The sequence below is a fragment of the Suncus etruscus genome, chromosome 11, assembly GCF_024139225.1.
Source record: "Suncus etruscus isolate mSunEtr1 chromosome 11, mSunEtr1.pri.cur, whole genome shotgun sequence".
Taxonomy (NCBI): domain Eukaryota; kingdom Metazoa; phylum Chordata; class Mammalia; order Eulipotyphla; family Soricidae; genus Suncus; species Suncus etruscus.
Genome location: NC_064858.1, coordinates 81,121,288 through 81,190,823, shown reverse-complemented (window position 1 = coordinate 81,190,823; position 69,536 = coordinate 81,121,288). Strand labels below are relative to the sequence as shown.

At 40.9% G+C, this 69,536-nt stretch overlaps 2 protein-coding genes and 1 pseudogene across 2 annotated transcripts; all 3 read left to right on the top strand.

Moving 5' to 3' along the window:
- The first annotated feature begins 9,816 nt into the window (after positions 1–9,816).
- Positions 9,817–27,384, top strand: LOC126022130 (gametocyte-specific factor 1-like). The gene is made up of 5 exons (XM_049782979.1): positions 9,817–9,909; positions 10,912–11,032; positions 11,368–11,466; positions 12,553–12,605; positions 27,328–27,384. Exons 1-5 carry the CDS (start codon positions 9,817–9,819, stop codon positions 27,382–27,384), a joined length of 423 nt encoding a protein of 140 aa, XP_049638936.1.
- Positions 27,385–27,505: 121 nt separating this feature from the next.
- Positions 27,506–27,840, top strand: LOC126022129 (transcription factor BTF3 homolog 4-like; annotated as a pseudogene).
- A 7,276-nt stretch (positions 27,841–35,116) lies between these two features.
- GTSF1 (gametocyte specific factor 1) lies at positions 35,117–52,085 on the top strand. The gene is made up of 7 exons (XM_049782977.1): positions 35,117–35,132; positions 43,297–43,397; positions 46,352–46,478; positions 46,872–46,955; positions 47,409–47,472; positions 51,371–51,465; positions 52,069–52,085. Exons 1-7 carry the CDS (start codon positions 35,117–35,119, stop codon positions 52,083–52,085), a joined length of 504 nt encoding a protein of 167 aa, XP_049638934.1.
- Positions 52,086–69,536: the final 17,451 nt, after the last annotated feature.

The window sequence follows — 69,536 nt, the reverse complement described above, 5'->3', positions numbered from 1 at the left end:
ACACTTATCCAGAAAACCACCTCTTTTTTTTTTTGTTTTGTTTTGTTTTGTTTTGTTTTGGGGGGGGGCCACACCCGGCGTTGCTCAGGGGTTACTCCTGGCTGTCTGCTCAGAAATAGCTCCTGGCAGGCACGGGGGACCATATGGGACACCGGGATTTGAACCAACCACCTTTGGTCCTGGATCGGCTGCTTGCAGGGCAAACACCGCTGTGCTATCTCTCTGGGCCCAAAAACACCTCTTAAACACAGTACAGTACTCAATAAACACAGATTTATTTCTTAAAGTTTTTTTTAGTTTAGGGTGGGTTTGGATTTCTTTGGTTTTTGCTTGTTTGGGGAGGAGGGGCTGGCCATACCTGGAAGAGCTCAAGGGCTCTTCTATGCTCAGTACTGATTATTGCTCCTGGTAGTGTTTGGGGGCTATGTGGTGCCAAGTATCCTGGCAGGTATCCGAGGTCTCCTGCATACAAGCATGTGCTCAGCCTATCTATCTGTTCAGCTCTATTTGTTCTTACAACTAAATTGAAGGAGTTGAGATGTGATTCAGTATAAAATGTATGTCTCGCATGTGTGAGGCCCTCAGTATGTCAGTATGCTCCCCAGTACCAACAGAATAAACTAGTAAATATTTTCAAAGACTAAATTAGGAAATAAGCCCCAGGAAGACCAGTTGATATCAATTAGAGGAAATTAAAAACTTTAAATCTGGGGGCCGGAGAGATAGCATGGAGGTAAGACATTTGCCTTTTATGCAGAAGGTCATCAGTTCGAATCCTGGTGTCCCATATGGTCCTCCGTGCCTGCCAGGAGCTATTTCTGAGCATGGAGCCAGGAGTATCCCCTGAGCACTGCCGGGTGTGACCCAAAAAAACACAAAAAAAGAAAGGAAAAAAAAAAAGAAAGAAAGAAAGAAAAGAAAAAAAAAACTTTAAATCTTAGGCAACGAGATAAATTTAGCACTAAGATGTTCTTGCCATTTCAACCAAGCCATAATTCAAGAAAACCAACTCTTTCATATTTTCCATAGCAAAAACAAAATCAGAAAAATCAAGCAGCTTTTTCCATTTTTACCTCTTTTACAATACCTTTTTTCTGTTTTCAATAATTCCCATGTTCTATATTCAGAGTTGTCACATTATCCCAATAAAACTGAGATAAAAGGAAAAAGATAATAAGTATTTAAGGAACCAATGTTTATTCCCAAAAGAATGTAACTTTAAAAGCAAGATGGAAATGCTGAGCACATGAAATTTCAAATGTTTCTAAAGTAGAATTCACCAGTCTAGAAAATAGTCTGCTTTCAGGTTTTTTTGTTTGTTTTGTTTTATGGTCTTAAACAACTATAGGCCTGGTATTAGGTGATACTGGTCTTTAAGATTTGAGTCACCTGCTATCATCAAAGAAACCCAGGTTCTGTGAAATTTCTATTGGTTTTTTTTTTACCTTAATGGGAGAGTATAAAAAACAAGTACCAATAAACCAACCCATCCAGAAAGCTGAGTAGCAAGCAGTGTGGCAGTCATCTTACTACAAGTTGGTACCATTTTATTAGTTCTTCTTCACATGTATTTCTTATGCTCTTTGAAGGTTCTGAAGTTTCTTCCTACTGAGCTGATCTTGTTTTCTGATCTCCCCTCAATAGTATTTCCTAACATAATGAGTACTAAGTTTCTCATTTCTGCCTTTCTTTTTATTGTTGTTGTTGTTATTTGTTTTTGGTTTTGTTTTATGTTTTTTAACCATACCTGGTGGCTCAGCGGTTACTCCTGGGTCTACGCTCAGATATCATGCCTGGCAGGCTCAGGGAATCATATGGGATTCTGGGAATTAAACCCAGGTTCATCCCAGGTTAGCGTGTGCAAGGCAAATGCCCTACCACTGTGCTATCTCTTCAGCCCCACTCATTTCTTTTCTTTTCTTTTTTTTTTTTTTTGCTGTTGTTATTATTATTATTTGTTTTTATTATAAAATCTTTAAGTACCATAATTACAAGCATGATTGTATTTGGGTTTCAGTTATAAACAGAACACCTCCCTTCACCAGTGCAACATTCCCGCCACCAAATACCCAATCTCCCTCCTCCCCTAGTCCCACCTGTATTTAAGATAGGCATTCTATTTCTCTCGTTCATTAACTTTGTCATGCTAGTTGTTGGTGTAGTTATTTCCCTAACAGCATTCACCATTCTTTGTGGTGAGCTTCAGACTGTGGGCCGGTTCTTCCAGCCCTTCACTCTATGAATCTATTACGCTAAATGAAATAAGTCAGAGGGAGAGAGATAGACACAGAATAGTCTCACTCATCTATGGGTTTTAAAAATAGTTTAAAAAAAAGTAAAGGCCTCACTCATTTCTACCTTTCTGACTTTACTTATTCTTTCTCTTGCTGACTCAAACCTATTCAGTCTTCAAGATCTATCTCAAATAGCTTCCAGTCCATCCCACACTGGATTCCAATAGCAGCTTTTATCTAAATTAGATTCTATGTTTAATTTCCAATTTTATATTATACTTTCTGCCTAGTTAATATGTAAATTGCCAGAAAGTGGAAACACTTATTTGCCTATACTTGGTATCTTGGGAAAGCCTATCATCAGACAGAAATGTGGATTCAAATGAGGTTGAGAACAGGTTAAGAAAATGTTAAAAAAAAAAAAAGAAAAAAAGAAAATGTTAAATTTTTTAAAGATGTAAAGAACATGTTATAGCCTAGAGGCTAAGGGTTCTAGAATCAGATTGAATGAGTTTACATCCCAATGCTCTCATTTAACAGCTGTGACCCACTTTTCTTATTTGTATAGTATTTATAATTTCTATCCCAAGGGACTACTGTGTGTATTAAGTGTAAAGTGATGACCTAGTTATTTGCTATATAAAAGTATACTTTTTAAGGTAATACTTTAGTATTACCTTAAAAAATAATAAACTTGGGGCCGGAGAGGTAGCATGGAGGTAAGGTGTTGGCCTTGCATGCAGAAGGTCGGTGGTTCAAATCCTGGCATATAGGGGACTATATAGTCCCCTGAGCCTGCCAGGAGTGATTTCTGAGCATAGAGCCAGGAGTAACCCCTAAGTGCGGCCAGGTGTGACCCAAAAACCAAAAAAAAAAAAATAATAATAAACTTGAACATGTATTAGTTCTGTACCTTTAAGCTAGTATCACTAGGCTGGGTTCCTAATTTACAAATTAGTAGCAATTTCTCACATAATTGTAGAAGCAATTGAGTGATAAGGCATATGTAAATATTTGCCACAAGAATGGTAACTGGAACAAAACTAATTTTTAACTTGAACTGGATTTAGCGTGCTTTCCATGAAATTCTATTTGACACTCCATTAAGAAAAATGCTGGGGCCGGGAAGGTGGTGCTAGAGGTAAGGTGTCTGTCTACCTTGCAAGCGCTAGCGTAGAACGGACCACGGTTCGATCCCCCGGCGTCCCATATGGTCCCCCCAAGCCAGGGGCAATTTCTGAGCGCATAGCCAGGAGTAACCCCTGAGTGTCAAACGGGTGTGTCCCAAAAACCAAAAAAAAAGAAAAAAGAAAAGAAAAATGCCAAGATGAGAACCAATGGAACCAGAGAAATAATATAGGAATTAAGGTACATGCTCTGCATGAGCAAATCCTGGTTCAATCCCTGAGACCATATGATCCCCCCAAGCATTACTGGGTGCAGGCCTTGGGATATCCCAAGTAGCCCTGGAAGGCAATTTCCAGAATAGGTCCCAAGGAAAACCACATCCTTCGGCCCTGGCATTGAACCACAGTCTTTATTTTTTGTTTGTGGGGGGTCACACCCGGCAGTATTCAGGGGTTACTCCTGGCTCTATGCTCAGAAATCTCTCCTGGCAGGCTCGGGGAACCATATGAGATGCCGGGATTCAAACCAACGTCCATCTGCATGCAAGGCAAATGCTCTACCTCCATGCTATCCCTCTGACTCCCCTTTCTTTTTTTGGGGGGGAGGGACCATAAGTCTTGATTGGCCAAGAATCACCAGTCCTCAGGCCTCTGAACACTGCAGATGCTCCCCCAAAAAAATGGAAACAATCATGCCAACAAGCAAGTGCAGTCTTAATCTACAAGAGGCCATGTGGACATCCTATGAGTTCCAAGGATATTCCAAGGAAGACTATACACAATTAAAAATCATCAATATCACGGCCATAGCACAAAACTAGAGAGCAAATAGAAGAATGGGGGCATGGAAGGAAAAAGGTAATTAGGGGCTTTAGTTGATAAAAGGTTAAGAAAAATTTAATTGTAAATATTTGACAGTAATTTCTTTTAGGTGTTGTCTACGTCAGAGCAGGACCTAGGAACCTTGATTACAAATTGGAATTCCCTGTGGAACTCCTTTAAAGTTACAGCAAAACCCCATTAGTTAAGAATTCTAATCCCGGGCCCGGAGAGATAGCACAGCGGCATTTGCCTTGCAAGCAGCCGATCCAGGACCTAAGGTGGTTGGTTCGAATCCCGGTGTCCCATATGGTCCCCCGTGCCTGCAGGATCTATTTCTGAGCAGACAGCCAGGAGTAACTCCTGAGCACCGCCGGGTGTGGCCCAAAAACCAAAAAAAAAAAAAAAAAAAAAAAAAAAAAGCTAAGCCCATAGCTCTGGAGAGAGACCAAAGGATCTGTCACTTTCAAACTACTTGTCATTTCTCGGGGCCAGGAAGGTGGCGCTAGAGGTAAGGTGTCTGCCTTGCAAGCGCTAGCATAGGACAGACCGCGGTTCTATCCCCCTGCGTCCCATATGGTCCCCACAAGCCAGGGGCGATTTCTGAGCGCATAGCCAGGAGTAACCCTTGAGCATCAAATGGGTGTGGCCCAAAAACCAAAAAACAAAAACAAAAACAAAAAAACTGCTTGTCATTTCTCAAATGCATCAAGAGACCAAGAACCATGTCTCAAAGATTTAACTATAATAACAAAACTTTCCGAACTTCTGAGAAACCAGAGACCCTATGGTCAGAGAAAGAGAATTGAGTAGCTTGATCAAAGCTGGTTCACATCTCTTGACTGAAAACTACCATACTTCCCCCACCTTAAACTTTAGCTATTTGCTTTGTTTTGTCTTACAAAAGAGCTGTTTTACTTTTCTTGTGAACTTTGGGTTTTTGAAATACTGCATCAAGAATAGGGTGAGCTTCAAGGTTATTTAGGCTGGGATTAAGTGTAAAGGTAGCACCAAGATTGTGATGTACTTTCCATGTTTAATAAGTATTAAATCAAATGAACTCCAATATAAATTTAGGCTCCCAACTGAGAATAATGCAGCTATCAATGATTAAGTAAATGATCTAAGATCATCCTTGCCATCAATGGTGAAACCCCCTTTGTTTATTAAGACTCTCCTTATCGATCTAGTCAGACTACATGCTTTCTAGATTTATGGTTGAATCAAGGATATAGGTTCTCTGATGAAAATATATATAAGCTATTTTCATTATCTTAAGAATCTAAAAATAATTTAATGACTATTAAATAGCCATTATTTTCCATAGAGCTAACTTTGTAAGTTTCATGAATTTAATATAATCAATATTATGCAGTACTAGCTTTAAAAATTTCAGTTTTCTCTGGACCTATGCAAACATTGGCGATTGCCACTATCACACCTTTACTATATTTTTTACTCTTATCCTTTAAGGAAAAAAAATACAACTTACTGAACTTAAAAACAAATTACTGTAGTAGAATGCCTGTCTCGAATACAGGCAGGGAATGGGAAGGGGGAGGGGGTAATGTTGCACTGCTGAAAGGGGGTGTTCTGGTTATGACTGTAACCCAACTATGATCATGTTACTTAAATAAAAAATATATTTAATAATAATAAAAAAAGACTCAGAAAAAAAGTTTTCAGTTTTCGGGGCAGGAGAGATAGCATGGAGGTAAGGCGTTTGTCTCGCATGCAGAAGGAAGGTGGTTTGAATCCCGGCATCCCATATGGTCCCCTGAGTCTGCCAGGAGCAATTTCTGAGCGTAAAGCCAGGAGTAACCCCTCAGCGCTGCCAGGTGTGACCCAAAAACAAACAAAAAAAATTTTCAGCTTTTCTAAAATGTGAGTCTAAATCTCTGGACTTAATCACCTAAAATAATTTTTTTTTTTTTTTGGTTTTTGGACCACACCCAGTGACGCTCAAGGGTTACTCCTGGCTATGCGCTCAGAAATCGCTCCTGGCTTAGGGGACCATATGGGATGCCGAGGGATTGAACTGCGGTCCTTCCTAGGCTAGCGCGGGCAAGGCAGATAGATGCCTTATTGCTGTGCCACCGCTCCGGCCCCTAAAAGAATTTTTTAATTTGACATAACAGTCTAGCTTAGTGACATTTTTTTTTCTTTTTGGTTTTGGGGTCACACCCACTGGCACTTAGGGTTACTCCTGACTCTGCACTCAGAAAGCATTCCTGACAGGCTCTGGGGACCAAATGGGATGCCAGGATTCGAACCACTGTCCATCTGAATTGCTGCGTGCAAGGCAAACACGCTACCTCTGGGCTATCTCTTCGGCCTCTAGCTTAGTAACTTTTGTCTATTACCTAGGCATGATGTAAAGGAGAACTGAAATGAGATGATCAAGGCACTTTATCTATACTACTTAAGCCAGTTTGCCTTAATCTTTTCCCCACTACCAACACTGTCCCTACTTTGCAGAAATATCAGCTATAGGTGTTGCCTGGAAACTTGGGAGTCCAAGGAGTGAAATCTGCTCTGGTAGTTAAAGAGAGCTAAACCATAAGGTCAAGTAGACCTCTGATGGTATAATATAACACAATTAAGATTATGTATAGTTAATACCTATAACTTCAGAGAGTTCAGACTGAAATTCTTTTTTGAGGGTGGGGGTCACATCCAGCAGCGCTCAGGAGTTACTCCTGGCTCTATGCTCAGAAATCATCCCTGGCAGGCTCGGGGGACCATAAGGGATGCTGGGATTTGAACAACTGTCCTTCTGTGTCTAAGGCAAAACGCCCTACCACTGTGCTATCTCTCAGGCCCTCAGACTAAAATTCTTAATTACAAAGTAGATTGAACTTGAATATAATACTACTACTACTGTTCATTCTCCTCATTCCCTACCCAAAAGTGAATTTGCTGATCCATTTGACAGGTAACATCCTTGTCTAGCAAAGAACTTAACAAATAGAGCTGGAAAAGAAATAGAAGGAAACAGTGCTGAAATTTTTTTTGTTTGTTTTTGCTTTGGGGCCACACCCAATGGCATTCAGGGGTTACTCCTGGCTATGTGCTCAGAAATTGCTCCTGACAGGCTCAGGGAACCATATGGGATGCCAGAGATTGAACCAGGTCAGCCTCATACAAGGCAAACCCCTACCACTGTCTGTCACTCCAACCCCAACAGTGCTGAAAATTAAAGTATCCAGCTACCCCATACTTACTTTCTCCAGTTCTTAAGACAATAATGTTAAACTTCATCTTATTACAATATAAATTTTCCAAAGAAAATGGCCTGAATTTTTACTTATAGGGGTCATGGTGGTGGTTAGAAACCATCAAAGTGTACATACATAGAGTACTTGGTAGGGGTTAAAGCAATAATACAGCAGATAGGGAGAGCATTTGCACCCCATTTGGTCCCCTGAGCCTGCCAGAAGTGATCCCTGAGCACTACCAAGTGTGGCTCAAAATAAAATATAAATTAAAGTAGTATTTATTGGTCATGCTGTTTCTGAGGTCAAACTCAGGGTCTTGATATGCTTATGTACTAAGCCAATAGAGCTATCTCCCATATTCTTTTTTTTTTTTTAAGTTTTTTTTGTAATGTCTTTAAGCACCATGATTACAAAAATTATTGTAGTTGGGTTTCAGTCATAAAAAGAACACCCGGGCCCAGAGAGATAGCACAGCAGTGTTTGCCTTGCAAGCAGCCGATCCAGGACCTAAGGTGGCTGGTTCGAATCTCAGTGTCCCATATGGTCCCCCGTGCCTGCCAGGAGCTATTTCTGAGCAGACAGCCAGGAGTAACTCCTGAGCACCGCCGGGTGTGGCCCAAAAACCAAAAAATAAATAAATAAATAAATAAATAAATAAATAAATAAATAAATAAATAAATAAATAAATAGAACACCCCCTTCACCAATGCAACATTCCCACCACCAATGCCCTCCAGCTCTTTCCTCCCCCACCCCTGCCTGTGTTTAAGACAGGCATTCTACTTCTCTCACTTATTAACATTGTCATGATAGTTGTTAGAGCAGTTATTTCTCTAACTGCTCTCACCACTCTTTGTGGTGAGCTTCATATCATGAGCTGGTCCTCATCTCTATTGTCTCTGAGCATTATTGTATTTTCTTTTTCTTAAAACCCATAGAGTGAGACTATTCTGTAGGTCTTTCTCTCTGACTTAGTTCACTCAGCATGATAGTTTCCATGTCCATCATGTATAGGAAAATTTCATGACTTCATCTCTCCTGATAGCTACATAATATTTCCCATATTCTCTTGTGACCTTCCTGTTTGCTATTCTATCTGGGGCAAAGCACTGTATTTAAAACCCTGTAAGACTCCAATAAAACTATAAGTGTAGCCAGTCTATTCAAAAAAATGGAAGATAGAATGAAGGTATGAAAATTAAAGAGATGGGGTGGCCAGAGAGATAGCATCATCCCATATGGTCCCCTGAGCCTGCCAGGGGCAATTTCTGAGCACAGAGCCAAGAGTAACCCCTGAGTGTCGCCAGATGTGTCCCAAAAAACAAAAGAGAGAGGGAGGGGGCAGAGTGATAGCAGAGTGATAAAGTGTTTGTATTGCACGTGGCCAACCTTGGTTCAATTCCTGGCATCCCATTTGGTCCCCTGAGCCTGCCAGGAGGGATTTCTAAGGGCAGAGCCAGGAGTAACCCCTGAGCACCACCAGGTGTGACCCCAAAACCAAAAAAAAAAAAAAAAAGAAAAAGAAAGAAAGAAAATTAAACAGAGCTTTAGGAAGAAAAGTATTAAAAATTGACTAGTTATTTATGAAAAGAAAATATTACAAAGGCATCTGGCCATAGAAGAAAAAGATGAGAAATTAAAATGAGGTAATATTTTGTTAAATTGAATAAAATCGTATTTCAGATGAAAAAAGTTATAAAAAATAAGTTATGTAACATATAGTTGTCTTCAGGGGCTGAAGAGATAGCACAGCAGTAGGGCATTTGCCTTGCATGTAGCTGATTTGAACAGAGGTGGTTCAAATCCCGGCATCCCATATGGTCCCCCATGCCTGCTGGGAGTGACTTCTGAGCACAGAGCTAGGAGTAACTGCTGAGTGTCGCCGGTGAGACCCAAAATCCAAATATATATTATTTATATATATACTTTTCTTTTAAACCACACAAATAGTGAAGTTCTCCTATTAACCTAACAAAATGGGCTATTGGTCTATTTCTAAAATAAAATCCATAATTAAGACTTGAGGGCCCGGAGAGATAGCTCAGCGGCGTTTGCCTTGCAAGCAGCCGATCCAGGACCAAAGGTGGTTGGTTCAAATCCCGGTGTCCCATATGGTCCCCCGTCCCTGCCAGGAGCTATTTCTGAGCAGACAGCCAGGAGTAACCTCTGAGCAATGCCGGGTGTGACCCAAAATCCAAAAAAAAAAAAAAAGACTTGAGATATTCTCTTTAGAACAGATATATAGGCCTAATAAATTACAAATTACCTGATCAGATTTCAGGGTCAGGGATGTGGCTAAACAACCTTTCAGGTGTAAGGCAACATGTTCATTTCCCAGCACTGGCGGTTGGGGTAGAAAAAAACATGATCTAACATTTATATTTTCTTTGCCAACTCATTTTTCCTGTAGTTAGCCTCATGGAGCAAGAAATCTTCAAAATATGTCCCTATAATCCAAACCACAGGGTGCCAGCCTGCAGATTACAGTACCACCTGGCATCATGTAAAAAGGTAAGTTTCTCTGATAATAACTATTCAATCACTGGAAGGAGAAAAGCAAACTGAGAACATAAAAAGTTAAAGGCCTTTATATTTAAAAGAGAGTTGGCAATAGGGAGATAGTATATGTTTAAGATTTAAATATAGCCATTTGATTCTTGGCACCATATGATCCCCTAAACACAGTCTACTTTCTCCTCTCTCTCTCTCTCTCTTTTTTTTTTTTTTTGGTGTGTGTGTGTGTGTGTGTGTGTGTGTGTGTGTGTGTGTGTGTGTGTGTGGTTTTTGGGTCACACCCGGCAGTGATCAGGGGTTACTCCTGGCTCCACGCTCAGAAATTGCTCCTGGCAGGCATGGGGGACCATATGGGATGCCGGGATTCGAGCCAATGACCTTCTGCATGAAAGGCAAATGCCTTATCTCCATGCTATCTCTCCGGCCCCCAGTCAATCTTCTTTCAAGCACAAAAACCCAAAACTTATTTTTAAAAAAATTTTTTTTTTGGTTTTTGGGCCACACTCAGGGGTTATTCCTGGCTATGCACTCAGAAATCGCTCCTGGCTTGGGGAACCATATGGGATGCCAGGGGATTGAACCAGGGTCCATCCTAGGTTAGCGCATACAAAGCAAACGCCCTACTGCCCGCACCACAGCTCTGGACCCTATTTTAAAATTTTTAAAGCTTCTGACAATATATAGTTATCATATCAAAACATGGTTGTGTTGGACTGGACCAAAAGTACAGTGAATAATACTTGTCTTGCCTGCAGCCAACCCAGGCTCGATTCCTGGCACTATAGATAGTCCCCTAAGCACTACCAGGAGTGATCCCTGAGTGTAAAGCCAGGAATAAGCCCTGAACACTACTGTGGCCCAAAAATTAAAAAAGAAAAAAAAGTGTTGTGTCTTCAGCACTTCAAGAAAGAAGGGATAAAAATGGTAAAATCTGGTAGCCATTAAACAATAGGTAAAAAAAAAATCTAATAGCCATTGAACAATATTTTTTCCTTTTAGAAAAATCCAAAGATAGCAAAAAAGATGACCAGCTGCAAATACAATGCTTGCCATGTGGTACCAATCAAAAGACTCAAGGAGCATGAGGCCACCTGTGTCAACAAAAGTGCTGTAGATGATGGTAATTTTTTTAAGACTTGATTGATTGCTTGATTGCTTGATCTTTGGGCCACACCTGGCAGTGCTCAGGGGACACTCCAGGCTCTACACTCAGAAATCGCCCCTTGCAGGGTGAGGGACCATATGAATTGCAGGGAATCATACTGGGTCGCTCCTAAGTCTGCCGCATGCAAGGCAAGAGCCCTACTGCTATGATAACTCTCCGGTCCCAGAAGATGGTAATTAATTGTTGGAGGGAAGGGCAGATACATCTATTGCCCCATGTACTCAATTTTTCAAAATTGAGATGAATTTAAAAGGGAAAAGCTTCAAACTTTTTGTATGCTTTTATTTCAGAACCATTTAATTTGCTAAAGATAATTTCACCAACTTCTGAGTCAAATACAAAATCTAATGATGCTAATCAGATCCCTGATGCTGATACATGGAACATAGGTGAGCATGTGTGAACATTAATAGTTATAAATGAAGACTCAGGCCTTGAAGTCCTTCTTAATAGATATGAATACTGGAGTCCTAAGTACTTATAGTTTGATCATTCTCCTACAAAATTCTTCTAAAATGATCAAAATCTGAGAATTTTATCTCAGGATGAAATCTCTCTTGGTAGGCAAAAGTAAAAAGTCTAAAAATTATGAATTCATAATAGTTAGAATTATCTTCTAAATGTATATATCTTTTATTTTCATGGGAAAAATTGGGATTTGAAAAAAATAATAATAATAAATAAATAAAAAGTTGGGATTTGGTGCCAGAGCAATAGCGCAGTGGTAGGACATATACCTTTCATACAGCCAACCCAGGACGGACCCCTGGTTCAGTTCCCAGCATCCCATATGGTCCCCTGAGCCTGCCAGGGATCATTTCTGAGCTCAGAGCCAGGAGTAATCCTTAAGCGCTGATGAGTGTGACCCAAAAAACAAAAACAAAAGTTGTGATTTAATCTATCTATTAAATTATATCCTTCCTCTAAAATGCAGTATTTTATAATGGAGAATTCACTAGCGTCAGCCAGATCTAAGTTTAACTATGTGTTAAAGGTTTTAAATGAAAGTTATATCTCAGTTACCTCATTTATAAAATAATACAGCTCTGTAGTAGTAAAGATTTATATCAAAGCAATACAAGTTCCTTTAATGTAGTCCCAAATTATTAATACTATGGTTTAACAACAAAATTTCCTTCTACACAATACCAGTGCAAATAATCTTTGAGAAAGAACACAGGGTATTTTTACCTTGTGACTTTCACCTGTCACATAAGTCTCCCCCAAACTGCCACCAAAAAAGGGAAGAGAAGGTATCTGCAACTCAATCACTCAGCCCAAAAAAAGAATGCTTTCACTTGCTTTCCACTGACAAGTTACAAGCCCATCCCTAAATGTAAAGCAGATAGAACATAATCACTATCAAAGCAGTCACTTCCCAGCAACACTCATACACCCTTGAATTTACTGCAAGCGAACTGTCTCAGCAACAATATAAAAATGGTTAGTACTTATGTCAATATCTTTTTTCATAGATACCATGCATCATTCTTCATTTGTTCTGAAAACATTTGCTCCACAAATGCTGGTTTGTGAAAGGTAATATTAAATCATTTTACATAAATTACTGAAATAGAGAGAATATCTTTAAGGTGAACTCAAAGTAAGATGGCCAGAGTGAAGTCACGGCCTACTAAGATGCATAAGTTTTATTAATAATTTTATGTTGGCGGGAGGCTGGTGGGTAGGGTACTTGCTTTCCATGCAGCTGACCTGAGTTAAATCCCAGCATCCTATACGGTCCGCTGAGCCTGCCAGGAATGATTCCTGATTAGAGAGCCAAAAATAGCCCTTAAGCCCAGAAGCAAACCCCCTCAAAAATTTTTTAAATGTTTTTGTTGTGGTGGTAGTGAAAGCTGCTCCTGGAAGTGTTTTCAGAGCCACTAAAGTTTTACCTAGAGGTGTCCAGGTTGTGCCATGGATAGAACCAGGACATAATATATGTATCACTCTACCACTTGAACCACATCTCCAGTTCTCAATCATGAATTTGCTTTTGAGCCATGATCAGCTCAGGGACTGCTCCGGTGATGTTCTGGGAATCAGGTAGTACTGAGGATCACACCCCAATTTTCTACTTGCAAAGTATATTCAGTCCATTGAACAATTTCTCCAGACCCTCAGTAGTGAAATTTTGTGTGTGTGTGTGTGTGTGTGTTTTTGTTTTTGTTTTTGTTTTTTTGGTTTTTGGGCCACACTCGGCGGTGCTCAGGGGTGACTCCTGGCTGTCTGCTCAGAAATAGCTCCTGGCAGGCACGGGGGGACCATATGGGACACCGAGATTCGAACCAACCACCTTTGGTCCTGGATCGGATGTTTGCAAGGCAAACGCCACTGTGCTATCTCTCCGGGCCCTTTTTGTTTGTTTTTGGGACATTCCCAGCTATACTCAGGAATTACTCCTAGCTTTACAGTCAGGGCTCATTCTTGATAGGGCTTTGAGGACACTACAGAGTGCCACGAATCAAACCAGGGTTGGCCACATGCAAGAAAAAATGCCTTACCTCTGCAGTCCAGTCATAATTTTTAAGAGCTTTATTTGTGGACCAAGCACTTCCATTGTCTTTTTTCTGGTTTTGTCTTAAGGTCACACCCACTTATATCATGGGCTACTCATGGGTCCATATTCTGGAGACTATCTGATGTCAGAAATGAAATCTTACCTTCTGGATGCGGAATTTTTGCACCAATCTATTGAGGTCTCTCTGGCCCCAAATTTCTGAGGGTTCACTTGGAACTTTAATCCATCAAGAACTTAATTATTCATTAAATTGATTATATGATCATGATTCTAAGATTCTAAGATTTTCAAAGAATTAAAAACAACTCTGATACCAGAGAGCCAGCTCAACAAGCTAGAAAATATGTTGTGCGGGGCCGGAGAGATAGCATGGAGGTAAGGCATTTGCCTTTCATGCAGAAGGTCATCGGTTCGAATCCCGGCGTCCCATATGGTCCCCCGTGCCTGCCAGGAGCAATTTCTGAGCATGAAGCCAGGAGTAACCCCTGAGCACTGCCGGGTGTGACCCAAAAACCACAAAAAAAAAAAAAAAAAAAAGAAAATATGTTGTGCATATAGAAGGTCGAGGTGTGATTTCTAACATCACACAGTGAGTGCCTCAAACATCAAACCAGGGCCCGGAGAGATAGCACAGCAGTGCTTGCCTTGCAAGCAGTCGATCCAGAATCTAAGGTGGTTGGTTCGAATCCCGGTGTCCCATATGGTCCCCCGTGCCTGCCAGGAGCTATTTCTGAGCAGACAGCCAGGAGTAACACCTGAGCACCGCCAGGTGTGACCCAAAAAAAAAAATCAAACCAAAAGTAACCCTTGAGCATCACTGGATATAGTCCAACATTTTTTTAATTCCTAAAACTATGAATTTAAAGCATTCATATACTATACAAGACAGATTAGAATTTAAAGGACAGATTTAAAGATCCAAATTTAAAGGACAGATCCAGAATTAGGAAATCAGTAAAGGACATAACTCATTGGTAAAGTACATGCTTTGCATGACCCTCAGTTCAATTTGCTTGGACCCCCTTCCCAAAAAAAGACCCACCAATGGAACTAAGTACCATATACACAGCAGGGAATGGGAAAGTTCAAAGAATGTATAATTGGTGGTGGGAATGTTGCACTGGTGGATGGGGGGTATTCTGTTTATGACTGAAACCAATTATGAACATGCTTGTAATCATGGTACTTAAATAAAAATTTATATTCAAAAATATAATGTGATATAATAATAAATACTAATACTTTAATGCAATTATAATATTATATAACTCTAATATTAACTCAATAATATCAATTATTTTGATAGTGACTTTAATCTGCTAAAGCCAGTTATCTATACTAATTCTGTAGTTTTGGTTTCTAACTTTCACTCTTTGGTCAATAACTCTAGTGGTCTTTTGTTCATTTCCTACAGTGACTCAAGAGAAATAAAGACTCTTCAGTTTCCTAACAATCAAACCTGAAGATAAGGTAGGATAACTTGAAAATTAATATAGTCTTAACCATAATAGTAACAAATATCACTAACATTATATTCTAGCTTTAAGGTCCTGTGCAAATATTCCTATTTAAAAGTTTTTAGGGCCCGGAGAGATAGCACAGTGGCGTTTGCCTTGCAAGCAGCTGATCCAGGACCAAAGGTGGTTGGTTCGAATCCTGGTGTCCTATATGGTCCCCCGTGCCTGCCAGGAGCTATTTCTGAGCAAACAGCCAGGAGTAACCCCTGAGCACTGCCGAGTGTGGCCCAAAAACCAAAAAAAAAAAAAAAAAAAAAGCAAAAAGTTTTCAAACTAAGCAAGAGAAATAGCTGAAAAAGCTAGAGCACATGATTAGCATGCAGAAGCCACAAGTTGGATCCGTGGCACCATTGGGTATCTCCACTAGTAATATCATTCACCCTGCATTACCAGGCCTGAGTACCAAGATCCACCAACTGAACCAGATATCACTGCTAACCACTCCTTAGGAAGCAAATCCTCCCCCCAAAAAGTGTAACTAAGCCATTCTATTCTTTAAATATGTCTTTATCAATTTTTTCTTTTTTTTAAACTTTTTTAGGACTGAAACTTATCAAATGATTTTGATATCAAAATCTTTAAATTTTGAATTGAGCAGTTTCCCATTAGCAAGTAGAAAGGGAGTACCATCTATCTTATCTAAAACTTTCTATTGAATATAAAATGTAAGGGGAATCCTAGTGACTTTTTTTGTAATGTTCCAAGAATCAAACCCAAGCTTCACACATGCAAAGCACATGCTCTCCCAAGTTTGAAATAAAACTAGCTCTATTTGAAAGCTACTGATACTCATTAAGCTTAGTTCTTCTTCAAACCACTACAAAAACACTATCTTAATGTTCTTTCTATCCACAGGTCAGAAAAAACTGATAGAAAATTTGTGGATTAAAGAGCCAGCAGACAATCTATTCTGTCTTTTTTAAATGTTAGTGAATTTGAAGCTTTTTTAGATTAAAACTATTTTAAATAAAGATTATTTTTCCCTATAACAAACTCTACTGGTTTTTTCCTTGATTTTATACCCTTAATCTGTTAGTGAAAAAAGCTAGAGTGTACTTGCCTACTTTACTATTAGCCAGGGAAATAAAGATACTATGTGGATTATGCTTTGATTAAATTCTTTTGTCCAAGTTTTGAGGAGGGCACACCCAGAACTCTAAGGAGCTACTCCTTGTTTCGTGCTCCAGGGTTGCTCCTAATGTTCAAATGGGACCATGCCATGCCGAGATCCCATATACAAAGCATGCATACTCTCCAGTCCTAACCAATATTTTCCTTTATCATAAAGTCATTTAATAAATTATCATATCAACCTTCAATTAATTCTCTGTAAAAAAAATTAGCTCTTTGTAATCTTCTGTGATTAGAGAATATAGTTTTTATGCCCAGCTTAGTTTGAACACAGCTCCAAATGTACACTTCTAATTCTATAGTTAATATAGTTAATAGACTAGTCTCTATTAATCCCATCAATATGCTTCATTATTTTTCACTTTAATCATTTGTTTTAGAGCCACACCATTGATCAGGCCTTGGTTCTGCTCTGCATTCAGCATTCACTCCTAGAAATGCTGTAAGCACCTATAAGAAATGCCAGTGATGAAACCCAGGTTGGCAGCATGCAAGTCAAGACCCTTACCTGCTGTACTATCTTGCGAGCCTTTCTAATCATTTTCAATGTTATTCATTGCCCTTCAGTCACTAAACTGAAAGATAAAAGTCCCCATTCTAGCTTTAAGCAAAGTCTTTTGGCGAGTATAGTACAGTAACATTGAAAGACTAAAACATAAATATTATTAATGTAAATGATGTTAATGTAATTTTAAAATTAAATTATTTCCCTAATTATTTCATTTAAACCTCCTTAAGCTCCAATCTCAATCATATCAGAAACTTTATAAGGAAATTCAGAACTGCCTTGTGTTTGATACATAGTTAAAGCCAGATGCATGCTATGTATTCTGCATTCAAATATTTGGTCCTTGAAAGAAACCAAGCCCCAAATAATAAAATAAGTTCCCTTTAAACTAATTTATTGCAACTAGCTAAATTTAAAATGTCTTTGGGCCATATTTTTATTTTATTCAGTATATTCAAACTTATAATTAAAAGTAAATATATTCCCCAAAGGTAATGCAAACAACTAGTAAGAAGCTTGCCACAAGGTGGATGGGGGAAATGCAATTAGAAGAGACTGCTATGACAATGATAGTTGGAAATGATCACTCTGGACAAGAACTGGTTGCTAAAAGAAGGCAAAGTAATATGTATAATAGATTCCCTGTTAGTAACAGTATTGCAACTTAAAAGGGGAAAGGGAAGGACAGGACGAAAACTGATGGATATTAGTATCAAGAAATGAGGGGCCAGAGAGGTGGCGCAGCGGTAGGACATTTGCCTTTCATGCGGCTGACCCAGGATGATCTCAGTTCAATCCCTCGACATCCCATATGGTCCCCCAAACCAGGAGCAATTTCTGAGCAACATAACCAAGAATAACCTCTAAGCGTCACCGGATGTGACCCAAAAACCAAAAAAAGAAAATAAAGAAATGTATAGTGGTAAAGGAATATGTAGTTATGTGTTGAGATATTGTATGACAAACTCAATCATGAACAACTTTGTAACTATATCATGGTAATTTTTAACTTCTTTAAAGTAGACATTACTAAATCCTTAAGCAGAACTTTTCCATTTTTTTCTTTAATGAAAGCAGAAAATCAAAGAAAGCACTTAGTATCTAGCACTTTATAAAATCTTTTGTTCAAAGGTGCACACTTTCTCCATTAGAGTATATAAATAGGATTTTTTATATCTTGACTAAAACCTTACACATACTTTGAATTTTTAATTACTTTTTAGTACAATCACAAACTATAAAAAAAAAAAGTTGCCTAGAAAAAAAAATATGGGATTTTTTTCTTCACCGTTTTTAGGTATATGCATTAATTAAGGTGACCACATAATTTTTCCTCCAAACCAGAATATTCTTGAGCATGGAAGGGGGAATAATTATCCCAGTTTGGGCCATTTTTTTTTTGCTTTGTTTGGGGACCATACATGGCAGTATTCCAGGATCTACTCCTGACTCTGCCCTGGGCTAGCTCCTGGGACAGAATTCAGGCTTTTCATGTACAAATTATGCACTCAGACTAGAGAGTAATCTCCAGGAACAAGGCCATCTAGTTTTAAACTAAAACATCACTTAAGAAGAGGCTCTGTCTTTCCAATCTATTCAAATATGAGAATTTTGGGCCCCTAGGAAGAAATAATAGAATCTAAATTTACTTTTGGGCTTCAAATATTACTTGGTTTTTCTTAAAATCTTGATCAAACATTATTTTTGTTTTGTTTTATTTTTTTGGGTCACACCCGGCAGCACTCAGGAGTTATTTCTGGCTCTACACTCAGAAATCGCCCCTGGCAGGCACAGGGGACCATATGAGATGCCGGGATTCGAACCACTGACCTTCTGCATGAAAGGCAAATGCCTTACCTCCATGCTATCTCTCCAGCCCCTAACATTATTTTTTAATTTTTATTTACTTTATTAAAAGAGCATGCATCACATATTGACATAGTTGACCATGATTCATTTATTTCCTGGTAAGTGAGGAAAGTTATTAAAAGAATAGAATTTAAAAAATATAAAAGAAAGAGGAGTGACAGGAGTCATAGCACAGGGGTAGGGCATTTGCCTTTCACCCGACTGCCCAGGACAAACCTCAATTCAATTCCCCAGCATCCCATATGGTACCCCGAGCCAGGAGCAATTTCTGAGCACATAGCCAGGAGTAACCCCTGAGCATCACCGGGTGTGGCCCAAAAAAAAAAAAAAGAGAGAGAGAAGGAAGAAAAAAATTTAATTAGCTTTATTTAAACACCGTGATTACAAATATGATTAGAGTTGTATGATTACAGTCATGTAAAGAACGTCCCCCTTCACCAGTGCAATATTCCCACCACCAATTTCTCAGATCTCCCTCCTCCCCACCCCACCCACACCTGTACTCGAGACAGGCTTTCTACTTTCCTCATTCATTCACATTGTTATGATAGTTTTCAGTGTAGTTATTTCTCTAACTGCACTCATCACTCTATGTGGTGAGCTTCATGTCATGAGCTGCACCTACCAGCCCTCATCTCTCTTGTCTCTGAGATACTGTTAAAAATGTCTTTCATTTTTCTTAAAATTCATAGATGAGTGAAACCATTCTGTGTTTTTCTCTCTCCCTCTGACTTACTTCACTCAGCATAATAGATTCTATGTACATCCATGTATAGGAAAATTTCATGACTTCATCTCTCCTGATGGCTGCATAGTATTCCATTGTGTGTATGTACTGCAGTTTCTTTAGCCACTCATCTATTGAAGGGTATTTTGGTTGTTTCCAGAGTCTGGCTATTGTAAATAGTGCTGCAATAAATATAGGTGTGAGGAAGGGATTTTTGTATTGTATTTTTGTGTTCCTCGGGTATATTCCTAGGAGTGGTATAGCTGGATCATATGGGAGCTCAATTTCCAGTTTGTGAAGGAATCTCCATATCACTTTTCATAAAGTACAGTGACAAAAAAATTTGTTAAAACTATTGTATTTTCAGTGAGGTCATTAAGACATTGGAGAGGTTTAGTAAGCTCTTGTTCGAGCTGAACATTCTATTAATTCATTTGTTTCCAAACATTAAGTGACATCAATTGCACATTGGCATCTAAATTGGTGTACTCCTATGAGGATGACAGCATCAAATGAAGCTAGGAATTCAATGTACTGTTATTGACTCTGCAGCTTTTGTGGGACATTTTCTCAGCTGCCAGGTCTCCCAAGAGTAGGAGAAGGGGGGAGACATACTCATTGCAAAAAATGTCCTGGTGATATCAGCCCAAATACTGCCAGACCTGGAATTTGGTCAGATTGGTGTCTCTGCACAGAATTGTAAAGGAGTGGTGAAGCAGGGCATAGACAGTGGTAATTATGGCTGATGGATGTAGCAGGCATTAACTTTTTTAAAAAATATTTAGGGACTGAGAGATACAGTAAGTAAGATGCAAGGCCTTCATGCAGCTGATTAAGGTTCCAACTCCTGAACTGTATATGGTTCCCTCCAGCACAACCTGGAATAAACCATGAGCACAGCATAAATCTAAAGCAAAAATAACCTTGCCTCATGAAAGCAAGAGAAAAAAATAAGAAACCAGGAAGGACCATGAAGAGAGAAAAGCATAAACCCAAAACAAATATAACCTTGCATCATGAAAACAAGAGAATGAAAATAAGAATCCAGGAGAAACCATGAAAAGAGAAAAGTGAATAGAAGGGAGAGGGAACTGAGAGAATTCATATCAATGGAGCCTATCTCTGTAAGGAGGAATTTGGAAGGAATGGGAGTCAATAAGCCAACAGACTGTCATCTACTTCACACAGCAGGGAAGATAATTCCTAGACAGACAAAAAAATCTAATGGGATGACACCTTTTTATAGAACCTTAGAACCTGGGCCCAGAGAGATAGCACAGCGGCATTTGCCTTACAAGCAGCCGATCCAGGACCAAAGGTGGTTGGTTAGAATCCCAGTGTCCCATATGGTCCCCCGTGCCTGCCAGGAGCTATTTTTGAGCAGACAGCCAGGAGTGACCCCTGAGCAATGCCGGGTGTGGCCCAAAAACTGAAAAAAAAAAGAACCTTAGAACCTAAATCATTTTGTTCTGCCTCATATTTCTATGTCTAACTACAAATTGAGAAGAGAAAAAAAGTGGATGGGGCTGATAGGTCAAGTTGGAAAAAAAAAAAAGGGCAGATCTAAATACCCAAGCCAAGGTCAATGGCAATAGAATCAAGAGACTCAAACTAAACACAATATGGATCTGTGGTAGACCAAAGGGTTAAGGGTGGAGGTATAGGATGTATGCGGGGAACTATGGTGGTGGGAGGACAACACTGGTGGTGGAAATGGCCCTAATTCACTGTCACTATATTCCTGAAATACAATTATGAAAGACTTGTAACTCACAATGGTCTCAATAAAAAAAAATTTACCAAAAAAAATTAATGGAATAGGGTAGGAGGGGTGACTGCTGGGAGATGGATACTAAGTAATTGCCACTGGAGTCTTTGCAGACACTCTCTATTCTTTCACAAAAGGGGGATGGTAGTGGTCCTTTTTGGTTAAATGTTCAACTGTATTAGGGGTTAAAAAGAACATCCTATTGATCAGACACTATTATTACTACTTATTTCAACTTGCCCCTATTTATTAGTGGCATTAAATATTTTAACAAGAATAGGGCCGGAAAGATAGCATGGAGGTAAGGCATTTGCCTTGCATGCAGAAGGACAATGGTTCGAATCCCAGCATCCCATATGGTCCTCCGAGTCTGTCAGGAGCAATTTCTGAGCATAGAGCCAGGAGTAACCCCTGAGTGTTGCCGGGTGTGACCAAAAAATATATATATACATATTTTAACAAAAATAAATCAACTTGTCAAAAATGTTGATGACCAGATTAATTTTCAATAAATTCCAAGAAGTTAAAAGAATACATCTAGGGAGCAGGAGTGGTGGTTCAAGGGGTTAGGCGTCTACCTTGCCTGTGCTAGCCGAGGACGAACCACGGTTCGATCCCCTGGCGTCCCATATGGTCCCCCAAACCAGGAGCAATTTCTGAGCACATAACCAGGAGTAACCCCTGAGCATTACTGGGTGTGGCCCAAGAACCAAAAAAAAAAAAAAAAAAAAGGAAGAAGAGGAAGAGGAAGGAGGAAGAAGTAAAAGAAGAAGATAGGGCCCAGAGAGATAGCACAGCGGCGTTTGCCTTGCAAGCAGCCAATTCAGGACCAAAGGTGGTTGGTTCGAATCCCAGTGTCCCATATGGTCCCCCGTGCCTGCCAGGAGCTATTTCTGAGCAGACAGCCAGGAGTAACCCCTGAGCACCACCGGGTGTGGCCCAAAAATCAAAAAAAAAAAAGAAAAGAAAAAAAGAAGACAGAAGGAAAAGAAGAAAGAAGAAGAATTTATCTGAGGGGCTGAAGAGATAGCATGGACTTGGAGCATTTGCCTTGCCTGCAGAAGGACGGTGTTTCAAATACCGGTATTCCATATGGTCCCCGGAGCCTGCCAGGAGCGATTTCTGAGCACAAAACCAGGAATAATCCCTGAGTACTGCCGGGTGTGACCAAAAAAAAACCCAAAAAAAAAAAGTATATGATAAGTGGTAAATATCTAAGATATATATAAGTATATAAACAAGGTACTAATAGAGCTTAACAAAAAATAATCTAACCCCCATCAAAAACTGGAGATAAGAGATGAGCTTTAACTTTCTCAAAGAAGAAATAGAAATAAATATGGGCAAAGGACACATAAAAATGTTCTGCATTAATTATAAGGGAAATACGGGGCCGGGCGGTGGCGCTGAAGGTAAGGTGCCTGCCTTGCCTGCGCCAGCCTTGGATGGACCGCGGTTCGATCCCCCGGTGTCCCATATGGTCCCCCAAGCCAGGAACAACTTCTGAGCACATAGCCATGAGTAACCCCTGAGCGTTACCGGGTGTGGCCCAAAAACCCAAAAAAAAAAAAAAAATTATAAGGGAAATACAAATCAAACTATAATGAGATATCAGCTTAAACCCAGAGACTGGCACAAATCAAAAATAAAAAAGATCAAGGATCGGAGCAATAGCACAGTGCGTAGGGCATTTGTCTTGCACGTGGCCAACCTGGGTTCAATCCCCAGCATACCATACGGTCCTCAGAGACTGCAAGGAGTAAGTTCTGAGGACAGATCCAGAGAATAGCCCCTGAGCACCATCAGGCATGGCCCAAATAATAGTAGTAGTAGTAATAGTAGTAGTAGTAGTAGTAGTAGTAGTAGTAGTAGTAGTAGTAGTAGTAGTAGTAGCCTGCGCTGGCATGGATATGAGGAGAAAGAAACTTTCAACACGGCTGGTGGGAATGTTGACTAGTCCAGCCTTTTTGGAAAACAATATGGACATTCCTCAAAAAACTAGAAATTGAACTCCCATATGACCTAGTAATAACAGCTACTGGGAATATTTCCTAGGAACCCAAAAACATAATACCAAAAAACATCTGCACTTCTATGTTCATTGTAGCATTATTCATAATACTATGTTCATTGGATAGCGTTATTCAAATAACCCAAGTGTCTGAGAATAGATGAGTGGATAAAGAATCTGTGATACAATCTACACAATGGAATGTTACACAGGTATTAGAAAAAAATGAAGCCATGAAACTTGCTTATACATGGCTGGATATGGAAGTATTATGCTAAGCAAAATGAGTCAGAGAGAGGGATAGACATAGAATGATTGCACTTGTTTATGGGATATAAAACAATGTATGGTAATTATACCCAAAGACAATATAGGTGAAGGCCAGAAGGACTGGTTCATCACAGAAAGCTTGCCACAAATAATGGAGGAATGCACTTAGGGTAAAGAAGGGATCACTATGACAATAATAGTTGAGAATGATCACTCTTGACAAGAACTGGGTGCTGAAAGGAGGTAAAGTGATATGCATTATAACCCTTCAGCAACCACATTGCAGTGTTCAAAAGGGAAAAGTGAGAGAGTGCTGAAAAGAGTGAGAGAGTGAAAGAGAGAGAGAGAGAGTGAGAGAGAGAGACAGAGACAGAGAGACAGAGAATATGTCTGTCATAGTGGCAGGCAGCAGGGAGACCAGGTGGGAGGACTGGAAGCAAACTGGGGATATTGGTGGTGGTGGGAAAAGTGCACTAGTGAAGGGATGGGTGTTGGACATTGTACAACTGAAACTCAATCATAAACAATTTAGTACCTGTATCTCATGTGATTCAAAATAGAATTTAAAAAATTAATTTCAGGGCTGGAGAAATAGCACAGAGGTAGGGTATTGGCCTTGCACACAGCCAGACGGTGGTTCAAATCTCAGGTCCACAGTGCCTTCCAGGAGCAATTTCTGAGCACAGAGACAGGAATAACCCCCGAGCATCACCGGGCATGACCCAAATACCAAAATAAATAAATAAATTTCACTAAATATTTGACATTGCATAGGGATGTAAAAGATAATACAACGAGGTAGAGCATTTACATGTACATGGTATACCTGAGTTCCAACCATCAGCACCCCATATGCCCACCAAACTACCCAGGAATGATCCCTGAACACCACCAATTGTGGACCCCTCAAAAAATTTTTTATATTTCCTGTTTATGTTCGGAGGCCACACCCAGTGGTACTCAAGCACCTCCTGGCATCCTCAGGGAACCCTATGTGGTGTTGGAGACAAACCAGGGTCAGCCACAGCAAGGCAAGCACCCTACCCTCTGTCCTATCTCTGGCCCCACATTTGACATTTCTTAAAATAACGGAAGACTTCAATGATTAAAACTCTAGAACTGTACCTTGCAAAACTTGACCTTTACACAGTTTTAAGTATGTTTTAAGATTTCTTTAGCATAATTGAAATTTTCATTATTTAGCTATTTGTTCATTATGTCTTGCAAAGTTGGCAAACTTTGACTTGTTTACATTTTAGATGCCAGCACCAGAAAAAAAAATGTGTCCAATTTGTTGCTGAGTACTGAGGAAATACCTAGAAGTTAAGGGAAATTCAGAGAGCAGATTTCTCAAGGACATTCATATAAGCAATATAAAGTATGAAAGTATGCAACAGGGGCCCGGAGAGATAGCCCATCGGCGTTTGCCTTGCAAGCACCCGATCCAGGACCAAAGGTGGTTGGTTCGAATCCCGGTGTCTCATATGGTCCCCCGTGCCTGCCAGGAGCTATTTCTGAGCAGACAGCCAGGAGTAACCCCTGAGCAATGCCGGGTGTGGCCCAAAAACAAAAAAAAAAAAAAAAAAAAAAAAAGTATGCAACAACTACATGTTAGAGAACACAAAATGGATTTACAGAACAACCAACCAATAAGTCCTTTTCCCTATTTATCTGTGTCATCCAGTGTTTCTGAAACTGAATTTTAGTTATTCTTGCCAAACTTAGATGAGCAACTCCTTTTTAGAAATAAGTTTATTTTCATTTGTTCCCTTGTGGAAGGACCTCTCCCTACTACTTTGCTTAAAAAAAATTACAACCAGGGGTCGGAGAGATAGCATGGAGATAAGGCATTTTGCAGAAGGACGGTGTTTCAAATCCTGGCATCCCATATGGTCCCCCGAGCCTGCCAGGAGCGATTTCTGAGTGCAGAGCCAGGAGTAACCCCTGAGCACTGCCGGGGGTGACCCAACCCCCCCCCAAATTACAACCAGTTCCCAACTATTCACCCTCCTTCAAAACAGTATTTTTCAAAACCTATTAGGTTCCCTCATAATAAAAGATCATTGATCTCATTTTAAAATATTATGCAACAACATTTTTTTTCTTGGTTTTTGGGTCACACCCGGCAGCACTCAGGGGTTACTCCTGGCTCTATGCTTAGAAATCACTCCTGGGAGGCTCGGGGGACCATATGGAATACTGGGATTCGAACCAATGACCTTTTGCATGAAAGGCAAACGCCTTACCTCCATGCCATCTCTCCAGCCCCTATGCCACGACATTTACTTCAAATAATTTCCCTACTTTTTAATTTCTGATTAGAAATACAGAACCAGGACTTCAGTGACACAATTCAAGCCAGAAACAAATTTAGACTACTGATAAACAATAACTAAAGTTTTATTTGGCTTTTTGAAACATTGACAGTCTAAAAATTCTCAATGCGGGTGAGAAGAGAGGGGCAGGGAGCAATAGTAAAGTGCATTTGCCTTGGACACAGCTAAATAAGATTTGATTCTCAGCTCTCCATATGGTTCTCCAATCCCTGCCAAGAGTAATCCCTAATTGTAGAACTAGGAGTAGACTGTGAGCACTGCCTGCCTGTTGTGGCCCCAAAACAAAAAAAAAAAAAAATATATATATATATATATATATATATATATATATATATATATTCTATATAATATATAGCCAATATATATATTTAATGGAGTCAGAAATAGTACAATAAGATGCTTGCCTTACATTATGCCAACCTGGATTTAATCCCTAGCAACACATATAATCCCCTGAGCCACATCAGGAGTGATCCTTGAGGGGCCAGAGAGATAGCATGGAGGTAAGGTGTTTGCCTTTCATGCAGGAGGTCATCGGTTCGAATCCCGGCGTCCCATATGGTCCCCCGTGCCTGCCAGGAGCAATTTCTGAGCCTGGAGCCAGAAATAACCCCTGAGCACTGTCGGGTGTGACCCAAAAACCACAAAAAAAAAAAAAAAAAGGAGTGATCCTTGAGCACTACCACTCCTTCTCTACCCTCTTCGATCACCTGAAAAATGACGTGGGAAAATTAGGACTGATTAAAGTCCGTGATGAACACCTACACAGTACAGGCATGTCTCAGCAGCCCTACAAACTACATCTGAAATCCACATGTTCTATAGGGTATGGGAAATGGCCCCTACCATCAAATTTATTGGAGAGCCATGAACTCAGACTAAAGAAATTTTCTTTGTAGGAAATAAAAGTCAGTCCTAAATCAAATAGTGAGGTAAAATAGTTTTATTTAAAGATTTTGAGAAATAGGGGGGGGGGCGCGGAGAGGTGGCGCTAGAGGTAAGGTGTCGCCTTGCAAGCGCTAGCCAAGGAAGGACCTCGGTTTGACCCCCTGGCGTCCCATATGGTCCCCCCAAGCCAGGGGCAATTTCTGAGCACTTAGCCAGGAGTAACCCCTGAGCATCAAACAGATGAGGCCCAAAAAACCAAAAAAAAAAAAAAAAAAGAAAGATTTTGAGAAGTGGGGGAGAGAGAGGGAAGGTAGGATTAAGAGAGAAAGATTCAAAAAAAGAAATATAGACTTTGGGGCCGGAGAGCTAGTATGGAGATAAGGTGTTTGCCTTACATGCAGAAGGACGATGGTTCGAATCCCGGGATCCCATATGGTCCCCCGAGCCTGCCAGGGGCAATTTCTGAGCATAGAGATAGGAATGGCCCCTGAGCGCTGCTGGGTGTGATCCAAAAACCAAAACAACAACAACAAAAAAAAGATGGATGGATGGATGAACGGACAGAGACAGACAGACAGACAGACAGATTTATTTTGTCTTTTTGTTTTAAGGGCGTGAAAGTCTGTGTTTGAAATTGATGGACTTGGAGTTAGCCATCACGCTCTTCCCTCATGCTGGTGTTTGAGGATCCTTTCCTGTTTCAGAGTTACCAGCAGAGTGAATCAAGAAAAGAGCTACGCTTCAAGCTCAAGTCTAGATAGGGGTACGGTTCATGGAAAGAAGTTAGTACATAGAACAACTACAGCTGATAATTTTAAAAAACTTCAGAGTTCTCTTAAAAAGATGGCTGTGGATAAATATAACTTTAATGAAAAGGTGAACATGATTAAAGATAATGGAAATTATTCATTTCAATTGTCCCAAAGTCCAAGCTCCCATTTCTGCTAACACCTTTAAATTACTGCTTAAGCAGAGGCCAAATTAATCATAGAATTGCTTCCTGGGACATCAAGTTGGCTTGATTCTGATAGTTTAACAAGTCTTAGGAAGTTCGCTGAGCAGTTCCCTCAGCAAGCATTCTATAGCAAACACTAAAACCAAAAGAAATTGATGAAGAGGATGATGGTGTTCCAGATCTTGTAGAAAATTCTGATGAGGCATCAAAGAAGGACACAAACTCAAAACTCTTCTGGTTTTTGGAAGCTGATATGGACTAGATATTTTTTGGGCTTGGGGGAGTTTTTTTGTTTTTTTGTTTTTGTTTGCCATACACGGTGACACTTAGGGGTTACTCCTAGCTATGTGCTCAGAAATCGCCCCTAGCTTGGGGGACCATATGGGATGCCAGGGAATCAAACCACAGTATGTCCTAGATCAGCTGCATGCAAGGCAGACGCCCTACCACTGCACCACCAATGCACCACAGCTCCGGCCCCAATGAAATGGATTTGATTTAACAAATCAACTATGTGGTTCCAAAATGTTACAGATACGGAGAATATTAACTCTTAATCATCCAGTAATATAAACATTTTGTAAATTAATAATGCAATTTGTTTAGTCATTTGATTTTTGCATTTTATACTTCCTCCCAGGATCTATTCTTTTGGTCAAAATTTAAAATATTGGTGTGGTTTGAGAGTGATTTTTTTACTTTTTTGTTGTTATTGTTGGAATATTTTTGGTATGTATGTATGCAAGTAGATATATATATGTAAACAGTGGAGAACAAATTAAAAAACAGTTCTATTTATCCTCCCCTTTCCCCTCATTTAAAATAAATTTCGTTTGAAATAAAATATTTACCAAAAAATATTTTTAATTGGTGGACTTGTTCACTCGTTCTAAATTGAAGTTTTATCAGCTGAGGATCCTGACAAGGCATTACTCAAAACAAATGAGGTTTGACTTGAGATTCTGACTTGGTATCCACTCCCCAGTCTCTGAAACCTTTAGCTTTTCCTCAGAAACTTCAATCTACAGGTATCTGATGTACTGAGGGGTTGGTCACACAGTAATTCTCAACAGTTTCATTATACTTCTGCAAATTAACATCTGAGGTTGGAGGGTAATCAGAATTCACTTCAAATCACTAATCTGTTATTCTCAAAGGTTTTCAGTTCAGGATTTCATAAAATTACTTCCTAACATCCTAAAACTAATTTTCCAAAACAGCATATTTTTTTTTTCTAAAATGCTTTGTGCAAAACTTGCAACGAAGTTTTCATTCTTTACATCATTTTTGTAGAAGCACTTTAGCAGCTCCATCACAGGAGGAGCTCTTCCTTCATCATCCAGACCACCTGGGTGAATAGGTCTTGTAAATTCAAAATAGTGCCTAGGTCAGTTCTTATCTGGCTACATATTAGAATCATCTGGTTGTTCTTTAAAAATAGCTATGCCCGGGCCCGGAGAGATAGCACAGCGGTGTTTGCCTTGCAAGCAGCCAATCCAGGACCAAAGGTGGTTGGTTCGAATCCCGGTGTCCCATATGGTCCCCCGTGCCTGCCAGGAGCTATTTCTGAGCAGACAGCCAGAAGTAGCCCCTGAGCACCACCAGGTGTGGCCCAAAAACCAAAAAAAAAAAAAAAAAAAAAAAAAAATAGCTATGCCCAACCCTTCCTCATTAATCCATCTTAGATGGCAATTTATCTTTAAAATGCCAAAGATAATTCTAATGTTCAGACAAAATTAAGAGCTATTAGCTACAAGAATGTCTTACTCTGGACTTCCACTAACACAATTTTGTAGGTCTTAATATGAACCAAAGGCTTTAAAACACACTCTAGGCCAACAAGGATTTTAAAAAGGAAACATTTTTTATATTTACAAGTTGTCTAATTAAAAATAAAACATCCCTATGTAGTTCAGCTAATGAATTGCATATCTACCAAATGAAGCCCTGAGTTCTATTCTTTCTTTACCATGGAGAAAAAGTCTCAGTACCAGTGTTAGGATCTAAAGTTTGATTTGGAATTAACTGTAACCTAGCTTTGCTCTGAACCTAAGTACAGCCACAACAGGCTCAAGTTTTAAGGAACAAAGACTAGGCCAGAACAGCCAGTTTCAGGAACTTCAGAGACATCAAAACAGTTAAGATAAACTTGCAACACCCGGGGGCTGCCCAGTGGGCATCTGAGCCCCTCTTCTACTACTTCAGCTGATGCAGACCCCAAAGCCCTATAAACCACAATATTTCACTTAGATATCTAACCATAAAAGGAAACACCCTAAACAACAGACAATCAACCTAAAGGTTTGGTGATGGTTTGAAGCCTCGGTAACCCTATAAAAGGAGCCTGAGAGCTCAGGAAGGAGTCGTTACCTAATAAGGACGACCCCAGCATGCTGGTAAATAAACTCCCATGCTTTATTACATTGCTGTTCTATAACCAAAATGTTTTTTTTTTTCATAAAAATAAAAAATTTGGGGGGGCCGGATAGCATAGCAGTAGGGCATTTGCCTTGCACACAGCGGACCCAAGAAGAAGGGTGGTTCGATTCCAAGCATTCCATATGGTCCCCCAAGCCTCCCAGGCGCGAGTGCAGAGCCTGAGTGCCCCTGGATCTGACCCAAAAACCAAAAAGAAAGAAAATTTAAAATTGGGGCCATGACTTACCCCTGTACACAGCAAGTGTGCCCCACCAAAATTTAGTTTTTGAGCCACACCTGTCTGTGCTCAGATTCTACACTCAAGTATCTCTCCCAATGAAGTTCAGGGGACCATACGGGGGTATCGGGGATTGAACCCAGATTGTCTGAATGCAAAACAAGTGCCCTAGCTGCTGTGTTATTTCTCTATCACCCACGCTGTGAAAAAATAAGAAATTTTTTTTGGGGGGGAGTCACACCCGGCAGCGCTCAGGGGGTCCTCCTGGCTCTACGCTCAGAAATCGCTCCTGGCATGCTCATGGGACCATATGGGATGCCGGAATTCGAACCACCGTCCTTCTGCCTCTAAAGCAAATGCCCTACTGCTATGCTATCTCTCTGCCCCAGAAGCTGCTTGCTTTTTTTTTTTTTTTTTTTGGGGGGGGGGTTCACACACGGCAGTGTTCAGGGTTACCCCTGGCTCTGCGCTCAGAAATTGCTCCTGGCAGGCACAGGGGACCATGTGGGATGCCGGGATTCGAACCACCATCCATTCTGGGTCGGCAAACGCCCTACCGCTGTGCTATCTCTCCGGCCCCCAGAAACAAACTTTCAAAGACAAATTTTTCTCAATTAAAAGCCTCTCCTGAGCACTTTGGACTCCTAATTATAATTTCTCTCAGGCACTTTTGAGGCCCATTTTAACTGCCATTTAATCTTTCATGATTGGGGGGGGGGGGTCCTGTTTCCTAAGCACCTATGAGAGAAGAAAACTAACTTCTCCTTTTTTTTTTCCCACAGCATTTTCTGAAGAAAGGCTCGGAACAGATGTTCCATTCAACGCAGCCATAACGGTTCTGGCCTCCCTCTGCCTGGCCAGCCGGTCAACTCTTCATTGAGCTCTTGATTGAAAACTCCCTTTTGGCCATAGGCTGCCTTACACCCCAAAGCCCCAGGACTGTCCCATACTATGACTTTAGAATTTTGTGACTCTTTCCACAGGGGACTCCTGTGCTCAGTGCAGCTTTGACCATTCTGCCTTCTTAAGAGATTCCCACCCAGGCCTCTGAGGGATTCCCACCATTCCCTGAGGGAGCCAGAAACTCGGGTCATTTCTAAAATGGCTGCCACGAGGCAGAAGCCACACAAGCCTAGCCAGGGGTGAGCTCGCAGGATGGATAAAAAGTGGCGTCCAAAGGCATGGGGACCTGCTAGTGGGAAGAAAGCGCCCTCGAGGAGAGGCTGCAGAGGCGGGGAGAGGAGAAACCACAGATCAAGCTCTCAAAGACTCCATGCTAGCTAGGCCTATCACTGAAAGTGGGGCCCACTCTTCTGGAAGACTCCAAGCTAGACCAGACACCGAAAGGGAGGCCCACTCCTCCGAAAGACTCCACTCTAGGCCCACCACAGGAAGTGAGGTCCACTCCTCTGGAAGACTCCACGGTAGGCCTGACACCGGAAGTGGGGCCCACTCCTGTGGAAGACTCTATACTAAGCCCTACACCGGAAGTGCGGCCCACTCCTCTGAAAGACCACTCTAGGCCCATCACCGGAAGTGGGGCCCACTCCAACGCCAGACGCCGGAAGTGACGCAGGGAGTGAGCTGCGCGTTGCTGGGAGCGGATGTGGGTGGAGGCCATTGTGAGGCGAGTCTCGTCGAGGTAAGTGGAGGCTTTGCCGCTCTGCCTTGGGGGGCCTCCTCAGGGCTTTTTTCCGTGCTGGGATGCGAATAACCTTACATCTCTACCCGTAGCTGGCTTCCAAGTGGATGGATTTTTAGCGCAGTTGTGGGGGGGGCTCCCCCGGGGGGGGGGCTCCCCCAGCTTCTCCTCAGGCAGCTTCGTCGTCGTCTAGTCATCAGAAACCTTGGAGGCCGCCCTGGCTTCTTGGCCCACTTTGCTACCTCCTCAGCCCTGCCCTTGATTCCTTGGGCTTGTGTTTCTTTTATTTTGAAGCGGGGGGGGGGGGGGTGGTGGGGGGGGAGTGAGGGAAATCACCTCAAGGAGGCCCTGTAGCCTGTAAGGAAAAAAAAAAGTCTTCCCATCCCCCATTCCACCCCCCCCCCAAAAGGAACTGCTGGATAGTTGAGCCATTCCCTGAACTGTAGGGGGACGCAGAGCGATGCTGGGGGATAGTTTGAGGCGGAAGAGATTTAAATGGAAACAACTGAACATTGAAGCTCGGGGTTCCAGTGCTCTTCTTTGTGGGGGGGGAGGGGTTTGCTCTCTGTCTCTCCCTAGGTTAGACTGGCTTCATGGCGGCTGCTAAATCTGTTGCTAGTTTACACACACACACACACACACACACACACACACTTCCTCCTGTTGAAGGAACCTAGACAGAGACCACACCTTTCCTCATCTCTGGTTACACACACACACACACACCAGAGACTAGAGAGGAACCTTTCCTCATCTCTGCTTAGACACACACCCTAGACACACACACACCCACACACCCGTCTGGTTCGACTCACACACACCCTCCTGTTGAACCTAGACCGAGGGACTAGAAGAACCTGTTGAAGGAACACACACACACACACACACACACACACACACACACACACACTGTCCTGTTGAAGGAACCTAGATGGACTTGGAATAATGTTGGGAAAAGAATGTTTTCAGGAACTGTTGGCTAGTTTACCACCCACCCACACACACCACACCCACTCACTCCCACCCCTTTCCCCCTCTTTCTCCCCCTCCCTCCTATTGAAGGAACCTAGACGGAGGGACTAGAACCTTTCCTCATCTCTGGTTAGCCAGGACAGATCATGTGACTTGGAGTAATGTGTGGGTAAAGAATGTTTTTCAGGAGTTTCACTCATTGTGTTTCCCAAGTGGGCTCTGCTGCAAATTACTCATCTGATCATCAGAGTTCCATCTGATCACCTGGACGTGGTTGCTTAGGTTCCAAGGCTGCCTATGTCATAGATGGGGTATCTGGGGGTGGGGGATTTGGAGTGGGGAGAAGGAGGTGGAATCGTGTGACTGGGGAGAAGCCCCAAAGAAGAGCTTGCTCTAGAAACACAGTAAAGCTATCCCGTTTCAGAAGTTTCCTATCAGGTGGGTCTTAGATTCATTTAGTTCCTCCCTCAATGAAGTGGATTTAATCAGGGCTCAAGCCGGGTGGAGTGGGGTAGGGAGGAGGGTCAATAGCAGAATACACCACCTGATCCATTTCAAGCTTCTGCCCTTCCAGGAAAGACTTGTTTTATATGATTTGTTCATAAAATGGATAGTTCCAAAGCCCAAACATTCAGGAGTTTGCCTTGGTATCTAGAGAAAAGGAGTCTTACCTAGATAGAGTTAAATAATAAATATTACTTAATAAATGTATTTAATACATAAATAATAAAGATTTAAATAGTGGGTATGGTCCTTGCTTTGCATGCTGCTGACTCCGGTTCCAACCCAGACACTCCATATTATTTCCAAGCCTTACTGAGCCGACTCAGGTTTGATTTCCAGCATTCCCTGAACCTACCAAAAGTGATCCCAGAGTGTAGAGAGCACAGCCAAGTGTGCCTTGTGCCTCTCTTATTAAAAAAAAAAAAAAAAAAGAGTAGCAGCTCTTCATAAAAAAGTCATAGAATGGGGGCTGGAACAATAGCACAGCAGTAGGACGTTTGCCTTGCATGCAGCTGATCCAGGTTGGACGGTGGTTCGAATCCCAGCTTCCCATATGGTCCCCCGAGGTCTTCCAGGAGCGATTTCGGAGCACAGAGCCAGGAGTAATCCCTGAGTGCCGCCGGGTGTGACCAAAAAAGAAAAAAAAAAAAAAAAAAGAAAAGTTAGAAGAAAAAAGGCCCTGGAAATGGCTAACTATAATGTCTGTAAGCATATTAGAAGGATTTGATGTATTCTGACTGACTTGGGGCTTCCAGTGTTTTGAGTTTCCAATGTGGAGCAAGACGGAAAGCCTGCCTGTCCTGTAGTGATGTGATTGGGCCACAGCCTAAGATACTTTTTTTTTCCCCCTTCGGGCGCCCCGCCCTCCCGGAAGTGGTGCCGTCGCCTAGGCGACCGCGCCCAAGGGCGGTCCAGAGGCTCCGGGAGGGCCTGGAGGGAAGTTTGGGCTTCCCGGCAGAGGATGCTGAGGGACCTTAGAGGAAGAAGAAGTGGGGGAGGAGGAAGGAGAAGAAGGGAGAAGAAGAGGAGGAGGAGAAAAAGAGAAGAGGAAGAGAAGGGAGAAGAAAAAGAGGAGGAGAAGGAAAGAGAAGAAGGAAGGAGGAGCAGAAGAGGAAGAGAGGAGGAAGGAGGAGAAGGGAGAATAAGAAAGCAGAAGAGGAAGAGGAGGAGGAAGGAGGAGCAGAAGAGGAAGAGAGGAGAAGGAAAGAGAAGAAGGAAGGAGGAGCAGAAGAGGAGGAAGAGAGGAGGAAGGAGGAGAAGAAGGGAGAATGAGCCTAAGATACTTAAGGCTTACTCCTGGCAGGGCTCAAGGACCATATAGGGTACTGGGGATTGAACCAAGGTTGACTGCATGTAACATAAATACCCTACCTGCTGTTCTATCACTCCACCCATCTTATATTTTTAAGAAGTTGAGAGAATTTTTTTAATTATTTCCTCGTTCTTAATTTTTTTTACTTCCCTCTTCTAGTGTTACAGCATTAAACATAGTAAGCAATATACTGTTGTAATCACATTTTCACCTGAATACAATTTAAGTCAGGTGAAGTCACATTTTTTATTAATGCTTAAAAGGCTTCAGAGAAAGAGTACTTAGGAGAAAATATTTGGAACAGAGACACTATTAAAGAAGTATGTTGAATTTGGTAGTTTCAGTTCTAGTTCAGCTCCATGTATTAGGTTACCAAATGCTTTATTTTATTTCTGATTCCCTGAATCATTTTTTCCCCTCCAGCACTTGGATTCAGCTTCTTCTTCTTCAACATGGAAGAAACCTACAGTATGTATTTCTTGTTTTTAGAAAATATGTAGCTTTATGCCTGGCAAGATTATGTATTGAAAACTATTTTTATTTCTCCCTAAATTACTGAAAAGGGCTGTGTGGTACTGATGCAGAGAAATAACAAATTTGAAATAAGATACTTGTGATGTCAGCGGCGTTTGCCTTGCAAGCAGCCAATCCAGGACCAAAGGTGGTTGGTTCGAATCCCCCGGTGTCCCATATGGTCCCCCGTGCCTGCCAGGAGCTATTTCTGAGCAGACAGCCAGGAGTAACCCCTGAGCACCGCCGGGTGTGACCCAAAAAATCAAAAACAAAACAAAACAAAAAAAGATACTTGTGATGTAAATAGAGCTCAACCTTGCATATAGTAGGCATATAATCTAGCATTTGAGCCATATTCTAGTACTTGCAAGTACATATAGCTCTATTTCAGTTTTATCTTATTAATAACCCAGGGATAGGTACCAGAGCAAGCACAACGGTAAGGCATTCGCCTTAGACACAGCCAACACAGGACAGAGCCCAGTTCGAGCCCCAGCATCCCATATGGTTCCCCCCACCCACCCCCCTGTGCCTGCCAGGAGCAATTTCTGAGTACAGAGCCAGGAGTAACCCGAGCACCGCATGGTGTGACCCAAAAAAACAAACAAAAACCAGGAATAATAACTATGTTCTATGTTGTAAGATACTATGATATGCATAATGTTGATGTTCCTTGTTTTTTGGGTGTTCTGGGGTTCCTCCTGGCTCTACGCTCAGAAATCGCTCCTAGCAAGCTGGGGGTACCATATGGGATGCCGGGATTCTAGCTACCTTCTTTCTGCATGAAACGCCCTACCTCCATGCTGTCTCTCCAGCCTGTTCCTTTTTTTTAAAAGAAATCTTAGAGAATGTTCCTAATTGTTTATGCAGAAACTTAAATGGTCCCCAAAAAATCGAAGGAGAGAGCACATAATCATGCCATATCAAACCAAGAATGACAGACATGAAAATAATTTCTTATAAATTTAGCAACTTAAAAAATAGTGCCTAAATTGATTTGTCTGAGGCTGCATATTTAGTCAGAATCAAAATCTTCTATATTTAGGATTATAGATGGTATACTATTTGGTACAGATGCTGTAGTTTCTAAGTCCCAAGTTTTGAGGAAATCTTATTGATGCCTGATGATGAACTTGGCAGTAAGATCTGTTTCTTTCTTTTTTTTTTTTTTTTGGTTTTTGGGCCACACCCGGTGACGCTCAGGGGTTACTCCTGGCTATGCGCTCAGAAGTTGCTCCTGGCTTGGGGGACCATATGGGACGCCGGGGGATCGAACCGCGGTCCGTCTGAGGCTAGCGCAGGCAAGGCAGGCACCTTACCTTTAGCGCCACCGCCCGGCCCCAAGATCTGTTTCTACTTTGATGCCTTAATAAGAATCTCTTAATTTTTTTTTAGCCACACCCATTTGATGCTCAAGGATTACTCAGATAGAAATCGCCCCTGGTTTGGGCCATATGGGAAGTTGGGGGATAGGACCTCAGTCCATCCTAGGCTAGCACTTGCAAGGCAGACACCTTACCTCTAGCGCCACTTCTCCAGCCCCTCTCTTTATAATTTTTGATTAAAGTATAGTCTAATACTTGGAAGCAAATCTCACAAGCAATGCTTTCAAAGGATTCTTCCTGGAATTCTTGGCCTAATGAATTCAAAGGCCCCAGAGTACAGTGCTACGAGTTCTGTGGTACCATGAATTTTCCAGGCTATCCTGGTTACTGCTTGAGGGTCTCCAGGGCTACACTGAAAACTGTGTGTGTGTGTGTGTGTGTGTGTGTGTGTGTGTGTGTGTGTGTGTGTGTGTGTGATTTTTGGATCACACCCGGCAGTACTCGGGTTACTCCTGGCTATGAGCTCAGAATTCGCTCCTGACAGGCTTGGGAGACCATATGGGATGCTGGGATTCGAACCACTGTCCTTATGCATGCAAGGCAAATGCCTTACCTCCATGCTATCTCTCCGGCCCCGAGAAATTCTTTTTTTGTTTTGGGTTTTTGGGGGCCACATCCGGCAGCACTCAGGGATTACGCCTGCCTCTGCCCTCAAAAATCACTCCTGGCAGACTCGGGACCATATGAGATGACAGAGATTGAACCCAGGTTCATCCCAGGTCAGCCACATGCAAGGCCAACACCCTACCACTGTGCTATTGCTCTGGCCCTACACTGAGCAATTCTTTGGTAACCATGTGGCACCAGGGATTCACGAGGGTTGAACACATGCACCTTAACAGCCAGCGATATACAGTCCCATTATATCTTCAAGCAAGAGTCCCACAGACTCTTTATCACCAACACATAAGGACTATATAGAAATAGACATTGATGGGCCCGGAGAGATAGCACAGTGGCGTTTGCCTTGCAAGCAGCCGATCCAGGACCAAAGATGGTTGGTTCGAATCCAGGTGTCCCATATGGTCCCCCGAGCCTGCCAGGAGCTATTTCTGAGCAGACAGCCAGGAGTAACCTCTGAGCACCGCCAGGTGTGACCCAAAAACCAAATAAAAGGGCCGGAGAGATAGCATGGAGGTAAGGTATTTGCCTTTCATGCAGGAGGTCATCAGTTCGAATCCCGACGTCCCATATGGTCCCCCGTGCCTGCCAGGAGCAATTTCTGAGCATGAAGCCAGGAGTAACCCCTGAGCACTGCCGAGTGTGACCCAAAAACCACAAAAAAAAAAAAGAAAAAAAAAAAGAAAAGAAATAGACATTGAATTTTTATAATAGATTTCTGTAACAAGGCCAAAGAGCTAGTACCGGGCAAGACACTTGACTTAGCATGCAGCTAACCCCACTTCTTCGCTGGCACTATACATGATTACTTCAGCATCACAGAGAGTGATCCCTGAGCACCACCAAGTATGGCCCTCATAAAAAAAAAATGATAATAAGGGCCCGGAGAGATAGCACAGCGGTGTTTGCCTTGCAAGCAGCCGATCCAGGACCTAAGGTGGTTGGTTCGAATTCCGGTGTCCCATATGGTCCCCTGTGCCTGCCAGGAGCTATATCTGAGCAGATAACCAGGAGGAAACCCTGAGCACCGCCGGGTGTGGCCCAAAAAACAAACAAACAAAAAAGATAATAAAGTCTCAAATATTATGGGGCCGGAGAGATAGCATGGAGGTAAGGCGTTTGCCTTTCATGCAGGAGGTCATCGGTTCGAATCCCGGCGTCCCATATGGTCCCCCGTGCCTGCCAGGAGCAAGCAATTTCTGAGCCTGGAGCCAGGAATAACCCCTGAGCGCTGCCGGGTGTGACCCAAAAACCACAAAAAAAAAAAAAAATATTAACATACAGCAAAATCATGTATGGAGCCTATTAAACTCAGGCTGCTGGACCCCACTTCAAAAATCAATGGTGTAGAACTGCATTTCTCAACCAGGGACCATAGAAGGTATTTCTCTGTGGGCCAGGATTTCTAATAATTCACAGGTGAAAATGGCATAAATGAGGGATCATTGTACAAGACTCAATGACCAACCAACTGTAGAATGGAGACCTACAGAAAGAAAACGAGATTGAGAAACTTGATCTTTCTTAGGGCTCCTCTCCCAGCCCCTTTATTTTTTTTCCAAAATATTTTTATTTATGGGCTGGGGAAGATAGATTATTCAAAAGTTTGGAGTACATGTTTTACATGCTGGCATCTTGAGTTAAATAACTTGCACCACCTATTTACTTAGCATCACCAGATGTGACTCAAAAATATATTTCTAATTAAAACCTAAATTTTGGGGGACTGGAGAGCACAGCAGTAGGGCATTTGTCTTGCATGTAGCCTATCCAGGATGGACGGACGATGGTCCCCCGAGCTAGCCATGAGTGATTTCTGAGCGCAGAGCCAGGATTAACCCCTGAGCACCCCTGGATCTGACCCAAACACAAAACAAAACTAAATTTGGAGGCCAAAACAATATTACAATGGTAGGGCCTTGCATGCAGCCAACCCAGGACAGACCTGAGTTTAATTCCCAGCATCTCACATGGTCCCCCAAGCCTGCCATGAGTGATTTCTAAATGTAGAGTCAGGAGTAACCCCTGCACGCTGCTAGGTGTGGCCCAAAAACAAAACAAAAAACTGAAATTGAGGCCGATGTGATAATGTAACAGGTAGGTTCTTGCCTAACTATTGGCCAACCTAAGTTCAATCCTCAACATCCCATATGAGCCCACCAAGAGTAATCCCTGAGCACTAGCAGTAGTGGCAAAAATAAAAAGCTGAATTCATCACATGGTAGACTCATTGATTTGTCTTGGAACCTTAGTTCCAAGTAGAAAACAATCTCCCCCCTCCCCTTTATGCCTCAACTTTTACTCAGAAAGTATCACCCTGGGGCCGGAGAGATAGCATGGAGGTAAGGCGTTTGCCTTTCATGCAGAAGGTCATAGGTTCGAATCCCGGTGTCCCATATGGTCCCCCATGCTTGCCAGGAGCAATTTCTGAGCATGGAGCCAGGAGTAACCCCTGAGCACAGCCGGGTGAGACCCAAAAACCAAAAAAAAAAAAAAAAAAAAGTATCACCTAGCTGAAAGGGAATAAAGTGATATGCATGGTGATAGGCATAGTGCAAATGACAGTGTCAAAAAGGAAAGAGAGATATGGCAAAAGAGAAAGGAGAGGGGAGAGAGAAAATACCTGCCCTATCCCAGAGGCATGCAAGAAAGGGTGGGTGTGTGGAAACTGCGGACATTGGTGGCAGGAAATGTACACTGGTGAAGGGTGGTGTACATTCTATGGCTGAAACCCAACCACGAACAATTTTATAGCCATGGTGTTTAGAGTAATTAAAAAAGTATCACCTTGGGTCCGGAGAGATAGCATGGAGGTAAGGCATGCGAAGGACTGTAGTTGGAATCCCGGCATCCCATATGGTCCCCCGAGTCTGCCAGGAATGATTTCTGAGCATAGAGCCAGGAGTAACCCCTGAGCACTGCCGGGTGTGACCCAAAAACCAAAAAAAAAAAAAAAAAAAAAAAGTGTCACCTGTAGTCTGTTAGAAATAGAGAATCGTAGAGTCTGTCCCACACCTATCAAGTCAGAATTTGATGTTAATATATTTCCAGATAATTCTATAGCTGGGGGTCATGTTTGAGAAATAACTACACAATAACCTTTTTCTTCTAACCTTAAAGTCTAATTCCTGTAGATCTCCCACTGACTTTGGACTGTCCCTCTTAGCTAATAATCCTTTTGTTTGTTCTTGTTTGGGGGATACAACTAGCTGTGCTCTGAGTTTACTCCTGGTTCTTTACTCAGGGATTACTCCTAGCAGGATCAAAGTACCATACAGGATCCTGGGGATTATTGAATCAGGTCAGCTGCATGCAAGACAAGCACCCTACCAACTGTACTATTACTCGTATGCTTTTGTCAGGTTTATTTCCATAGAATTTACTCTTGCCAAGGAAAGCAACAACATCAAAAAAATATTTTCATGAAATATTTCCTATAACATAGGAGTTCCAAGATATATTAAGTAAAAAAAAAAAAAAGGGCAAAGTAAACGTAGGGAATTCCCATCACATGCTACAAGATAGCTGAGTGAGCTTTGGGGGATTTTAAGCTAAGTAAAATACATGATTTGATTTAAATGAGTTATTAAAAAAAATACTCAAACACATAGAAAAAGAATATTGATTGGCAAAGCCTGACACAAGAGGGAATAGGGAGTTGTTCAGTAGGTACAATATTTCAGTTTTGCAAAATGAAAAAGTTTTGAGTGGGCCAGAACAAAAGTACAGTAACAACACGTAGGGCACTTGCCTTGTATGTAGGTAGTAACTGACCCAGGTTCAATTTTTGGCACTGCCTATGATTCCCCAAGCCCTGCTAGGATTGATCTCTTAGTGTAAAATCAGGAGTAAGGCCTGGGCACTGCTGGGTGTGTCCCCCTCCCAAAAAAAAAATATGAGCAATGGTTGCACAACAATATGAGTATTAAGTCTTAACACTTTTTTTCTCAGCACTAACTTTTTTTTTTCCCCGTTTTTGGGCCATACCTGGTGATGCTCAGGGGTTACACCTGGCTATATGCTCAGAAATCGCTCCTGGCTCCGGGGAACCATATGGCGGACAACAGGGATCTAACCCAGGTCCATCCTGGGTCAGCTGTGTGCAAGGCAAACACCTACGGCTGCGCTATCACTCCAGTCCCATCAACACTAACAAATTTTAGTTTAAAATTATTTAATTTTATCTAGAAAACCAGTTTAGTATAATATATACAGATTATAAGATACAAAGTTGTCAGCTGCTGATATAGCCTAATATTTGCCAATGATAGAATGGCTTCAGTGAAAAGAAACTAAAAATATCTTCAATAACCTCCCTGAAGCTTCAGAAATATGAAGAGATTGCTGGTCAGAAAGAGACTAGTTGGCATAATAAGCCTGCCTTTCCCTAAAGAGTTTTCTTTCTATTCATTCTGTCCTTCAAGTCACCTTTCTGGCTCATTTGCATAATAATTGTGGTAGCAGTTTATTTCGTGTTTACTGCTTTCCTTGTGAAGCTGTCTGTTTCAGTGCCCCTACTGGCTTCTGATTTTCATAGTCGTCTCTTGGTTTTATAAGCTGCTTAACAAATGTGAATTGTCAAAAAAAAAAATACAAATGTGAATTGTCTTATTTCACTTTGATTGGTCTCTTAACTGGTAGCAACAGGATTTATTAGGTTGCCTTTTGTCCTCATAACATACTCAAAATATGCTTAACAGTTTAATTTCCCTTGCTTCACCAACCCAGTAAAAATTGGGGCTTAATCTGAACATACGGTAAAGCCTAAGTGTAGCTTTACACATTTTATACGTTTAAATAAGCTTCTTTTTGTGGTTTGTTTGGTTTTTGTTTATTTTTTTTTTTTTTTTTGCTTTTGGGTCATACCCGGCAGTGCTCAGGGGTTACTCCTGGCTCTACACTCAGAAATCACTCCTGCCAGGCTCGGGAGACCATATGGGATGTTGGGATTTGAACCATTGTCCTTCTGCATGAAAGGCAAATGCCTTACCTCCATGCTATCTCTCTGGCCCCTGTGGTTTGGCCCCATGGTTTGTTTTTGGTTCATTTTGGTTTTGTTTTTTTTTTTTTTTTTTTTTTGGGGGGGGTGGGGTGGTGGCACATCTACAATGAATCATTTTCTGATTCAGGGACCATGCAAAACTGAATCAGATCTTCTGCATGCAAAACATAAACTCCAACTCATTGAAAACTCTTAAGTCCTAGAAATTTTTATATGTTGGACTATAGAATGATTCCTGAAAGTGTGGTCTTCTAAAAATAATTTTCAATTAAGCATGAGTGCCTGAGCCACTATCTTTTTCCCTAGCACTTAGATTCACTACATTGCACTGACTGACACACCATCTATTCCAAACTTAAGCGTGCTGATTGGAAATTGGGCTAACAAAAGATCAGAATATTAGACTAATTTAGTACTTTCATAAAAATAAAACATTTCGGGCCCGGAGAGATAGCACAGCGGCGTTTGCCTTGCAAGCAGCTGATCCAGGACCAAAGGTGGTTGGTTCGAATCCCGGTGTCCCATATGGTCCCCCGTGCCTGCCAGGAGCTATTTCTGAGCAGACAGCCAGGAGTAACCCCTGAGCACCGCTGGGTGTGGCCCAAAAACCAAAAAAAAAAAAAAAATAAAACATTTCATGTAGCTTTTTATTTTGCAATGAGGGTAACAATGAAAACATCTATGTGTAAATAGGGATTAAGACCACAATTTAAAAGACCAGTGAACAGCAGGATAGGGCACTTGCCTTGAATGCAGCTAACCCCGGTTCCATTCCTGGCACTATATTTGGTTCCTCAACACTACTAGGAGTGATCACTGAGTGCCGAATTAGCAGTGAGCCCTGAGCACATTCAGATAAGGCCCCCAAACAAACAAAAGACCCCAATTCATGATTTACTAGTTTTGTTGGACTTAATGATTTAGTGGTAACAGTTGTATTTTCTCAATTACATTTTCATTTTCAAATGGATAGTCAACCTTTAAACATTTTCAAGTTGTATTTAGATTATCTTGTGTCACTTTTATAGCTGCTATTCAAAATCAAGTGTGCCTAGAATATTATAGTTTTACAAGATCCTGTTAAACATATTTTTTTCTCTCTCTCTCTTAGTCGATTCCCTGGACCCCGAAAAACTAATACAATGCCCCTATGATAAAAATCACCAGATCAGGGCCTGCAGGTTTCCTTATCATCTTATCAAGTGCAGAAAGGTAGGATATTGTTTTCATGGTTTTTCCTATAATGCCCTCCTGAATCTTTTCAAAAAGCCAAATTTTATAAATAAAAAATCTTTTTACTATAAATGTTCTAATTGAATGCCAGAATTGTTTGGGGATTATACCTATGTGGATTTTTATTTCTTGAATAAATAAGGTGGTGTTTTGGTTGGTTTTGTTTGGTTGGGGGGTCACACCTGGCAGTTATCAGGGGTTACTCCTGGCTCTGCGCTAAGGAATCACTCCTGATGAGTTCAAGGGACTACATGGAATGCGGGGGATAGAACCCAGGTTGGCCGCATACACGGCAAATGACCTACCGAATGTGCCCAAATAAGCTGTTTTTACTGTGTAAATAAGGTGAGTTTGTTTTTTTAGAGTATTGCCATTTGTGAAATAGGAAACAATTTTGCTAGCAAGGAAAACTTCCTTTCCTTGTGATTTTATAGATAGATAGATAGATAGATAGATAGATAGATAGATAGATAGATAGATAGATAGATAGATAGCCCTGATTAGATAGATAGATAGCCCTGATTAGATAGATAGATAGATAGATAGATAGATAGATAGATAGATAGATAGATAGATAGATAGATAGATAGATAGATAGATAGATCACTGGGTGTGGCCCCAAAGATAGATAGATGATGGATGGATGGATGGATGGATGGATGGATGGATGGATGGATGGATGGATGGATAGATAGATAGATAGATAGATAGATAGATAGATAGATAGATAGATAGATAACCCTGATAAGGATTTAGTACCATAATGTACTTATTTCTATAGATAGATAGATAGATAGATAGATAGACAGACAGACAGACAGACAGACAGACAACCCTGATAAGGATTTAGTACCATAATGCACTTATTTCTGATTGTTTTTGTTTAAAAAAATTTAGGGGCCAGACCAATAGTACAGTGTATAAGGTTTTTGTTTGCTTGCATGCTGCCAACTTAGGTTCGATTCCTGGTATCTCCATATGGTCCTCTGAGCCTGCCAGGAGTGATTTCTGAGTGCAGAGATCAGAGTACCCCTGAGCACTTGACTGGTGTGACCCAAAAAAAATTATTTTTAGAAAAGTTGAATGGCTAGAATATAGTCCAAGGAAAAATTATTCCTAAAAACAACTGTTTCTTGGTGCCAGAGAGATAGCATGGAGTTAAGGCTTTGCCTTTCATGCAGAAGGTCATTGGTTCGAATCCCGGCAGCCCATATGGTCCCCTGAGCCTGCCAGGAGCGATTTCTGAGCGTGGAGCCAGGAGAGGAGTAACCCCTGAGCACTGCCAGGTGTGACCCAAAACAAAAAAACAAAAAACCAACTGTTTCTCCAAATTTCAATAGTAAGCAACCTTTGGGGGCAAAAAGAACAACTCGTCAGTTTTTTTCTTTGATCATTCTGTAGACTTAGCTGGTATAAATTGCTTTAAAACTGGCACACTATAATTAAAGTACTTTGAATGGGTTGTTAGAATGCAGACTTCAGACACATAGACCAAAGTTCTGTCAAAATATGATTTTAGTATTTAATACAAAATATATACAATTATACTACATATGATTCCCATATGTATGAACATCATTTAAAAGGTATCTCTCTTAACAGTTTAGAATACATTATTAGAATAACATTACTGAATATTTCAAACTGCTTTTAATAGGGGGAGTCTCTCAAGCAGTATTTGGGTTGACTGTATGTAGTACTGCTCAGGAGCTATACAGTGCCAGAGATCAGTCTCTGCCTGTAAGATATGGACTTTTTAACTATATATATATGAACTAACTTCTTAGCTCCTCATCAGCTCTTTTCTATAGAAAGAAATCTGTAAGATTGAATCTAGATAGATAATTAGAATCAGCATATACCACCACAAGTTTCTCCCTAGACTTCAAAGTTTGGGAAAGGAAGCCAAGCCTTTAAAAAAAAAAAAAAAGTATAGGGGCCGGAAAGATAGCATGGAGGTAAGGCATTTGCCTTTCATGCAAAAGGTCGCTGGTTTGAATCCCGGCATCCCATATGGTCCCCCAAGCCTGCCAGGAGCGATTTCTGAGCATAGAGCCAGGAGTAACCCCTGAGCACTGCCAGGTGTGACCCCCCCCCCAAAAAAAATAAAAAAGTATACATCCCTATTCTCATGCTCATAATCTTTGACCACGTTGAAATGCTTGATATCCCTTACAAAAGTCATTGGGGAAATCAGTTTTCTCAAACCTTCTCCCATATCACATTATTTTTTGAGTATCATTTATTGTATATATTTTGGTTCTAATTTTTTTTTAATTCTAGGTACATTTACCATAGAATTGAGTGTTACTTAACATTTGTTTTGCTTGTTTTAAAACAGGAACTTAGCTAAGTGAACGCTTGCCATTTATGCTTTTCTCTTGTGAAATAGGTAAAATAAAGGTCAAATTGTTCACAGCCACATTTCAGGCATCATTACTTAAAGTATTCCTATGTTAATATGGAAAAAATCATTGATTTGTCTCTTCTGCAGTTTCTCTTCAACAGCTATTTGCCATCACTATCATATTTTAGTAGGAGAGACGCTTCTGCAATGCAGAATAAATATGTGTTTTGCTATTCATCCTAAACATCCTAGCTTCCAAAGACATTCAAAAAGCACTACCAATCTAGGTGGTTACCTGAATCTTGAAACCCATGAAAAGCAAAGAAGAAAATATAGTTCAAATACTGAATCCCAAATCACTCTTACTTCCATATAAAACATGTTAGTCCCAATGTCTGTATTGTCAAATTCTATAATCTTAACAGAGACTTGCAGTTTGAAGTTATATGTATATGTTCAGTATAAGTAGTACATAATTCTTATTTTTCTACTCAACATTACTTAGTTTACTGAAAGATTTTAAGGAGTTATTTATAGAGTAAACATGAGCCTCTGCACAACTGACCCCTTTATTTTTGCTACACAGAATCATCCTGATGTTGCAAATAAATTGGCTACTTGTCCCTTCAACGCCCGCCACCAAGTTCCTCGGGCTGAAATAAGTCATCATATCTCAAGCTGTGATGACAAAAGTTGTATTGAGCAGGATATTGGTAAGGCACTCTAGACTAGCTAGGTAAAATGTTTCAGTGCTAGAGGGTAGCACCCTCAATTTTTTTGTTATGTAACAACAGTTTGTTTGTTTGTTTTGACTTTCATTTCAGGACAGCAGTACTTTTATGTCTTTTTAGTGTCTGGTTGTTTTCTGTTCTGAACAACCTAATTCTCACTAAGTTATTCATTGAAAGAAAAAAATATATTGCCATAAATATGGTAGTCTTTATTTCTGCTTTTCTTCTGTCGGTGGTAAAACCACTATTTTGCTTTGATACCATCAGTTTTTGAGAAAGTTCTATTAGGCTGTCCTTCATACTGTCTATAAATTATAAGTCTGTTTACGTAACTTGGCACTGTCCCCTTCTTACATCATATCTGTTGATTTGCAGTGAACCAAACTAGGAACATGGGACAAGAGACTCTGGCTGAAAGCACATGGCAGTGCCCACCTTGCGATGAAGACTGGGATAAAGGTGAAGTGCCTCTACATTTTCATAATATGTCTAAAATCAAGTCATTTGCTTAAGACAGTAATGTTTTCCTTTATTATGAACATACCATGTTCAAATTGCCTTATTATTTTTATTGGCGCCTAGAGCAAGTATATTTGTATTGTTGAGCAGACAGAGTAGCCTATCCTTCTTAATCAGATAAAGCACTTTTTTTACATCTGCTTTTTTCCATAAATTGTGTTGTGCCATCTGTCTGATTGTTACTAGGCATGTTTATTATTATTTATGTCCCTGGTATTTATATCCTTCAAGTAAATTCCTGCTATGGTGTCACTTAGGCAGGGTACTTGATCAATTTTTACTTGCTTCCGTAAACTTAGGTATATTATTTCACATCTTACAAGTTCAGCTAGCATGAACAAGTTAGTGTCTTACCAAGTAATGCCACAAACTATGTTTTGCTTCTTCTGGCAGATTTGTGGGAACAGACCAGCACTCCATTTGTCTGGGGCACAGCCAACTACTGTGGAAATAACAGGTAAATTAAATGGCCCTTGTTTCCAGCACTAATCTCCAAAATCGATGTGCTTTATTATCAAAACCTCCCAAAACATGAATGTTTCCTTGATGGTGTTACAGGTTGGAAAAATAGCCAGAATAGTGTTTTGTTAGTAGCTTTTTATCTTCCCCATATATTCCTGCACGTATAGGTCAAGTAGGGCTAGGAAGATGACTCAAGGACAGGAGTACATTTGTTGCATATAGGATCCCCAGCCTCAATTCCTAGTGCTGCATGGTCACCCAGAAATCACTACATGTGGCCCCAAAAGTATTAAAAATAAGTAAAAATGGGCCGGGCGGTGGCGCTAAAGGTAAGGTGCGCCTGCCTTGCTTGCGCTAGCCTTGGACGGACCGCGGTTCGATCCCCCGGTGTCCCATATGGTCCCCCAAGCCAGGAGCAACTTCTGAGCACATAGCCAGGAGTAACTCCTGAGCGTTACCGGGTGTGGCCCAAAAACCAAAAAAAAAAAAAAAAATAAGTAAAAATAAAAGATCATGTGCTTTATGTTAATCACCACGAGAACAGAAAAATACTAAAAATCTTGCAAGGAAGACAATACTGCTAGACACGCTTGTATCTTCGTTGTTGTTTTTTTTTTTTTCCACTAGATTCATGTTATTGTAATACTTTGGGGAAAATTCTATGGCTACACCACAGATTATTTTTACTCTTGAGTATGTATCTGAAAAAGTCATTTTAAACTTCATTAATTTAAGTCCCAAAGAAACAGTACAGGAGATAAGGCACTTGCTTTGCATGCAGCTGACCCTGCTTGAATCCCTAGCGCTGCAAACTACCAAGAGTGATGCCTAAGCACACAGCTAGAAATAATCCCTGTATACCATGGAACATGGCCCAGTAAAGCAATACTAAGAAAGTTATTGATTTGAAATTTGTGAATTCAAAAAATGCCTAGCAATTGGGAAGAAAAGAATGTATCTTGCAATTTTCTGTGACATGAATGAAATTGGAAATAATCATATTAAATGAAGTAAGCCAGAGAGGGAGGATAAATACAGGACAAATATCACTTATATGTGGTATTTAGAATAACTGCAGAGTGGAAAAGGAAAAAGACAGATATGAAATAACAGGAGGCAGAGGTTAAGAAGATTCAGGTCCATTGGTGGTGTTAAGAAAGGGCAGAGCCAAGTATACAAACCACGGAGTCAATACTGAAATCTTGAAACCTAAGTTTTAACAACCAGAGGCTGGAGCAATAGCGCAGTGGTAGGGTGTTTGCTTTGCATGCAGCTGACCCAGGACGGACCTCAGTTCCATCCCCTGGCGTCCCATATGATCCCCCAAGCCAGGAGTGATATCTGAGTGCATAGCCAGGAGTAACCCCTGAGCGCTTCCAGGTGTGACCCAAAAAAAAAAAAAAAGTTCCTGTTAAGATGGCAGACTGGGAGAGGGGAATATGAGAACATTGGTAGAGGGAGATTACATAGGTAGTAGAATTGCTGCTGAACATTATATATCTAAAACTCAACTATGAGTAACTTTGCAAATCATGTTGGTTTTTATTGATTGGTGGTTGTGCCACACCCAACTCCTGGCTCTGCACTCGGAAATTGCCCGGGGCAGGCTGGGAGACCATATGGAATTCTGGGAGTTGAGCCAGGTCCCTCCTGAGTCAGCCGCATGCGAGGCAAATGCCCTGCTGCTGTGCTCTCTCTGGCCCCATGTTTTTTATTGTTTTGGGTTTTTTTGTTTTTGGTTTTTGGGTTATACCCGGCAGCACTTGGGTTACTCCTGTCTCTCTGCTCAGAAATCGCTCCTGGCAGGCTCAGGGATGCTGTGATTTGAACCAGTGACCTTCTGCATGAAAGGCAAATGCCTTACCTCCATGCTATCTCCTGGCCCCATGTTATTTTTGGTTTGTTTTTGTTTTTTGGTTTTATGGGCCACAACCGTTTGATGCTCAGGGGTTACTCCTAGCTAAGCGCTCAGAAATTGCCCCTGGCATGGGGGAACTATATGGGACGCCGGGGGATCGAACCATGGTCCTTCCTTGGCTAGCGCTTGCAAGGCAGACACCTTATCTCTAGCGCCACCTCACAGGCCCCGCCAGCCCCATGTTTTAATTTAAAAACTTTTAACAGGGGCTGGAGAGATAGCATGAAGGTAAGGCATTTGCCTTGCATGCAGAAGGACGATTCAAATCTCAGCATCCCATTTGGTTCCCCAAGCCTGCCAGGAGTGATTTCTAAGCATAGAGCCAGGAGCAACCCCTGAGCCCAGCCGGGTGTGACCCAAAAACATAAATAAAAACAGAAAAAGAACTTCTAACAAGTAAAATGTAAGAAGAGAAGAAAAAAAAACTCATCTTATATTCCCATTGATTTTGTCTCTAATATTTTGTTTCTTTGGGCCCCACACTGTGGTTCTTAAGTGTTACTCCTGGTTTTGTGCTCCAGAATATTCTTGGACTGAGGGGATCATAGGGATATTGAAGATGGAACCCTGGATAGGCCGCAAGGCAAAACACCTTACCTGCTGTACTATCACTCCAGCCTCATGATTTCTTCTCTAAAACTTTGGATTTGGAGTCAGAATAATAGTACAGTGGGTAAGGTACTTGCTTTGAACACACCCAACTTGGGTTTGAGCCTTACCAGAAGTAATGATTAAATATAGAGGCAGGAGTAAGGCCTGAGCATTGCCAGTTGTGACACAAAAATATAAATAAAATTTATAAGATTTCCAATTATTGGGCCAGAGTGGTAGCACAGAGGTAGAGCATTTGCCTGGCACGCAGCTGACCCAGGACAGACGGTAGTTCAATTCTCGGCATCCCACATGGTCCTCCAAGCCTGCCAAGAGCGATTTCTGAGCACAGAGCCAGGAGTAACCCCTGAGCAACACCAGGTGTGGCAAAAAAGAAAAAGATTTTTTGTTATTTGAGTAGGAAAGATAATTTAAAAGGTAGAGCATTTGCCTTGCATGTAGCTGACCCAGGTTCAAACCCTGGCATTCTATATGGTCCCCTGAGCATTACTAGACGTGGCCTAAGAAACAAAAATGTGGGTGTTCAGAGAAAGAGTACAGCAGATAGGGCATTTGCCTTGTACACCCAACCCAAGTTCAATCCTCAACATCCAACATGGTCCCCTGAGCACTACCAGTAATGATTCCCAAGTGAAGAGCCAGGAGTAACCCCAGATCACCAGGTGTGACCAAAGAAAGGGAAGGGGAGGGGAAAGATTTCTTACTCCTAGTCAGTCTTCAAATCTTAGAAGATCATAGTAAATCGTATTTCAAACCAAGTGAAAACTGGATTAGAAGATGGAGAAATGCATTACCAAATGTTTTTTTCTTTCCAAAATATTAATATCATAGATCCTGAGTGATAATCAGTTATATGAAGTGCATCTTATTTTGTGTATGTATTAAGATAGGAAAAGTTATAGATGAATTCCAACAACAGTGCAACTTTAGTTTTATTTTTTGAGATTTGATGCCTTTGCATCAAATTGATCCAATTTATTGAGTTGATGAGCCTGTCATACAACTGAACAGTAGGTGGCATTGCTGTTTAATCTCAATTTCTGGAAACAAAGTGGTTAGACCTATCTTAATATTGCTTAAAACAGCGAGTTTTTCAGAGAAAATGGTAATCATTATAATGGGACTGTTATATTGGTGAATGAGGGTGTCCTGTTTATGACTGAAACCCAACTACAATCATGCTTGTAATCATGGTGCTTAAAGATTTTATAAAAAAAATTTTTTTTTTTTATGAAAGCATGTTTACATTTCAAAATGTAGGTGGTTGTTTTCCCCCAGATTATGAAAAACACTTTGGTTGTCTTGTGTGTGTGCCTGTCTAAAGAATACAGATAGCTTGCTAGTCACATCTTTCATTTTGCAGCCATGCAAGCAACATATTTATGGAACATAAGAGTAACCTGGCTTCAGGCATGCGCGTTCCCAAGTCTCTGCCATATGTTCTGCCATGGAAAAAAAGTAAGTAAAATAGAGGCTACATGTTTTTACTCTTCTCATCATGCTTAATTCAGTTCATCTCAGTTATTCAAAAGCATTGACTCTGAACGTTTTTTGTTTTGGTTTGGTTTGGTTTGGTTTTTTGGGCTACACCCGGTGACGCTCAGGGGTTACTCCTGACTCTATGCTCAGAAATGGCTCCTGGCAGCTCAGGGATGCCATTATGGGATGCCGGAATTCTAACCACGGTCCTGCATCCAAGGCAAACACCGTCCCTCCATGCTATCTCTCTGGCCCTAACTCTGAACATCTTAAACTTTAATAATTCTATTGAGCACCTTCTTAAGTTTTGCATTCTAAGTATCTTGTCAGACTTGATACCCAGCATCCGTATGGTCCTCTGAGCCCACCAGGTGTATGGCCCAAACCTTCCCACAAGAAAAAAAGGTTATTTTCTTTTTCCATGTTTTTGAGTTAGAATCCAATGAAGTAATTTTGGATTATACTTTTATGTTGTAATTCAATATATCCTAGGAAAAAGTCATTTGTACTTAGTAAGAATAGGGGATAGAGGGAATTTTAATTGACATGGTGTATTTATTTTGAAATATTTCTGCTTTGTAGATGGAAATGCACAGTAACTGAATATCTCATCAAGTAAGTGTTTGTTTTATTTCACTCTTTCTTCAGATGAAAGCTGAATTTTTTTTAACTGGACATAAAGTAATTTGGGTCCAATTTTCTTTCAGATTATAGTACCAAATTAAGGCTTGTGTTTTTTTAAGTTTATAGCCTCTGTGATAACTTTACACACTAATGAATAAGCATTTACTGGTTAAATTAGAATTCCAATAACATGCCAAGTTGTTTCTTTAATGTTAGAACACATTGCCTTTTTTTTTTAATCAAAGTTGCATTCTGGACTTTTCACACCTCCTTAATGGACTGAGATTAATCAGACAGCTGTGCTTCACTGCTCTGCAATTCTTTTCCTTTGTAATACAGTTTGACACTCATCAAAATTCATACTCTTCATGAGCACTTAAGAGTTTTTGGATCTCTAGGAAGCTGCACTGTTGATCTTACCTAAAGTAGATTTAGCATAACCACACAAAATCTACATGAAGAGGCCAAAAGCATTTTTTTTAAAAGGTTGGTACCTTTCCTTATGGTCACCTTGTGAAACTCATAGCTGAGCCAAATTTGATGCTTCAAATATTGTCTTGGCTAAGGTTACTTAGCACATTGCTTGTGGCAGAAAGTCTGTTATGAAGGTTAGAAGTTATACTACATTCCCTGTCTTGAAGATAGGAAACCTCAATGTATATTTACTGAATAGATAATTGGTCTACTGTCTTCCAATCCATTTATTTTCTTTGAACAGTAAAATAGATGGATCTGTAAGTTTTGGGTTTATTTTGTACTTAAATAATGTTTCTTCAGCTCAACAAGCTGAAAAATATGCTTTGCATGTAGGAGGCCCAAATTTAGCCCTGGCACTTGCCCTGTTGTATTTCAAGCCCAAGTCAGGTGAAACCAAAGAGGTAGTACAGGTAATAAGGCACTTGTGCTACTTATAGCAGACCATAGTTTCATCCCTAGCACTGCAAATGATTTCTGAGCATGCCAGGACTGACCCCTAAGCACAGAGTCAGAAATAGCCCCTAAGGGGCTGGTGAGGTGGCGCTAGAGGGTAAGGTGTCTGCCTTGCAAGCGCTAGCCAAGAAAGGACCACGGTTTGATCCCCTGGCGTCCCATATGGTCCCCCCAAGCCAGGGGCAATTTCTGAATGCTTAGCCAGGAGTTACCCCTGAGCATCAAACGGGTGGGGCCCCAAAAACAAAAACAAAAAAAGAAAAAGAATAAAGAAATAGCCTCTAAACACTGCTCAAATGGCTCAAATACCCCAAAAATAAAATTATAAAGCACAGCCAGGAATAACCCCAAAGCACTAAGCCAAGAGTATGCCCCTGAGCACCACCACCAGAAGAAAATACTCTTCCATACAAAAATTCTATTTTTCTGTGTAACACTGAGGAACTACATAGTAGAAATTACCGTTTCAATAAGAATCTTTAATAGAGGCCAGAGATAGCTCAGTGGTAGAGCATTTGCCTTGCATGTGACCAACTCCAGACGGACCCTGGTTTGACTTCCTGGCATATCCCATATGATCCCCTGTGCCTGCCAGGAGCAATTTCTGAGCGCAGAGCCAGGAGTCCTGAGTGTAGCCAGGTATAACCCCCCAAAAAAAAATCCTTAAATAACACCAGAGGGGCCTGGAGAGATAGCACAGCGGCGTTTGCCTTGCAAGCAGCCGATCCAGGACCAAAGGTGGTTGGTTCGAATCCTGATGTCCCATATGGTCCCCCGTGCCTGCCAGGAGCTATTTCTGAGCAGACAGCCAGGAGTAACCCCTGAGCATCGCCGGGTGTGACCCAAAAACCAAAATAAGAATAAGAATAATACCAGAGATAGAAAAATGGGTTGAGTGTTACACTTTGCATGCAGAAGGTCAATATTTAGTGTCTAGCACTACAGGAATAAATCCCAACTACAGGAATAAATCCCAAACTGCAAGGTGTAACTCCACACATATACACCAAAAAAACCCTCAACAACCACAAACCTCCTTATTCTTTGAATAAAAGTAAACCATTTTTGAGCACCTGGTGTTCAGCTACTATACTTTTACTAGATACATGCTTCAAGAAATACAGATAAATTAATATTTGATTCACTAATTACATTGGAAGAGCACAACTACTATTGTTAAACTAATGTGAGAGAGAATGTTTGAAAAAGAGAAAGATCAGTGTAAGTTAGCTGGAATTAATCCAGAATTATCTGAAGGAGTCAATATCCTGAATAGTCAACTCTGACTTTCTCATCACTTATAAAACTGTTGACACAAGGAGTATACATTGATCTCTAAACAGAATGTTTCAATTCAACTAACATGTTTCTGTGTGCTCAGCTGTATTAAAGAGCTAAGGAATGGAAGATAACTTGATGTTCTGCCATTAACTACGGCAGATTCCTCCAACAGACCAAGATATTTTTATTGGGATTATGTGGTCCATTGTTAGATGTAGTTGGTGCTTTCTTTAGTTACTAAAAGAAACTAAACTTTATTTTTTGCCTTTCCTTGCAGATGCCAGACCCTAGAAGAAGACTCTTGCTTCTTCCTGTATCAATGGGTTCACCATTTTTCTCCTAATCTGGTTATACAAAGATAAACTGTCTGTGACTTTCAGACTGACAAGTACATTTTTTTCCTCCCTCACCCCTCCCCCAGAATCCCAAAAAGAAGTCACCCTCAAACCCAGAATGTAACTAACCCATAGTACTTGCTTCTCAAATGTCAAACTCTGGGTTTGATTCTAGAGGTCTGGGGATGTGGTTCAGCGGTAGAGTGTTTGCCTTTGAACATTTGAAGTTCTAGATTTAGTTCCAAAACTGCACCCTCAAAAAATAATCCTCTGATTCCAAGCAACTAAAAAGAACCCTCAAATTTAGTAGAACTTTCAGATAAGCCATCACTATAAATACCCTAATAGTTTGATTACCTGCATCCCCAAGATAAGCCATTCTGTTGTACATTAATGCAATGTATTCATTTAAAGTTATATCAAAGGTCCAAGCTGAAGAAGGCAAAAACTTAGGTTGGAAAAAAATAATTGTGTATGTGGATTCTGACACAAATGAATCTAATTTATTGTAGCATTTATAGGACTGAGCCTTTTTTTTGATCAGGGCATCTGTTGATTCATTCTCTGAGATGTTAGCATTTACAGAACAAAATGAGTATTCCTGTTTAAAAAAAAAAAAACAAAAAACTTTATCCGGCTAAAATGTTAGTACTCACCTTGCATTAGGCCAATCCAAGTTCAATCCCCAGCAACAAATATCTCATTTGGTCCCCCGAAGTTTACTAGAGGGATTCCTTAACACAGGACCAAGAGTAACCCCTGAGCATCACCTGGTGTGGCCTCCCCAATAAACTTTTTTTGGTTTTTGTTTGGGGGCCACACCAAGTAGTGTGTGGGATGCCAAGGATCAAACCCGGGCCTGTCCCAGTGGGCCACGTACAAGGCAAATGCCCAACCACTGTGCTATCACTCCAGCCCCCTCCCCAATAAATCTTTAGAATATATTGGTTCCTGAATATTCTAGCCTTGAAAATAGGTTATTTTATGTCTCCCACATTCAAGCTCAAAATTTTACTATTAAACTAGGTGTAAATTAGATATGAATGAATATTGAAGTAGAAAGAGCCTATATACATAGACTGCCTCTTAAAGTGTGCAGCTTAAATAAGCGTGTTGAGGACTGCCATGGCATATGTCTATATTATTATATTTCTAAAACACATTTATGAAGGGAGACTTTGTAACCTCCCCTAGGCCAATGTTTTGTTTGAATTGTTTTTGTATTTTATTATTTTTATGTTTGGCTTGGTTTGATTTTAAAACTGGCATGGGAAAAACTACATAGCATAGGTTATAATATAGATAGATGAATAATGCTGACAAGTTCAAAAATTAGCTCTTGAGCCAGAGACATAGTACAGTGGTTAAGGTGCTTACCTTGCATGTTGCCAGCACCACTTGACCCAACCTGACCCCATCACAAGAAATATAAAAATTATCTCTCTAGCATTATTTGTGGGTGCTAGATAAGGGGAAATAAGAGCTTATGGAATACTTTCCACAAGTTGTATACAAAACAGGAATTTCCCTTAATGAGAAAGAGCTACTTGAAATCTCTAAAGACAGATTCAAGATAAGCCTCATTGCCATAGTATTTCTGCTTTTAGTTGTTTAATCTTAAGTGAATAGACCATTTCTTCTGAAGAATATATTAAGGGGGCAACATAATCACTATGCTCTAAATTTCAGTCACTTAATGTTGTTAGCACCTCAAAAGAATTTTATTTAAAAATAGTCTTATTGGGCCCGGAGAGATAGCACAGCGGCGTTTGCCTTGCAAGCAGCCGATCCAGGACCAAAGGTTGTTGGTTCAAATCCCGGTGTCCCATACGGTCCCCCGTGCCTGCCAGGAGGTATTTCTGAGCAGACAGCCAGGAGTAACCCCTGAGCACCACTGGGTGTGGCCCAAAAAAAAACAAACAAAAAAAAATAGTCTTATTGCGGTCAGAGTGCAAAGCCAGGAGTAACTCCTGAGCACCTCCAGGTTTGCTCCAAAAACAAAAAATAGTAGTTGTTTTTGTTTTTGTTTTTAATAAAAATTAAAAACCCTTCTGGAAAAAAAAATTTGCTTTCATTTGTTTGGATGATTATTAGAACTGCCTGCTAAACTATACCAGAACTGTCCAGGTTAGGAAAAACAATCCTCAGTGCAAGGAATTAGCCTCTGTAAAAAAAAGAAAAAGAAAAAAAGAAAATAGCTACTTTTGTGGGGGGTTTTACATATATAAATTGGCAACAAGCCTGATTTTTTGTAATTTATGAAAAATCTTTAGATCATCTTTTTTTGTATGGAGCTAAGTTTAGGTGTGGGCATAGTTGTAACTATAGAAGAATGCCCACCTTCTGTGTTTTGTTAGTTCACAGATAGTTCTTTGTTTATTTTAGCAAATTAATGATCAAAGTTGCCAGTGTCTCGTTCAGGGGAATTGCAGAGACTGCTTAGGATTTTAATTGGGCCTAGAATTCTGTAGTCTGGATTTAATTTCCTGAAAATTTTCAGAAATTCCCAAAACTAAAAACAAAGAAGTAATTATATAACTCTGCCATTCTGTCAGAAACTAATAGAAGCTTAGTTATCTTTAAGCCCCTCTTTATCAGAGTATAGTATAGCATCCTTTTAAAAAGTGAACAGTAGGATAGTCTTGCTCAATTTCAGTCAAAGATTTAATTCAAAAGCTTCCAAAACTTGGGTCCAAGGACCAGAGAGAGAACACAGCATTTGCCTTGGACGAATCAACCCAGAATGAACGGTGGTTTGAATCCCAGCATCCCATATGGTACCCTGAGTCTACCAGGGGCAATTTCTGAGCACAGAGCCAGGAGTTACCCCTGAGTGCCTCTGGCTGTGACCCAAAAAACAAAAACTTGGGGCCAGTGGTGTGAGTGTAGGAAAACTTTCTTTTTCCCAGAAACTATGTTCAGATTTTCTTTCTTTTTTTCTTTTTCTTTTTTTTTTGGGGGGGGCCACACCCTGTGACGCTCAGGGGTTACTCCTGGCTATGCGCTCAGAAGTTGCTCCTGGCTTCTTGGGGGACCATATGGGATGCCGGGGGATCGAACCGCGGTCCGTCCTAGGCTAGCGCAGGCAAGGCAGGCACCTTACCTCCAGCGCCACCACCCGGCCCCCTTTTTTTTTTTTTTTTTTTTTTTTAATGTCCAGATTTTAAAAGACTCTAGTAGGAACCAGAGAAAGAGTACAATGGATAAGTTACTTTACCTTGCACATGGCTGAATAGGGTTTGATCCCCAACACCTCACATGATTCCCCTGAGCACCAGTAGGTGTAATTCCTGAGTACAGGAATGACCTTTTAGCATTGCCGGTATGCTCAACACCTCCCAAAAAAAGGGTCAAACTGATGCATTTGGTCCCCAGCACCACATGGTCCTCCAGGAGTGCCCTCTTTTCTCACCCCATTCTTAACTCACTCTTCGTTGTCAGCATTGCCAAGTGTGGGCCCAAAACAAAGTTTAGCCCAGAGAGCCTTCGAGTTTCACAGGACTACCCAGGGCTTCCATATTTATCTAAAACAAGGATTTTCTTTTTGGTAAATTGTGCTTTTCTTTGTAGATGATATAGAAATACCACTGTGGTTTGCAAATGTTCTTACCAGTATAAATAAATGTAAGTAGTAAATGATGCTTAGGTCTCCAAGTAACTGTACTTGAGTGAGAGTATTTTAATTTAGTTTCAAATATTGTTATCTTCATTGATAAGGCAGGACAGTAGCTGCTTGTTAGTCTAAAGAAAATGTATAAGCTTATTTTTTGTTTTGTGATGCCAGGGCTTGAACCTAAGACCAATGCATTAAAAAAAAGCACTTTTCAACTTAATAACATCTCTGGCCTATACATTTTATATTTATATATATATATATGTGTGTGTGTATGTGTATATGTGTGTGTATATATATATATATATACACATATATATATATATACACACATATTTGTATTTTTGTCTGTAGGCCAAACCCAGAAAATGCTCAGAGCTTATTCCTGACTCTCACATTGCACTAGGAGAATCTCTTCTGGTGGGGCTCAGAGTACCATGGAGTACAGAGTATTGAACCTAGGTCAGCTGTATGCAAAGCAAGCACTCTGTACTATATTTCCAGCTCCTTGTTTTTGCAAAACTTTGGGACCGCACTCAACTGTGCTAAGGGCATATTCCTGACTCTCTGCTTAGCAGTGTCTCCTACTAGGGTTCAGGGTCTATGTCTGGTTCCAGGGACTGAAACAAGGCAAGGACCCTACATTCTATACTATTGCTATCTCTCTGGCCTTCTGAGTAAAATATTTTTGTCTTGTTTTTGTTTTGAGGCCACATCCAGTGGTGCTCAGGGGCTACACCTGGCTCTCTATGCTTAGGAATCATTCCTGACTGGCTCTTGGGCCGTATGGATGCTAGGGATCAAACCCAAGTAGGTTTTGTGCAAGGCAAATACTACTGTCTACTACCACACCAGTGCCTCTAAATAAAACTTATTGTGGAAATAAGGTCATATCCAGCAGTTGACCAATACCAGGCTCTATGCAGTCATGTGGTTCGGGATTGAATCCAGGCCTGCTTTGCCTGGATTATCTCTGGATTATGCTCAGCCTGTTTATCTCTTCAGCCATATTTAATTTACATATGGTGGCAGGAATATATCTGGTGGTGCTCAGAGCTATTCTTTATTCTGCTCAGTTATCACTACCAGCAAGGCTTATGGGGTCATGTGTGGTGCTAGAGATCGAACCTGAGTCAGTTGTACAAGGCAAGTGCTCTACTTGCTTACTATCTCCAACCCACCTACAAAATATATTTTAAATGAATAAAGCAGGATTTCCTGGTGATTCTACATAAGAATCTAAGATATCCCTATGAAAATAATTTTCTTTGACCAATTTAAAGGGTAGAATTGATAGAATTTCCAATAAGGAAATTTTTACCTAACATTTTTTGAGGAAAGTACTGTAGTGGCCTTGTATTCTTGTTCTTATTACTGTCTTTACTGTTCAAATTCAGGGTATACTCACATTCTACTGTATAGTCTAAAGAGGCCACTGAAAAGCATTAACCTGTCACCTTACACCAACAGTTTCAGCTATTTTAGCGATGCTCAGCTTTGATAGACACAGACCTGTAAGTGAACTGTAAAAAGACATTTTCTTTTAACACAGCAAGTCTGCCACCTGGACTAGCTCATTAACTCATAAACTTAGGAGACATCTGGAACCTAAGATCGCTAATAGCTAAGAACAATATTCTAAACCAGTCACCCCCCAAAAAAAAAATTACTATATGGTTAGAGATTGGCGATTGTGTTTACCTCTTTAAAGACTTATATGAAACAGGCTGGACCGCTAGCATGGCGGGTAGAGTGTTTGCCTTGCATGTGGCCAACCCAGGTTCAATCGCTGGCATTCGTTATGTCCTCCTGAGCCTGCCAGGAGTGATTTCTGAGGGCAGAGCCAGAGTAACCCGAGTGCTGCCGGGTGTGGCCTAAGAAAATAAAAAATAATAAAGACTTATATGAAACTCAAATGTTGCAAACACCTTTGAGGAAAATGTGAAGAAGATATGTTTAGTTGTTATTATATGTTATAAAAGTACATGTAGAATAAATGAATCCAGGTTGTTTAAAAACTGCTTATGAACCCATTCATGTCTGTAATGTTTATTAATATAGTTGTGATTGAAATAAAGTACACTTTGCAAGTTCATCTGTTTCAGTTATGTTTCCTCAGGTTTGCATTGGATATTTTTATCAAACAGGGTCAGAAACTTTATTTAGTGCCTTGTGCAGGTTTTCTCTAGGGTAGACCTTTATAGCAGAGGTGCAAATTGAAAGTGATGGAAAGTCTTGATCTTGAGATTAGAGGCTCCTTTGAGATACCCTTTTGTTGAATTGAAAATTTCAACAGGTGAGTCAGTGTTTTAGCTTTTTAAGACCTTTGAAAAAATAGACCATGATACACTTCCCACTAAGTACTAATTTTGATACCCACACATCATTTCTCTCATGAGCTAAAAGGATGTTTGCTGAACAAAGCTTCATCTTAAAATATGAAGGAAGAGACCTTATACAAATGTGAACATATTTAAGTGTAAAGAAAATGAACAGATAATCATATATATCCCCTACCAGTGGTCCTCAAACTATGGCCCACGGGCCACATACTGTATTTGTATCTGTTTTGTTTCTTCATTGCAAAATAAGATATATGCAGTGTGCATAAGAATTCGTTCATAAGTTTTGTTTTTACTATAGTCAGACCCTCCAATGGTCTGAGGGACAGTGAACTGGCCCCCTGTTTAAAAAGTTTGAGGACCCCTGCATAATAGTTATTTACACCATAACCTGAGATTTCTGACTTTTATCACTTTGGGCAATTTTTTCTGTGAACTACACTCAGCAGTGCTCTCGGGGCTTACTTGTGGCTCTGTTCTCAGGATCACTCATGAACATGCTTGTGGGACCATATGAATAGGTATGAAACCAGAGTTGGCTGCATGCAAGACAAGTGCCTTACTTCTGTACTATCTTGGCCCTGACCTTTTTTATTGTAACCCAGCACTGGAGATTGAACATAGGGCATGGACTTTTTTATCCTATTGTTATTTTTGTTACTTTGCTATCTTTGCTTCACTGATACCCAAGTCATGTGAGCCTTGCCTTCACCTACTCTGTCTCTTATAGATTATCATAGTCACAACACTGCAAATGTAGGATTTTTAGGCATACATTCCTATTCAACCCTCTAGATTTACCTGATGATTCTGAGACTGTTACTCTCAAATTTATCATCTCTGCTTCCCACCACCCCCTTTCATCAGATAGAAGATTTAGCCTCTTACTATCTTAAAATAGTCAGTTCCAGAGAAATAATACAGAAGTCAAGGCACTTGCCTTTCATGCAACCAACCCTGGTTCCTTCTCTGGCCCTTGAGCACTATTAGGTGTGATCCTAAAACAAAAAAATTCTAGGGCCGGGTGAGATAGCACAGCGGTGCTTACCTTGCAAACAGCCAATCCAGGACCAAAGGTGGTTGGTTCGAATCCTGGTGTCCCACATGGTCCCCCGTGCCTGCCAGGAGCTATTTCTGAGCAGACAGCCAGGAGTAACCCCTAAGCACTGCCGGTTGTCCAAAAAACAAAAACAAAAAAATTCTAGACACCAGATTTCCTCTTTTTCTTATTCCTAGACTTAACCCTTATTCATCTTTTCCTTATCATAGAGATATTCCTCTGCAAGACTAACTTGTACTATGTAGAGTGTGCTGTTTGACACATTTTCCCAAATCATAAAATCATATGTATTAAAATAATATACATTGGAGCCGGAGAGATATCATAGAAGTAGCGTATTTGCCTGCATGCAGAAGTACAGTGGTTCAAATCCCGGCATCCCATATTGTCCCCCGAGCCTGCCAGGAGCGATTTCTGAGTGTAGAACCAGGAGTAACCCAAAAAAATATTATACATTAAGCTTGTAATTTCCATAATAAGGAATTCAGGAGTGACTTAGTAAGTGGGATTTTGGCTTTGATTTGTTTTTTTGTGTCATGCCATAAGATGCAAATGATCTATTCCTGACTCTGCTCAGGAGACCATATGTAGTGCCAGGGCATTTAACCAGGGTCAGCAGCATACAAGGTAAGCACATTACTCCCTATCTTTTTTAGCCCTATCTTTCTATTTCAGAAAACAGCTTCAATTGGTATTCCTGGCCAAGGTCTTTTATATGGTTATAATAGCCAAGATGTTGACCAAGACTATAGTTTTTTAAAAACCCATATGAGGCTAGAGAATCTCCTTTTAGGTGATAAACATTTGACGAGTCAATGTTGATTTGTTGGCAGGGGGCTCTGTTCCTCCCCATATGGGATTCTCCACAGCCTGTTTTGAGTGTTCTCACAACATGTCAACTGACTTCCGCCAGAGTGGTAAATGTAAACAGCAAGATAAAAGCTGTAAATTCGTTTATGACCTAACTTCAGAAGTCACACTCCACTGTTTCCACAGTATGTTTTTGGTAAAACTAGAAAGCCTTTTATGTTGTGGGAGACAAGAGCATGAATACCAGAAAGCTCAAATCATTGGGGACTGGTTGGCACACCCAGTTTTTTCCTTACTGCCCCACTGACTATTTACTATATCCAGGCAGCTCTATGGAATCTCTAGTGTCCAACAAAGTGTGTCACCCAAGTCAGTTCTACAACCAAATATTCAAGTACTGCAACCAAGTGTGTGATCTTCAACAAGAAAAGGGAGGAACTAAAATTGTTAATGCTTGGACTGGAGTGATAGCACAGTAGATAGGGCATTTGCCTTTCACGTGGCTGATGCAGATTTAATCCCTGGCATCCCATATGGTCCCCTGAGCACCACTAGAAATGACCCCTGGGTGTGACGCAAAAAAAAAAATTTTTTTTTTTAGTTCTGTCTTTGTGGATTGAGGGTGATGGCAGGGGGAAAGTGGCAGGCAGTGCCTAGGAGTGAACTCAATCACATAAGCCAAGTGCTCTACACCTGGGCTCCATCCTCAATCACTAGTATGTTGAAAAGGAACGCTGTCTCTGTATACATCAGGATTCAGTTCAAGAAGATAATTTGAGGGGCCAGAGAGATAGCACAGCAACGTTTGCCTTGCAAGCAGCTGATCCAGGACCTAAGGTGGTTGGTTCAAATCCTGGTGTCCCATATGATCCCCCGTGCCTGCCAGGAGCTATTTCTGAGCAGATAGCTAGGAGTAACCCCTGAGTGCCGCCGGGTAATGCTACATGGCACTTAGTGAATCACAGAATTGTTGGAAAGACTGTAGAAATGAACAACTGAACTTGTAAGACTGCCCTGAGATCTGCTGCTTCCACTATAGCAGTGCTTCTCAATTATTTTCTGTCATGACTCCTAGGAAAAAGAAAACATTTTTAGCACCCCCGCGACTGTAAATAGTATATTAAAAAAAAAAACTAGCCTGCAAAACAAAAATACTATAAAATAATATGAGCTGAATTTTTAATCAGTGGTGATGTCTGGATTAATGGCTACAATGAACATGTTTTGCAATGCATAGCTTTTTGAAGTGGGGTTTGAAGCAGGACACAGCAACATTGAGACCAAGCAGTGCCAAATCATCAGGCTTACTACAATTAGTCCCCCAGAGCCTCTAAGCACTAGAAGGCCTCCCAAAACATTCTACCTCTACAACTTTCAGGTTACTGTACCTTGCCGCATACCCTGCTGGTTTCAGAGTCTAGTGGCACAGTAGGACATCTGGTTAGGAGAACATAATCATATTTGAACCACAGCTGTGATGAAAAGTGACTCCGAGTGAGAGAAATAGAATACCTGTCTCAGTTAGGCGGGGGAGAGGAAGGAGATGGGGGCATTGGTGATGGGAAGGTTGCACTGGTGAAGGGAGATGTTCTTTTTATGACTGAGACTCAGCTACAAACACGTTTGTAATAATGGTGCTTAAAGAGTTGTTTTTTGTTTGCTTGGTTTTTGATTTTTGGGTCACACCCAGCAGCGCTCAGGGGTTACTCCTGGCTCTAAGCTCAGAAATCGCCCCCGGCAGGCTCTGGGGGCCATTTGGGATGCTCATATTCGAACCAACGTCCTTCTGCATGAAGGCAAATTTTTTCTTTGGCTCTATTTTGATTCCTGTCTAATAGATATTTTTGGTAATTATGAATGAATGTTATTCTCATAATTTTGTATAGTATTTTTTTGCATGTCTTATTGTATGTTTATTTGTCTTGTATTTTTTGTATATGGCTCTCTTTTCCTGACATTTTATCCCTTAATTTATTATTCTTCATCATTCCCTCTTTTTTCCTAGTCCTTAACATTTTATTTATAGGAATCCGCTACATGTGCAGATCGCCTCTTTCACCCACAGTTGCAAGCCTCCTGATTTCGGAATGAGTAAATACATCGTTAACTGTTCCTGTGCTGTATCCTATATCAAGTTACAACTCGTCTTTCCTGATTCACCAAATGTCTTTGGTTGGACTTTTAAAAGTTCTATACTCCTTATCTTTTTAGTGTAAATTTCAACTTGGTGAAAATTTTTAGCTTTTGTATGTGTAATTTTTTTTTTTTTTTTGGTTTTTGGGCCACACCCGTTTGACGCTCAGGGGTTACTCCTGGCTATGCGCTCAGAAATCGCCCCTGGCTTGGGGGGGGGACCATATGGGACACCAGGGGATCGAACCGTGGTCCGTCCTACGCTAGCGCTTGCAAGGCAGACACTTTACCTCTAGCGCCACCTTCCCGGCCCCGTATGTGTAATTTTTTATGATTGGAAACCGTTGAAGAATATTTTATTCTATATTTTTAATTAATTGTAATTAATGTTCTTTAATCTTATAAAATTAATGTTGTATTTAATTAAAGTTTTGCTTTTGTTACTTTGGGTCTGTAGGTTGTATATTGTTACATTATTATTGTTGTATTGTTATATTACTGTATACTGTTATTGTTTATAATATTGTTTATTATTGTTTAATATTGCTGTTTACTAAAAAGGGAGAATTTTAGAGTATTCTTAGAATTGGTCTATGTTATTAGTTCTGTGCTTGTCATCCCACCTGGATCTTACAGGTGGGGGCGATTGAGTGAGAAATAAAAGAGTTTGTGGGAGAGGCGATTGAGGCTCTTTTGCCAGAGCTGACAGCTGGGTCGGATGGTTGATTGAGCTGTCGTCAGACTGTCAAGAAACTCTCTTTGCCAAACCTTTAGTCCCCTAACTTCTTTGTCTGAAGTGAATTATTTGTGGCGGATTTATTGCTGGGGTCTCCTCCAGGAAGAGGACAGAAGAATGAGGTTTAATCTTTCTTTCTGGGAGTTACTTTTGGACTCGCAGACCACTAGCAAGGGATTCAGCCTCCCCCACACACACACACACACCTTACCACTGTGCTATCTCTCCGGTCCCATCTTAAAGATATTATTTAAAAAAAAAAAAGTGACTTCATAATTTACATGTCAAACAAAAAACCCTCTACTTCTCAAGCTCTTACATGCTCTTGCTTATTCTTCAGTGCCAGATTTCTTTCTTTCTTTCTTTCTTTCTTTCTTTCTTTCTTTCTTTCTTTCTTTCTTTCTTTCTTTCTTTTTTGTTTGTTTTGTTTTGTTTTGTTTTGTTTTTGGGCCACACCTGCTGGCGCTCAGGGGTTACTCCTGGCTATCTGCTGAAAAATTGCTCCTGGCAGGCACGAGGTCCTTATGAGAACCAAAGCAGGTCCTGGGTCATCTGCTTGCCAGGCAAACGCTCTACCTTTGTGCTATCTCTCTGGCTCTGAGAGTGGTTAAGATAAGAGGGGATAAGGTGCTTGCCTGGCATGTATCCAACCTTGGTTTTATCTCCAGTAACACATAGAATATCCTTGCCAGGAGTAAAGCACTAAGAATCCTCCAGGATGGCCCGAAGAAAACAAAGATTGTTTCATCATGATCTGTTTCCCTCTTACTCCTCAAAATATACACATTAAATTATCATGTCTAATCTCCTAATTTGAGGACCAGTCTTCTGTTTGAGTTGTACTTCCAGGGATATGCAAAGAACAGCAGGTGGTTTCTTGTAATGCTTATGGACTTGAGGACACATAAAGCCTTGAGTGTAAGCCATCATCTACCCTGCTCTTCAAACATGACTAAGCCACATTAATGATGACACCACTGACCAGCCTTTTCAGACTCACATTCCTTTATTCACAAAACTCTGAACAGGGCCAGAGAGATAGCACGGAGGTAAGGCCTTTCATGCAGAAAGTTGGTGGTTCGAATCCTGGCATCCCATAGGGTCCCCTGAGCCTGCCAGGAGCGATTTCTGAGCATAGGGCCAGGAGTAACCCCTGAGCGCTGCTGGGTATGACCCAAAAAAAACAAAACAAACAAACAAAACTCTGAACAAATCCAATACCATATTTTAGCAGATTTATTTATATAAATATATATTTATATATATTATATAATATTTATATAAATATATATTTATAACTAGATTTACTAAGTATAAAATCAGAATTGGAGTCAGATGAACTATCTTTAAAGACAGTGGTATTTTTTAATTAGTTGTGGGTTCATACCCAGAGATGCTGCATAATTGGGCCATGTAGGGCCCAAGATTGGACCCAAGGACTTGAATGTGCAGAACAAGTACTCTCCCTCCTGATCCACACCCCTTGTCTCCAAAGTCAATGTTCTTAGCCCCTACCCTGTTGTATTATTATTTATAAAGTCCTAGTGATGCATGGATGGATGGATGGTGAGGCCTTTCTCTTCCCAGCCCCGTGCCTGCAGTCCCTACGACCTGGCGGGTCTGTAGGTTCAGGATAACGGTGAGGAAATGATCCACAGCAGTCAGATGAAGTTTCAGGAGACATAAAGTTGTATTACAAGGCCCTAACCGCCATGCGTATCTCACATGGCTTCTCAGCTAAGCAGCCTCTCTGCATCCAACATGTGTCTCTGATCTCCTTCCTGCTGCTTCTCTTGCTGAATCTCTCTGCCCCTCCCCCAGGCCACTCTAATTACCAACCACAGTTCCCTCCCAGTTGTGAGTGGATCTGACCATCCAGGTAAGATTAACATTTGGCTTTGGGGAGAGGTAACACTGCTCCACTCTTTTTTTTTTTTTAATAGGGGCCTCCCAGCAATATCCAGCCTAGCAGTGCAGAACCTAAGCGCTGTGAGGACACAACAGTTTGGGGGAGCTATGTGCAAGGTAAATGCTGACCGCTGTGCTATCACTCGGGCCCCCATTTTCTTTTTTTTCTTTTTTTTTTTTTTTTTTTTTTTTGGTTTTTCGGGCCACACCCGTTTGATGCTCAGGGGTTACTCCTGGCTAAGCGCTCAGAAATTGCCCCTGGCTTGGGGGGACCATATGGGACGCCGGGGGATCGAACCACGGTCCTTCCTTGGCTAGTGCTTGCAAGGCAGACACCTTACCTCTAGCGCCACCTCGCTGGCCCCTTTATTTTGTTTTTAATGTGAGTCCACACCTGGCAATAGTCAAGGTTTACTCCAGGCTCTGTGTTCAGGAATCATTTAGACAATGCTCAGGAAACTATTTGGTGCTGGAGATAAACTTGGCCTCCAGCATGCAAAGCATGTACTCAACCATTGAAACATCTTTCTTACTACAGCATATAAAAAAAAAAAAAAAGGAATGTGGGCCCGGAGAGATAGCACAGCAGCGTTTGCCTTGCAAGCAGCCGATCCAGGACCAAAGGTGGTTGGTTCAAATCCCGGTGTCCCATATGGTCCCCCGTGCCTGCCAGGAGCTATTTCTGAGCACACAGCCAAGAGTGACCCCTGAGCACCGCCGGGTGTGGCCCAAAAACCTAAAAAAAAAAAAAAAGGAATGTTAGGAATGTTTTAAGGCCGGAGCTGTGTCGCAAGTGGTAAGGCATCTGCCTTGCGCGTGCTAGCCTAGGACAGACCGCAGTTCGATCCCCTAGTGTCCCATATGGTCCCCCAAGCCAAGAGCAATTTCTGAGTGCATAACCAGGAGTAACCCCTGAGCCTCACCGGGTATGCCCTCCCCCCCAAAAAAAAGGAATGTTTCATGAAACAATGAAATTCATGAATTCAAGTTAATTCACAGCACATACCTACAGTGTCAAAAGTTTTTATACAGAGATAATAACCTTTGTAAACCTCCCAAAAGTTTAGCTGGCAAAAGGAAGGAAAAAGGAACTAGGTAATGAGTACTTGGAATAATTAGATTTTTTATTTTGAGTTGTGTTGGGGATTCTGAATATTTGCTTATAAGATTGAGGTTAGTTTTTGTTTTTAAAGAAATCAGTTTTAAAGTTTACAAAAATGGGTGTCATGCCAACCTCTTACCTTTCCCTCAGCTAATTCATGTTAATCTGTTTTCATAAAATTGTTTGTGTGTTAACGTTAGTATCAAAAAAGTTGGTATATAACCCCCCACACACACACTGCTCAATTTGACTGGCTTTTTAAAAAAAAAATGTTTTGTGTGTGTGTGTGGTTTTGTTTTGTCTTTGTCTTTTACTGAGCCTCAGAGGAAGTACTCAGAGAAATAGAGGGCCTTCTCAGTTATACTCAACCAGATAGTATTAAAGCTCAGTGTTCAGGCCCCAGGATATAGCTCTGCAATATAGAGAGCCATCAGAGCCACCCCTGCAGTGCTTAGGAGCCCCCGGGGCTATACCGTGTTGCACTCAGAAGGCCATGTGGTTGCAGAGATTACTTGAATCAGATACATGCTTTGCAATGCCCTAACCTATACTATCTCTTCAGCTTTTATTTTTGTCTTGGTTTTGTTTTGTTTTTATTTTGGAACAACACCCAGAAGTTCTCAAGGTGTACTCCAGGCTCCATTCTTGGGGATCACCTCTGGAAGTGCTTGGAAGACTGTAGTGTAGAAACCAGTTTCTGCATGCAAAGCATCCTCTTCAGTCCTTTTAATTATCTTCGTGTCCCTGGATAGCATGTATTGAGTTGTTTTCAAATTAATTTTGAAATTTCTATCAGTTGGGGTTTAGAACAGTAAAATAAACTTTACTCTCAACATTTAACATATTAACAGAAAGTGAAATGTGGACAGTTACTAGTCACAAAGTGATTACAGAGTCATCTGAGTAGCTGGAAGAATGGGTACAGAGGGACTACAAAACTAACCCACCTAGGAAACTGTAGCTTGTGATGGCCAGTGGAATACTGAGCTTGAGAACACAGCACTATAACTGCAATCCAAGGATCAAAAAGCTCCGACAGAACACACTTACAGTGCCAGAAGTTTTATACAGAGATAATAATCTTTGTAAACCTCCAAAAAGTTTAAATGTTAAAGGGAAGGGGAAAAAAAGGAACTAGGTAATGACTACCTGGAACACTCAGATTTTTTATTTTGG

Coding starts and splice junctions, on each gene's coding strand:
- LOC126022130 (XM_049782979.1), top strand. CDS start 9,817: ATGGAGCAAGAAATCTTCAAAATATGTCCCTATAATCCAAACCACAGG. Junction 9,910..10,911: donor ACCTGGCATCATGTAAAAAG/GTAAGTTTCTCT, acceptor TTTTCCTTTTAG/AAAAATCCAAAGATAGCAAA. Junction 11,467..12,552: donor TGCTGATACATGGAACATAG/GTGAGCATGTGT, acceptor CTTTTTTCATAG/ATACCATGCATCATTCTTCA.
- GTSF1 (XM_049782977.1), top strand. Junction 43,398..46,351: donor ATCTTATCAAGTGCAGAAAG/GTAGGATATTGT, acceptor TTTGCTACACAG/AATCATCCTGATGTTGCAAA. Junction 47,473..51,370: donor AACTACTGTGGAAATAACAG/GTAAATTAAATG, acceptor TTCATTTTGCAG/CCATGCAAGCAACATATTTA.